Below are 64,075 nucleotides of genomic sequence, written 5' to 3' on the forward strand. Positions count from 1 at the left end.
ATTATTTAATCAAAATTAAAATAAAATTCAATAATAAAATAAAACTCTAAAAAATCACATGTAAAATAATTGTTAAAATATTGATTTAAAATTTCATTTAATAACAAACTTAATGCTAAGAAATTTTAAAAGGGACTAAAACGATGCCATGTATTATAATTACCACTCACCTGGAACCTCTAAGACAATAGTTATTTTAAATGGACGAGAGATAATTTCAACTGACAGATTAAATATTCGAATCTCCTACACACTCAACATACAAAAGAGAAATATTAAATAACAATAAAATTATATATATATATATATATATATATATATATATATATATATATATATATATATATATATATATATATATATTAAATTCAAGGTTATTATCTCACAGTACTCATGATCAACCCAATTTAATATCAATGATTAAAGAAGAAAAAAAAAAGAATTTCTAGAGTAGTTGTAACAAATCAAGAAAAGAAAATAAAATCAGATTCACCCATTATTGAACAAAAAATGAGAATTTTTACCTTGAAAATAGAATCGAAGGTGATGAATAGAAAAGTAAAATTTAGGAATTCTCTGTGCACATCAGATTATAAATAGTAAATATATATATATATATATATACACATATACATATATAAGAATAAATAAAAGATGATGAAAATACCTGTTGAAAGTATTTGATGGAAAAAGGAGGTGACAAACAGGTTTTGAGAGCAAAGTTTAGCAGAAGAGATAATTAGGGTATATATATTTCAAGAATTCTATTAGGTGTAGAATTGGATAAGAGTTATTATTGAATTGGGTTGTTCAGATTACAGATATATATTTAATTTTAAAAAATAATATATATATATATATATATAAATTAATAAACAGGCCATCCAATAAAATATTCTTTATCTTATTTTATTTTATTTTATTTCTAGACAAATATTTTAAATTATTGTTAGATAATTAAAATAAATAAATAAATAGATAAGTAATGGGTTTCCACACCTCTCTAGCTCTTGAAGTAAGGTATGTGTTGTGTGTGTGTATTCTTTAAGTTGTATGTAGTGATAAATTTGATGTTAAAGAAAATAATTTTTATATTAGTAAAATATTTCTAAAATTTAATAGTGAAATAAAATATTTTGTAATAATTGTAATAATGTGTTTAAGAATTTGTATTAATAAAAATAAAAAAATATATTATTAGTGAAAATTAGATATTATGTTGTAAAATTTAAATTAGAAAAAATTATTAGGTATAAAACATGATTTTATGTGTAAAGAAGATAATAAGATAATTGAAAATAGAGAAAGATATTATTATTAATTTGAATATATATTCAAAAAATTTTTGAGAAAAAAAATTAGGTGAAAATAATATAAATGTAATTTTTTAATTGTAAATAATGAAAAATTATTAAAATTACAATAAGTTAAAAAAAATCTTGAGATGATTTTTTTGTAATGTACATTATTTTTTTTTTATAAAAGTAATTAGATAAAATATAGATAATATATTACATATTTTTTAAGAAAAATAATATATTATTTTTTAGAGTATTTAAAATAAACATGTAACACCCCTAATTTTTAAATTAATTATTTATGGGAAAATATTAATATTTTATTTTATTTAAATTTTTGAAAATTATTTAAAATTTTTAGAATTTTTGAAATCGGGTTCGATTTTTTGAAAATATAAAACTTTGATGATTTTTAAAAATTTATTTAACTACCACGTGGCAAAACTAAAAATATATTTAAATTTTACGAATTTTTTTGAGTTTTCTGAAATTTTTTCGAAATTTTTGGGCCTCGTTTTTTGTCTCAGGGCAGAGTAAAAATTCAATTTCGGGTGTCCTGAATCAAACCATGAATCGGATGAATCGGTCGGACCAGACCTGGATCGATCCTCTTCTTTTTCTTTTCCCTTCCCCCACGCGCCCCGACACTCTTTCTCTCTCTCTCTCTCTCTTCCATTTTCTCTCTCCTCCCTCCTTCCCATCACCAGCCAGCCACACCTCTCTCTCCCCCACACACCGGTGACCACCACAGCGACCTTCCCTCGTCGGTTGTCGCTGAAGCTTGAAAAAACCCCAAAGACACTTACAGGCGCGTAGCGCTATTTCATTTTCGGGCCAAAATTCACCGATCCGGCCACCGATTAGACAGGTCTTATCCCAAAACACATCTACACCTCGAGAGGTTTCCATAGACACGAAGAACACAAAACTCCATCAAGCAATTTGTCTAATTTTTACTTTGAGAAGTTTTAGCCTATTTTGACTTTTGGGCTAGATTTCTCAAAAACCGTAAACTCCACCAAAAATTCGAGAGTACCAGAGTGCTCCCCTCGTAGATAGCTTCATGGCAATACCCATTTCAATTTTTTATGACACCATTTTTCAGTGGGTCCCGTGAAACTTCGCAGTATTTTTCTTAGCATTAAATGAGTTTAGAAAATTTCGTAAAAATTATATACTAACCCTCGTGTTGTGGACTTCGCGTAGGTACATTCACTTCACGGAAAATTCGGATTTGCTCGAGTTTGCAATTTGGTAGGCGGATAGACTCTTGGAAAGCTTCAGGTGAGTTGAGAGTATAGGCTATCCCACCATTTTCAGACGTCTCAGACGCATCTCTAGGGTTGGAATTGGCATAGGTAAACCCAAACCCTCATTTTCTTAATTATCTAGTGCCTGATTTTGATTAAAAATCTATAAAATATTTGTGATAGGTTAGAAAGATATAATTCCTTTTGCTTTGGCTTAATAATATTGCTAAGGACCGCGGGGCAAAATTTTAGAATTTTTAGAGCTCATTTGGGCAGTTTTTGTAAAAAGGGATAATTGTAGAGACTAAATTATAATTTTCCAAATTGTGGTTGTTGACTATTTGATTGAGCCCAGGAGGGGCCATGTGATGTGATTGAGTTGTGGATGTGTGACTTATGGATATAGAAGTGCATTTTGAACCATTTTGTAGGTTGGGTAGATCTTAGGTATAGGGGAGACTCTGCCAGATTTTTGGCACGACGTAGGGTGTCGTTGGTTTTTTTTAAACTTGTATTGAGTCAAATATATTAAATATTTACAATGAAATTTGTCAGGTGAGCCGGGACAGCCTTCCTCCTCCACCTAGCCACCGTAGTGATCTCGTTTTAAGTTTGTGAGTAAAATATTAATTTTAATTATAATTTCAATATTATTATATATTCAGACATGTCTATGCATCACTTATAAATATGTATCTATATAGTTAAACACTAGGCATGTTTTATATTATATTCTTAATTGATGAAGTGCCATGAATATTATTTATGGTAATTTGGATCAGTGTGCGTGCGTGTGGTGTGTGGTATTGGATATGGATAGGACGGGTAGACGCGGCTTGAGAGACACTTGCTGGGACCCAGTCTTTTATGGATAAGTCGGGGTATGCACAGCTTGAGAGACACTCGTTGGCCCCCGCATTTGGTTTATTAAGCAAAAGTCCAACTTGAGAGACACTCGCTGGCAGAGGTTGGATTAAGAGAGCTATATAGGGGATTAGCTCCCATATATGTACTGTTTGAACATTATTAGGTGTGTGAGTGCTCCAAATTGCCTTTTAATTGTTATTATGTGATTTGTATGAAAATTATGATGATGTTGCATTCCACTCCTTAGGATGCATTAGCTTTAGATAGCTATAGAAATTGTGGTTAAAATTGGTATTTTACTCTCTGAGTCAAACACTCACTCCTGTTTATCTTATTTTTCCAGGCTACAGAAGGATTACTTGTCGTGACTAACCTCCTCTTCTTCTTCACAGGTCAATTAGTAATATCTAATATATTTTGTACAATTTAGTTAAATTATAGACTCCGCATGTGTTGGAGTATTTTAATCAATTGGGACTATAATATAATATTGTTTTGAATTTGTAAGAACATTAAATGCATGCATGACTGGATTAGATGAGGAGCTGATTTCCCCAAATTATTATATATTGTGTTTAAAGGTTGGGTGAGTAAAAAACTCTCCGTTGTATGGTCCATTTTATAGCCGGACTCTGTCCCAAATAGTTAGGCTTACTACGAGCCTCAGAGGCTTTAGGCTAGCCCAGGTCCTAATGCCGGTCCGACCCATAGGTTGGGTCGTGACAAAACATGAGATAAATTTATATTATTACAAAAATTTAATTATGTAGTAGAATTCTCAATATATTATTAGATTCAGGAAATTAGGATAAAATCTACATATGTTATTTTTTCATATATAATAAGTTTAGTAGTGTGGTAAAAAGTTTTGTGTTAGTAAAAATGTAAAAATAAAAATTATTATTATTGAAAATTTTATATTATGCTGTAAAAATAAAATTAAAAAAAATTATTAAAAGTATATTAAGTTAAAAAAATAGATTGAAATGATTTTTTTTTTAAATTTTTGTAATATGTCTTATATTTATTAGTAAAAGTAAGTAGGTAAAATATATATAATATATAACAGATTTTTTTAAGTAGGTAAAATATATATAATATATAACAGATTTTTTTAAGGAAAATAATATATTATTGTTTAAAGTATTTAAAAATAAACATGAGATAAATTTATATTATTATAAAAAAATTTAATTATTTACTTTAGTTTTCAATATATTATTTGATTTGGAAAAATAGGATAAAAAGTATATATGATAATTTTTTATGTGTAAACAATATATTGTTAGCAATTATAATTATTTTTTTTAATTCATAAATTTTTGATAATTTAAATTTAAATTGATAATATTCAATTGAAGATGCAAATATGAAGAAAAATAATATAATTTTTTTTATGTGTACATTTCAATTTATTTTAGAAGAAGTAAAGTTGCTGGATATAAGAAACTTTTGAATTTGGAGGGATTGCAATTGATCATCATTTTTTAGAAAAAAAAATCAATTATCAGTTAAATTTTATAATTTATTTATATTTATTGCATAGTTGATAGTTAATTTATTTATATATGTGAACTTTAAAAATTTATTGTAACTAATAATATTAAAATTATATATTATTGAGCATATTGATTCGATTGATTTAATCGAAAAACAAAATATATTATGTTTCTGTTTGCCCCCATACATTAACTGGTCTAATTGTTTAAAATGGTATTGAAATTTTCATTTCTAATATTTATGTTATGTTTATATAATATTTTAAAGGTATATTATAAATTGTAAGGAATGTTATTTTTTATATGTAAAGATATCAAGTCTACGTTATGCTATTGTGTATTGGGATGACGATATTATTTTAGGTGATGATAGATACGATTATTGTGGGAGTAGATCAGCTGTATTTAGTATTGGTAGTAGATTCAAATATGCAAATCTCGCGATGAGAATAATTCATACAATTTCCCTGGAAGAAGGTGTTAGTAGTATGCCCTAGAGCATATCATTTAGTATGTATCTTGTACATAATTTTATTAATAAAAGGCATTTTCACTTTTCCGTTTACATAATATATTTATGTGTAATAGAAAAGGTCCATTGATATTTTGTTAGAAATATTATTCTTAAGTTGTTAAGAATATGAGTGACAATATTTCTAGCACAAAGTATCATAAATAGGTTCACAATCGAGGATACTTCATAATAAGGACATGACTTATCCAGAAAGATTGTATTCATGTTTGTTCCCAAGTTATTTATATGAGATATAAATAAGATGGAAAGGTGAGTCTCATGCCATATAACAAACATGATAGGCACTTATAAATGATAAGTAGGCCGAACCAGTGACACTTATGACAAGCACATGGAGTTTACTCTTGTCAATGTTTTGTCATAAATCATATCGATGCATATAATCTTTAGACACGAGATAGCACAGTTATCTTGTATATAGGTAGTTTGAGTTTGATCTGCTTTCATACTTGTACTATGTATGGGTATATGGGCATGTGTTGGCTCACTAGTTATATATGGAGGTAGGTGTTGATCAAGATGGAATCTGTTCCTCTAAGTAAATAGAGATAAAATCCTATGTTCATTTAATTGTTCTTGATGTTTCAAGTTCCTGGCCAGGACAGATAGATTTATTCAGAAAAGAGTTTCTGATGAGAAAAATCTTTTAATCAAAAGCTGGAATTAAAAAGAACATAATATTCATAGCAAATGGAGTTTGACATAAACCATGACTCGGCTTGAGTTGGGATTTTATGTGAGAGATTCTAGTGCATGGTAACATATGATTATAGGTTCATTTAAAGTAAATCTTATTACTAATTGGGTGGCCATGGCATGCTATGCTAGGTGTTAACCATGGTCTATGAGGTTCATAAAATGATTTAGAGAAATCATTTATGGTAAGAAAGAGTTCTGATGATATTAAGAGTTGATATCATGTCTCATTGCCAATTAGTGAAGCCTAGTAAGTCACACATATACACAAGTTATCAACTATTTAAATATGATTTAATTAATTAATTAAAGAGTTTAATTGATTAATTAAATAGGTTTGGTTTACAATTAAATTTCAAAGTCCCTAGCATGACTTGAAACCAAATCTAGATTATTGGATGTGTAGTATAAATTAAATTTCTATTTAAAGTGTTTAAATATGAATTTAATTGATGAGAAATTAATTAATAGAGATTAATTAATTAATTTATATTTGATATAAATTAATTAGAAGAAGAAAATAATTATTTTGGGTTAAGAACTCAAAATTAAGACACAGGGGCATTTTGGTCATTTCACAGTGTGACACGTGGCACCATGAGATGGTGACACATAGGATTACACATAAGCTTGCCAAATATTTTTTTTAATCATGTAAGATGATTAAAATCAAGATTAAATATAGGTTTGACACTTGGCACAATGTGATTGGGTCACTTAAACCTAGAGCTAATCAAAAGGTGACATGTGGCTAGGGTTTAATGTGTTAACCTAGCTATTTAAGTGTGGTTATGAAAAGAAAAAATAACCAGCAGCCTCTCCTCTCATTTGTCACGCCACTTTGAGCCTCTCCAGCTATTTCTCTTCATCTCTCATCAATTCAAAGAGATTAGCCATCAATCTCTTGAATTAAGAACACTAGAAATTGTTTCTAGTGTCCTATTTACATCTCTAATCTCTTAAAAGGCAGAACTTGAATTTCTAATTAATAGAAAAAGCTTTAGAGGCTGTTCAAGGGCTGCCATAGGTTTTATTGGTGTGGACAAGCTATAGGTACAAAATTTGGTGTCTGAAGAGCGAATCTCAAAGCGCAGACACGACTGCGATTGCATCAAGAGGTTAGTGTAATCGTTCTTGATTTAATCTAGGGTTCTAAAATTAATCTGATTAATTTTAAAATCTTAAATGGAAAATACAGATCCAAAAACATATTAAAAGAGTTTTAATATGTTGTTTATCATTGAAATCAAATAGATAAAAATAAATCTTGCATGGTGCATGTGACCCTAGGCGAAATTTTTTTGAATTCAATGGTATAATCTTGTGTTTTTCACGCTTCCGTTCCTTCAATTGGTATCAGAGCCACTATATTTGCCATTTAGATTGTTGATTATATGATTTAATTGTGTGATTTGATCATGAGATGATTGATTCATTGCTGGTTGGATCAAGAGGTGTGGCGGCACACATGGTGAAGCCACCATTGGTGGCGGCAACATTGGTTCCATGGGTGGTTCAAGGTTTGGCTTTTAATTCTGCAATTGTTGTATGATCTAAGGCCTATTCTTTGACTAATTAAAGTGTTTAATTAGTAGTTTTAATCACACAATTAAATTATGATTCAAATCAGAATTTTAAAAATTGTTTGAATGTGATTCAAATCTGAATTTTAAAAGTTGTTTGAATGTGATTCAAATATGAAATTTTAAAGTTGTTTGAATCATATTTAAATCTGATTTTTTAAAATTGATTCAATAAAATTCAGATCTGATTTTTTAAAAAATATTTGAATGTGATTCAAATCTGATTTTTTAAAAAATGTTTGAATGTGATTCAAATCTGAATTTTTGAAGTTGTTTGAATGTGATTCAAATCTGAATTTTTAAATTTGTTTGAATGAGATTCAAATCTGAATTTTTAAATTTATTTGAATCATATTCAAATCTGGATTTTAAGTTGAATATGAGATATTCAATTTAATTTAAGTATGTATGTTTTATTTAATTGTTAAATAGTGATATGCATGATGGATGATCATGGACTATAAAAGACCAATGTGATTGGATTTATTTCTTTTATGTTTCTTTGGGATTGTAAATTAATTAATTTATTTTAATTTATTTTGGGCATGTATTATTAAGTTTGTAATATTTTTGGGTTGTAATTTCATTTATTTAAGTTCTTGTAAATTCGCCTTGGTATGCCAAGGATTACTATGTAATATTGGATTGCAAGAAGTTCAAGGAGGTCAAGAGCATTGGTGGGACCATGGGAGGAATTCAATATCAAGTGTTGATTATGTACTCCTTCAGCAACTCTTATAAAATGAATGAATGAAATGCACCTAGGAATGCCTGATTCAATTCTTGGTGGCTCGAATTGAATCTCTTAGAAAGTCCATGATCATACCATATTAACTGCTTATTCATGAATGTATGAGTTGTATGTGAATGTATTCAATTAGATGATATATGCATGCTAAATGGATAATGTGCAAAGTGAGACCTTAATAGTAATAAGGATGGCTATAAAATCTTCCAAACAAATGATTAAGTTGGAAATACTATAATTAAAGTAATTATAACATAAGCCCTCCATTAGGGCAATTATTTTAAGAAATTTTAAATAGTTGAATGAGATGCAATAAATTTAACAGATTTTATTAAGAATAATTGATAAGCATGAGATGTTGTAAATATGTAAATGTTTTGGTGGCCAATATAGTATATACCAGAGTAAATTAAAATTATTTGAATAATAACTGACTCAATGGTATCAACTTAAATAAAGCAAGATAAGTCAATAATGGATGTACCTGAGATTTTGAGCATTAGGGGCTAGGTAAAGGATTGAACCTCACATGAGATGTGATGGGCAATGAGTTGCTCACTTATAGTTTATTGTAATTCCAATAATGGATGTAACTTAGGATGATCAATAGAATTATAAGAATTCAATCACCCACTAGAAATCCATCCAACTAGGATTTCCGTTTTCTACTCTGGAAGTGTAGGATTCGCTAAGTTAGTGGGAGGACCAATTTGATTAAAAGACCATAATCATTTTGGTTAATTACATGATACATTTACTAATTAATCTCGTTATTTCTGCAATTAATTTTCGATATTAATGAGCACAAAACAACCACCACCATCCAATATCCTTGCAAGCATACTTGATCACAATAGGTTGACAGACCTAATCATCGATTGGCTAAGAAATTTGAAACTTGTCTGAACCTTGAACATATAGGATATGTTCTAGATTCAAATGTTCCTAGTCCCTTACCTCCAGAGGCCACACAAGAGGAACATGATACTTTGGACAAGTGGAAGGAGCATGATATGAGAGCTAAGTGTTACATGCATGCTTCCATGAGTAATGAGTTACAGAAGCAACATGAGAACATGCAGAGTGCGAGTGAGATCCTCCTTCACCTACAAGAGTTGTATGGTGAGCACGGCGAGAATGCTAGGTATGAGATATCTAGATAGCTATTCCGTATGAGGATGTCTGAGGGACGAATATTGGGGATCATGTCCACAAGATGATTGGTGATTGAGCGGTTGGAACATCTTGACTTCAACATGGATTTCCAACTCTGACGGATTTGATCCTTGATCCTTCACGAGTCTTTTGGGAATTTTGTGACAAATTTCCATATGACTAAACAGAATGCACCTTAGTGGTTTACTCAACATGCTTTGGTTATTGCCAAAAAGAATATGCCAGTCAATAAAGGAAAAGAGGTAGCTTTGGTAGCATCATATTCTACTGCAAAGTACAACAAGAAGAAGGTAAATAGGAAAAAGAAACATCAGATTAATCGTACTTCTAACAAAATAGCTAAGCAGAAAAGGAAGACTAAAGGTGATGAAGGCAAAGGAAAGTGTTTCCACCGCCAACAGAAAGTGTTTCCATTGCCAATAAGAAAGTGTTTCCATTGCGATGAAAGTGTTTCCACGGCGGTATAGCAATCTAAATGAATGCAATGCCGTGGTGAAAACTAACTCAAGTTCAAAATATATTTGGCACTTAAGGTTATGTCATGTTGCAGAAGATAGGATTACAAATTTGGAGAAATTGGTTATTATATCATTATTGGAATCTGAGCCTACTCCAACTTGTGAATCTTGCCTTCAGGGAAAAACGACTAGATCGCCCTTTATTGGACAAGGGCTAAGAGTGAAAATATTTTGGAGCTAATACATAGTGATGTATGTGGTCCATTTAAAGAAATGGCTAGAGGGGTTTTCATTATTTTATTACCTTCTTGATGATAAATCAAGGTTTGGGTATTTGTATTTGGTGAAATACAAACATGAATCTTTTGAAAAGTTCAAAGAATTTAAATCAAGTAGAAAATCAAAGCAGAAAGAGTATTAAAGCTCTTGATCGGATCGTGGAGGTGAATATTTGAGTCTTGAATTTGATGAATACTTGAGAGAGCATGGCATTGTTTCTCGGTGACTCCTCCAGAACGCCACAATGAATGGTGTATCCGAAAGGAGAAATCGTACCCTATTGGATATGGTGCGTAGTATGATGAGCTATATTGATATGCCAATCTTCTTTTGGGGATTTGCATTAGAATCAGCTTTGTATATTCTGAATAGGATTCCATCAAAATCAGTTTCTTCCACACCTTATGAGATATGGCATGGAAGAAAACCAAGTCTAAAGCATGTTAAGATTTGGGGTTGTCCAGCTTATATCAAAAAGCTGAACACTGATAAATTGGAGACCAGATCAGAAAAGGTCGATTTGTTGGATATCCAAAAGATAGTTTTGGATATTATTTTTATTTGCCTACTTCACAAAAGGTTGTGATAAGTAGAGATGCCACATTTCTTGAACAACAGTTTGTTCAAGAAGGAGGCAAAGGAAGGCAAATAGAGTTAGAATTGGAGAATTCTGACCAACCAACAGATCAGATGGATATAAATCCATCTAGTCAACCTATACCCATTGATGAAACATCTACAGCTGTTCCTCGTAGAACAACCAGGGTATCTCACCCACCAGTGAGATATGGTTTTCTTCATGAAGAAGAACAAGAGTTGTCTACTCAAGAAGAAGTAGATCATGGAGATGATCCACTTACCTATGAAGAAGCTATATCAGATATAGACTCTTCAAAATGGATTGATGCTATGAAATATGAGATTGATTCCATATATAAGAATCAAGTTTGGGATCTTGTTGACCCACCTGAAGGTATTGTACCTATAGGGAACAAATGGGTTTTCAAGAAGAAAATTGGTTCTGATGGAAAGGTAGAGACCTATAAGGCAAGGCTAGTAGCGAAAGGGTTTCACCAAAGGCAATGAATAGACTATGAGGAGACTTTATCGCCTGTTGCCATGCTTAAATCAATTAGGATTTTATTAGCAATAGCTGCATACTATGATTATGAGATTTGGCAGATGGATGTCAAAACAGCTTTTCTCAATGGATACATTGAAGAAAACATTTTCATGGAACAACCTAGGGGATTTGAATCCCAAGATGGTTCCAAGGTATACAAGCTAAAGCGATCCATTTATGGGTTGAAACAAGCTTCGAGGAGTTAGAACATCCGTTTTGATGAAGCCATTAAATCCTTTGGTTTTATCAAAAATGAGGATGAGCCATGTGTATATAAGAAGGTTAGTGATGGTCACTTTCCTTGTCTTATATGTGGATGACATACTGTTGATAGGTAATGACACAGGTATGTTGACAACTATAAAGGTATGGTTGTCAAATACATTCTCCATGAAAGACTTAGGGGAGGCAACCTATATTCTTGGGATTCGCATCTATAGAGATAGAGCGAAAGAATAATAGGTTTATCCCAAAGTCTATACTTGGAAAAGGTGTTAAAGAGGTTTAACATGCTTGATTCCAAGAGAGGATTACACGATGAGACATGGTATCCATCTTTCTAAAGAGATGTCTCCAAAGACACGAAAAAGAGATAAGATGGCCAGATTCCATATGCTTTGGCTATTGGAAGTTTAATGCATGCAATGTTGTGTACTAGGCGGATATCGCATATCTTTGTTAGTTTGACTAGCGGTATCAATCCAATCCGGTTTAGAACATGGATAGCGATCAAGAATATCCTTAAGTACTTGAGAAGAACTAAGGATTTATTCTTGATTTATGGAAGTGGAGACATGCAATTAGATGGTTATCTTGATTCGACTTCCAATCGATATCGATGATAGAAAGTCTACCTCTGGATATGTGTTCATTTGTAATGGAGGTGCGATCGGTTGGAAGAGTTCCAAATAGAGCACATTGCAGATTCCACTACGAGGTGAGTATATTCTTTGCATCGAAAGGCTAAAGAAGTTGTTTGGATAAAGAAGTTCGTGATGAACTTACAGAGTTCCTTCCATTGAGTCGGCGGTTCCACTACACTGCTGTGACAATAATGGAGCGATCATACTGAGCTAAGGAACCAAGGTCTCACGAAATCCAAACACATAGAAAGGCGCTACCATTATCGGAGATATAGTTGGGCAAGGCGATATAGCCATGCAGAAAAAATAACATCGGTGAAAAATCCGGTGATCCATTCACTAAGCCTATGTCACGGACTCAGTTAGACCGACATCTTGAGAAGATAGGTCTAAGATATTGTAATGAATGGCTCTAGTGCTAGTGGGAGATTGTTAGTAGTATGCCCTAGAGCATATCATTTAGTATGTATCTTGTACATAATTTTATTAATAAAAGACATTTCCACTTTTCCGTTTACATAATATATTTATGTGTAATAGAAAAGGTCCATTGATATTTTGTTAGAAATATTATTCTTAAGTTGTTAAGAATATGAGTGACAATATTTCTAGCACAAAGTATCATAAATAGGTTCACAATCGAGGATACTTCATAATAAGGACATGACTTATCCAGAAAGATTGTATTCATGTTTGTTCTCAAGTTATTTATATGAGATATAAATAAGATGGAATGGTGAGTCTCATGCCATATAACAAACATGATAGGCACTTATAAATGATAAGTAGGCCGAACCAGTGACACTTATGACAAGCACATGGAGTTTACTCTTGTCAATGTTTTGTCATAAATCATATCGATGCATATAATCTTTAGACACGAGATAGCATGATTATCTTGTATATAGGTAGTTTGAGTTTGATCTTGCTTTCATACTTGTACTATGTATGGGTATATGGGCATGTGTTGGCTCCTGCTAGTTATATATGGAGGTAGGTGTTGATCAAGATGGAATCTGTTCCTCTAAGTAAATAGAGATAAAATCCTATGTTCATTTAATTGTTCTTGATGTTTCAAGTTCTGGCCAGGACAGATAGATTTATTCAGAAAAGAGTTTCTGATGAGAAAAATCTTTTAATCAAGAACTGGAATTAAAAGAGAACATAATATTCATAGCAAATGGAGTTTGACATAAACCATGACTCCAGCTTGAGTTGGGATTTTGTAACAGAGAGATTCTAGTGCATGGTAACATATGATTATAGGTTCATTTAAGGTAAATCTTATTACTAATTGGGTGGCCATGGCATGCTATGCTAGGTGTTAACCATGGTCTATGAGGTTCATAAAATGATTTAGAGAAATAATTTATGGTAAGAAAGAGTTCTGATGATATTAAGAGTTGATATCATGTCTCATTGCCAATTAGTGATGAGCCTAGTAAGTCACACACATACACAATGTCACGACCCAACCTATGGGCCGGACCGGCACTAGGACCTGGGCCAGCCTAAAGCCCCCGAGGCCCGTAGTAAGCCTTAACTATTCATTTACCCAACTCTAAGGCCCATTTGGGCCCAATTTCAAGAAAACAAACGGACAGAGTCCGGCCATAAAATGGACTTACCAACGGGGAGTTTTCGACTCACCCGACCTGTAAACACAATATATAGTCAATTGGGGAGCTCAGCTCACCCTCCACATACTCATCAACATAATAATAAATGGGAGCTCAGCTCCCTCATCCAATCCATCAAACATGCATAGCATATTAAGTTTCTGAGTCCCAAAATAATAATTTAGTTTACGGACCCAAATCAAATAAACATTTCTAGCACATGCGAAATTCTAAGATTTAACAAGTTTATACAAACAGAATAATTGACTGCGAGGAGAAAAGCAGGTTAACCAAATAAAATCCTCCTGTAGCCTGAAAAAATATTGAACAGGAGTGAGCGTTCGACTTAGAGAGTAAAATATCAATTTTAACCATAATCTCTATAACTATCTAAATCTAATGCACCCTGTAGAGTGAAATGCAACATCCACATCATTTTCACATCATAACATCAAAAAGGTAATTTGGAGCACTCACGCACCCTGTAACATCAGTCATAATATATGGAGCCGATCCCTATACGACTCTCTTAAATCCAACTTCAGTGCCGTGAAGAACTCAGCTCGGACTTCCACTTAAATACCAAATCGGGGTCCCAGAAGAACTCAAGCCGTGTCTACCCCGAAGGACCGGGTCCCAGCGAAGAACTCAAGCCGTGTCTACCCGTCCTATCCATAGTCCACACCACATCATACGCACGCCAACGCACGCACACTGCTCCAAATTACCACAACAACACACATGGCACTTTAACATTTATCAATGCATCATAAATCGTGCCTAGAGTTTAACTACAAAAATATATGCATATAAGTGATGCATGGGCATGCTGAACATCTACTACTCTCGAAATTACACTTAAAATTATTATTTTACTCCACGGACTTGGCCGGTGGTCACCGGCGGTAGGCGGAGGAAGAAGGCATCGGCTCACACGACAATTATATTACAATTATTTAATACAATCGACTCGATACAAACAAAGAAAAAGACCAATTCGTCTAAGTCGTGCGAAAATCGCAGAGTCTCCTATACCTAGGACCTACCCAACTGCAAAAGGGTTCAAAACACACTTCTATACTCACTATCCATTTATCCACTGTTCAATCATATCACACACGGCCCCTCACGCCCATCAAATCGATCATCCATCACAATACGCAAAATTTCAATTTAGCCCTTATTATTGATCATTTTTGCAAAAAGCGCCAAACAAGCTCTAAAAATTATAAAACATTGCCCGCGGTCCTTAGCAATATTACTAAGCTATTGCAAAAGAATCGTAATTTTCTAAGCTACCACGAATATTTTATGGATTTTTAATCCTATTTAAGCACTAGAAAATTACGAAAAAGCAAGGTTGGGTTTACCTTTGCCGATTCCGACTTGAGCAGCGCTGGGACATCGACAATGGGGGCTAGCCAAAACCTCGGTCAATTCGGAGACTTTTCCAGTGCAGTGCATGCGTGAATTTCACGGCATCCAACTATCGAATTTCCGCGAATCGAGGATACCTACGAAGCCCATAACACGGGGTTAGTACATAAATTTTTCAGAATTTTCTAAGCTCATTTAAAGCTTGAAAATACACTGCGGTTAGTAGGACCCACCGAAAAGCGGTGTCGAAAAATTCGAAATTTATGTCGTTGCGAAGCTCGGCGAGTGGAGCGTCTTTGGTAGCCTCGGTTTCCTCGTGGGATTCACGGTTTTGAAATCTAGCCCAAAAATCGAAATGGGCTAAAATCTTCCCGAGCAAAAATCGGACAATCCGCTCGATGGATTTGGCGTTCTTGGTGTCTATGGAAAGCTCTAGCGGGTAGATGATTTTGGACACAAGACCGGTCCAATTGGTGGCGGTCGGCGGATTTGGCGAGGAAGGCGGCGCTGCTGCGCAGAGGCGTTACCGGCGCGCGTTTTCCGGGTCGGCGGCCATTGGTGAAATGAGTGGAAGTCTTGTTTCTTTGGGTGGTGGCCGTGGTGAGGCGAGGAGAGAGAAGCGAGAGAGAGAAGGGAGAGGGACGACGCGCGCGGGGAAAGAAAAAGGAAAGGAGAAGAGGGCCGGTCCGATTCGGTCGGTCCGATCCGGTCCGGTTCGATTCAGCCGGTTCGATTCAGGATACAAAATTTTGAATTTTTACTCTGCCTCGGGACCGAAAACGAGGCCCAAAAATTCAAAAATTCGGAAAACTCGAGAAAATACGTAGACTCCAAATATATTTTTAGTTTTGCCACGTGGTCTTTAAATAAATTTTTTTAAAAATCATTAAAGTTTATACTTTCGGAAAATCGAACCCGATTTTTAAAATCCGAAAAATCTCAAAAAAATTCCTAAAATTTAAATAAAATTAAAATACCAAAAATACTCATAAATAATAAAATTTTGGGGTGTTACACACAAGTTATCACCTATTTAAATATGATTTAATTAATTAATTAAAGAGTTTAATTGATTAATTAAATATGTTTGGTTTGCAATTAAATTGCAAAGTCCCTAGCATGACTTGAAACCAAATCTAAATTATTGGATGTGTAGTATAAATTAAATTTATATTTAAAGTGTTTAAATATGAATTTAATTGATGAGAAATTAATTAATAGAGATTAATTAATTAATTTATATTTGATATAAATTAATTAGAAGAAGAAAATAATTATTTTGGATTAAGAACTCAAAATTAAGACACAGGGGCATTTTGGTCATTTCACAGTGTGACACGTGGCACCATGAGATGGTGACACATGGGATTACACATAAGCTTGCCAAATATTTTTTTTTAATCATGTAAGATGATTAAAATCAAGATTAAATATATGTTTGACACTTGGCACAATGTGATTGGGTCACTTAAACCTAGAGCTAATCAAAAGGTGACATGTGGCTAGGGTTTAATGTGTTAACCTAGCTATTTAAGTGTGGTTATGAAAAGAAAAAATAACCAGCAGCCTCTCCTCTCATTTGTCACGCCACTTTGAGCCTCTCCAGCTATTTCTCTTCATCTCTCATCAATTCAAAGAGATTAGCCATCAATCTCTTGAATTAAGAACACTAGAAATTATTTCTAGTGTCCTGTTTACATCTCTAATCTCTTAAAAGGCAGAACTTGAATTTCTAATTAATAGAAAAAGCTTTAGAGGCTGTTCAAGGGCTGCCATAGGTGTTCTTGGTGTGGACAAGCTAGAGGACAACATTTGGTGTCCTCAAGATGAATCTCAAAGCGCAGATACGCTGCAGTGCATCAAGAGGTTAGTGTAATCGTTCTTGATTTAATCTAGGGTTCTAAAATTAATCTGATTAATTTTAAAATCTTAAATGGCAAATACAGATCCAAAAACATATTAAAAGAGTTTTAATATGTTGTTTATCATTGAAATCAAATAGATAAAAATAAATCTTGCATGGTGCATGTGACCCTAGGCGAAATTTTTTTGAATTCAATGGTATAATCTTGTGTTTTTCACGCTTCCGTTCCTTCAGAAGGACGCGAATTTATTGAGTATATTATTTTTAGGAAACCAAAACTAAGCAGAGGTGTTTTGAGTTGGGCTTGTATGGATTTTAGAAATGATGATGATGTATCAATAATGTTTAATTTCATTGAGCAAATAGGATTATGGAATCGATAGAATTTTACGTTGACATATACTGACCCGATGGTAGTGTAAATATCATAGATGAAGCCGACCCATTGAATGCTGGTACATAAGAAAATCTTGAGGTTGCGAATGATGTCAATAACACTATAAGTGATGTTCAAATTCAATTTCATGATGTTGGTTTAAGTTAATTGGATTTCGATCATGAATCAGACGACAGTGATTATTGCGTCAATCACAAAGATGATGAAGATTTAAAAGATGAAGATGAATTTTTTAGTTACGATGATGACACAGATAATGATAATTGTGGTGTTGATTTCAATTTAGTTAATTTTTACAGCACTAGTGTGTCAAACCCAATTGTCCCAATTATGCCTCCTTCACCTTACTGGGAAATAGATTTTTTCTTATTAATTGTTGACACATTCTCAAAACTGTTGTCTTTCTTCACTTTGGGATGAGTTGAGTGAGTTTGAAGTTGGTACATTATTCTTGTCAAGAGAGGCTATTAAAAATGCTGCTAAAAAATATCACATGTTAAGATACCGTGACTTTTGCAAGGAAGAGGCCAAAAGTAGAACATATGCTATAAGATGCAGTAATAAGAATAGTAATTTTAAGCAGAGAATGCATGTGTGCTGGCAGAAAGATTCAGATGTTTGGAAAATTAATCGTTATAATGGACCCCATACATGTTCAAATCCAGCCATCTCAAATGGTCATTGCAAATTGGATTCAAAATTTATTTATCATTTTATTATGCCTATAGTTCAAGAACCACCGAGTGTCAAGATTTCAGCTTTGCAAGCTGAATTTAAAGACAAAATCGATTATGAATCGAGTTATAGGAAAACTTGGAAGGCAAGGCATATGGCAATTATAAAGATTTATGGAGGTTAGGAAGAATCTTATGGTTGGTTGAGACGATTCATTATAGCATTGTGTAAGCAAAACCCTCAATCTCCTGTCTTCATTGAAGATGAGGAATTATTTATCAATAATCATTTAGTTTTGGGCTGCAGGGTTTTTGACAAAATGTTTTGGTCATTCAAACAATTAACCGAGGGATTTAAACAATGTTGGCTTGTTATATACATTAACTCCACATTTTTGTGTTAAAAGTGTAAGGGTCATTTATTTTGTGCAATACGGATGGAAATAAGCATATATTTCCCATTGCATGGGCTATTATTGATAGTAAAAATGGAAGGGATTGGAATTGGTTTATGAAATGTTTAAGAGTATTTATCACTGACCGGGAAGATATATGTGTGTCATATCGAATAAACACTTAGGGATTAGAAAGGCAATGCAGGATGATTGATAGCAACCTCCTGCAGCTCATTATCGGTATTGCATTCGACACATCTTAAGCAATTATAATACCAAGTTTAAGAATTCGGTGATGAAAGAAGCGCTATATAAGGCAGGTTAGCACAAAAATTGTTATGTATTTTAAACATTTAAATAGATAAAAAAATATCACCCTATAACTAATAACAAAATTTGTCGCTCTTTATGATTACAACACGTCAAAACCAAAATAAGCAATTTTACAAATCAATGAATAAAATTCGAGACATGCATCAAGAAATATATGATTGGGCAGTAAAGATAGATTTGTAAAAATGGACTTGGTTTAATGACGAAGGCAAAAGGTATGGTTCAATGACGATAAACATTGTGGAGTCAATGAATGATATGCTTAAAGAACTACATGCTTTACCAATAATTGCAATGGTAGAAAAAATATTTTACTAATGTGTGGAGTATTTTGATGCATGACGCATGATGTTTCGGGGACATCTATGGGCAATCTAATAATTATGCTGATGTCTTCTAGAGTGATAGTGCACTCTCCTATTGACAATATGAATGTGTGCATCTCAAGCCTCTACCTTTCTACTAGAGCTGATATAAGATGCCAATTTAATGTAAAAAACATCATTTGGGATACTCCAATAAAATCATTATTTCTCAAAAGAGGAACAATCATTTCTAGAGGGGTATCCAAGTGAAGAACATCTGCATGTCTTCTGCAGGTTAACACCTTTTCCTGTATTATAGCTTCCAAGATGGACTCTGAGCTATGAATGTCTTTAGTGTCTGAGTATTGATGGATCTAATGTACTTGGCCAGAGATAATTTTTACTGTGCATTTATTATCCTTCGATTCCTATCAAGATTAACAATAAAGTTATTAATCTCTAACTGCACCGTATAATGGCCAATTAAAATGTTTAAAGTATAAAATATGAACGAAAATTTTTTATGTCCAAACTGCCAACATTTAAGGGAATATTACTAAGCACTGAATACTTGATTAAAATTATATAGCAACTTGTCTTTAATTTCAATGTACATAGTTTTCATATTTTAATAACATATGATTTCCTATTGGTTAATTATTATATATAATAATTTTTGCACTACAATTAATATAATTTCATAACAGTGAAAATTTTTTCCACAATACTCATAAAATGTCATATATGTAAAATGTGACACTCCTTACCCGTCTACAGTATATCCGAGTAAGTTATGTCACACGGTGTACCGGAACACTCTATTTTTTCTTAATTAATTTTTATCATAGTTTTGAATATAACTTGTGAAATGTAATTCATTTAAGTCATTTATTGACATTATAATTTATTTGAGGTTCCGAAAATTTTATAGAAAATCCGGCAGAGTACCGGCTAAAAATGGAGAAAACAGTTATTCGGAACCTGTGAAAAACACTTCCAAAATCATTTCCAAACAATCCCAACTCCATTTTATCAACAAAGTCTTAATATGATTTTCAACAACCTTTCCATTACTCAAACATTCATTTCTCATGATACTCATATACAAGCAATAAATAAACACTCAAATTTTACATTCATAACCACAATTTTCATTATTTACATGGACATCAAAATATATTACATAAGTTCAATTGCATATGATAAAATAAAAATTAGTTACAAAATACCAAATGAAACCTAGTGTCCTACCAATGCACTGAAGATGGTGAGGTGACACGGACACTATGCAGAGCTGCAGGATGGTCTCACCCAGTCTGCGGTCTACTGGGCTCTCGATCAGTATCTCCAGAACCTACGCGTGGCAAAAGCAACGTGCTAAGCAATAATGCTTAGTGGTGCCAATAATAAAATAAAAAGACATAACAGAAATAAATATGCATTGAATGTATCGATGTTTTACTTGTTTTGTACTCGTTATAATCATTTATTTCGTTAATTTTATCCACTTTCATTCTTTTGGTTGCCCAAGTAACCTATTCTGAACGATCGATGGATAAGCGGGTAAACCGCACTGGGTATCAAGTACCTCGGGCGTCACACCATCGGTCACATATGTATCTCCAGTGCATGTAGCGGCTAACAAGCTGTAAATAATATGAGGCACGTGGCCAAGTCTCAACACAATGTCAAAATGGCTAAAAGCCATAAAATCACAGAATGTCATAATGCCATGTGCAGTACTGCTAACTGAACCCTATTGGCATGCCAAACTATCCAAACCAATCTTGTTATGTATACTAGGGCATTTGATGCTTTAGAATTCTTCAATTTTTGGATTTCAAGTTTTGATGTTACTATTCACTTCATTAGTCAACAAAAATGTTGACTTTTGCATAGAAAATAGGTACATTGATTTTGACACTCCCAACATACCACATTTTGCATTCAAAACTTGTTGGCATTAATCACCAATACCATTTCTAAGCTTAAACTAAGGGAGCAGAATTTTTCAGTTTTCATACCTAAACTTTACTGTTCCATTAGTTGCTGTTGCAGTGAGAATTTGAGAAAATGATAAACATGAAAGCTGTTCCTTATTTTATCTAGTTGAATTTCTTTTTTTGAATCACTCCATTTGGAGTTTTGTAGCTCCAGTTATAGTCCAAAAACCACAATTTGGCGGATTGAAAAATTACAGGCTGACCATATCTACAGCAGTAAATGAATCGCAACTGCCTTGTTGGATAGGTTTTGGTCATAATTTGGGGTAGTTTCTTCATGAAAGTTGTTTGTCTATATCTTAACTTATTGCTGTAAAAATTTCAGGTCAATTGGGCCATTCTAAAATGAGTTATGGCCAAATAAATAATTACTGTTTATTTGGTCATTTTGCAGAATCTGGTTGCAGGACATCTGGATTGGGGCTAGTTTTTGGTCCACTTGCTTTGGTCTTTTGGGCATGGTTTCTTCACCAAAATTGTGCCATTATGTGTCTAGTTTCATTTCCAATTGGCCAAACACCAATTGAACCTACACAGCCAGAGTTATGGCAGTCCAAACAGTGGACTCATGACCTCACTGCTTTGCCCTCACTAGGCGAGATACCAATTCATTTTGTAATACCCTAATTCACTTCAAATTATGGTCAACTTACCTCAAATAGTCACTAATTGACCATTAGAATGTTCACTCACCATTTCATGAGCAAAGTCCAAGTTTCACCCCCAAAACCCTAATTCCCATTATGAATTTACACAAGATACCTTAATTACCTCACTAATTCATTATCCACATATATATATATATATTCTTTAATCATGATCTCTAGTCCACTCTAAGTCCATAAAAAACAATCAATCTTATCCCTTCCTTAGGGCTGCTGAAATTCATAGTGTACATACACATGAATTTTATTCATTTAATCCACAAATCCTTACTCATTTTAAGTCTCTAACATGGAATAAGAGAGATTTATGTATAGATAGGCACTAACCTCTTGTAGGGCAGAATTTTCTCAAGCTTAAACTTCACTTTCTTTCCTTTTCTAGGCTGCCAAACACTTCCCCAAGAGGTATAGACAAGTTTTAATGAAAGATGTCTAGGGTTTTGTAGTGAAAATTCATGGGAAAATGGAAGTGATGAAAGAAATTTTAATGGAGGGAGATGAAAGAGAGGGTCGCGGCTTGAAGAGGAAGAAGAAACCAGAAATTGGTTTCTTAATTTGTCATTTTTCCCTTTTTAAAGAATTTTTGTTGTGTTGTTAAATGTTGATTAGTGGAGGGCATTTAAATGACATCATAGTGATGTCATAATTAAGGATTTAAGTCATTTTCTTTTTCTTTCTTTTTTATTCATTTTTAATTTAATTTTTAGCAATATTTATTCATATTTTAGATCATAATAATTATTTACTTAACTGGACAAGTTGGCCAAAAATCGTCTCTAAAGGCGAAATGACCAAAATGCCCTCCGTTTGGCTTAACGGGTTAAAATTGTCTGTACTGATTGAAAAATTTTTCTAAATATTTTCTTGGCATTGTAATGCTATAGGAACCTCAATGACCCTTCTCTCGAGTCCCAAAAATTATTTTATGAATTTTTCCACGGTCTAGGGCTCTAGTTGCGAACCGCAACTTCCCTCCAGGTTACCCATCGCTGGGCACCTAGCTCATTTGACTTAGTTGTATTTTATTTCTAAAATTTTTACTAAATTTTTCTTATTAATATTTGAGTTAATTATGGTCCCTCACTTTAGTTTAAATATTTTTCCGATCGTTCTAGTCATCGGACCAACATCGTCACCAAACAAGAGAATGTACGGAGTTGCTACTGGGAGGGTGTTTCAACTCTTCCTCTAATTTAAATTTCGTCCTCGAAATTTACGATGCAAACAGATTGAGGAAGCTGTTGCCTCATCGTTTCTTCACTTTCCCAAGTTGCCTCCTTAGTGTTGTGGTGCCTCCAAAGCACTTTCACCAGTGGAATCTGCTAATTTCTCAACTCTTTCACTTCCCGAGCCAGGATCCGTAGAGGTTCTTCTTCATATGTCAAATTCGGCTGTATTTCAATTTCTTCCCTGGAGATGACATGTGAAGGATCTGAGCGGTATCTTCTGAGCATGGACACGTGGAACACATTGTGGATCTCTTCCAGCTCTGGTGGTAAAGCTAACCTATAGGCCACTGGACCCACACGTTCAATGACTTCATATGGGCCAATGAACCTAGGGCTTAACTTACCTTTTCTTCCAAACCTCAATACCTTCTTCCACGGTGACACCTTGAGGAACACTTTGTCGCCAACCACATATTCTATTTCTTTTCTCTTCAGGTCGGCATAAGATTTACATGCATGCAGGCAACCTTCAGATTGGCTTTGATTAGTTTCACTTTCTCCTCAGTCTGTTTCACCAGATCTGGCCCCACCAGTTTGTCTTCGCCCAATTCAGTCCAGCACACTGGAGTTCTACATTTCCTCCCATACAGTGCTTCATACGGGGCCATTTGGATACTAGCTTGGTAGCTATTGTTGTATGCAAATTCTGCCAGTGGGAGGTATCTATCCCAACTTCCCTCAAACTCAATGACACAACTCCTCAGCATATCCTCAAGGACCTGACATATATTTCATGTTATTGTTATCATTTTAGTTCAATAGTTGTATTAATTCAATTGATTTAATTGTTTACCTGGATTACTCTTTCGGATTGCCCATCCGTCTGAGGATGGAATGCTGTGCTGAAGTGGAGTTGTGTACCCAAGGACTCATGCAACTTCTTCCAAAATCTCGATGTAAACCTTGGGTCTCGATCAGATATGATGGAAAGTGGAATTCCATGCAGTCTAACTATCTCACTGATATACAATTCTGCTAACTTCTCCAGTGAGTAGTTAGTCCTAACTGGCAGAAAGTGTGCTGACTTAGTCAATCTATCTACTATCACCCATACTGCATCATGTTTCTTCTGGGTGAGAGGTAGACCACTTACAAAATCCATGGTAACCCGATCCCATTTCCATTCAGGTATGCGTATAGGCTGTAGCAAACCCGATGGAACTTGATGTTCTGCCTTGACTTGCTGACATGTCAAACATTTAGTCACATAGTCAGCTATGTCTTTCTTCATACCAGGCCACCAATACTGAAGCTTCAGATCATGATACATCTTTGTACTTCCTGGGTGCATAGCATAAACACTGCTATGTGCCTCTTTCAGAATACTAGCTTTCAATTCCCTATTATCTGGTACACATACTCTTCCTTTGTAGTAGAGACACCCATCTGCTTTCACCTCATAGTCAGTTGCTTTTCCCTCAGAGATTTTGCTCATAATAGCCATTAGCTTCTCATCTACTTTCTGCCCATCTAAAATCTGCTGTAACAGGTTTGGCCTCACTTGCAACTCAGCCAAAATAGCTCCATCTCGAACCAAAGATAGACGGGCATTCAATGATCTCAAAGCTGTGATGGATTTTCTGCTCAAAGCATCAGCAACTACATTTGCCTTCCCAGGATGGTAGTCAATTACACAATCATAATCCTTCAGGAACTCAATCCATCGTCTCTGTCTAAGGTTGAGCTCCTTCTGGGTTGGCAAGTATTTCAGGCTTTTGTGGTCCGTGTAAATGTATCACTTTTCACCATACAAGTAATGCCTCCATATCTTCAGTGCGAAGATAATTGCTGTAAGCTCTAGATCATGGGTAGGGTAATTTTGTTCATGTGGCCTTAGCTGCCTGGAAGCATAAGCGACCACCTTCCCCTCTTGCATCAATACACACCCTAACCCATTATGAGAGGCATCACTGTAGACCACAAAGTCCTTTCGACGACCGTGTGTTAACACTGGTGCCTCCGTCAACATAGCCTTCAACTTCTCAAAACTGGTCTGACACTTGTCATTCCAGTCAAATCTGACATTCTTGTGTAACAACTTGGTCATTGGAGCAGCTATTAAGGAAAATCCCTTCACAAATCTCCTGTAATACCCAGCTAGCCCCAAGAAGCTTCTGACCTCAGTTGTATTTATGGGAGGCTTCCATCTATCACTGCTTCTATTTTCTTGGGATCCACCCTAATCCCATCAGCTGACACTATGTGTCCAAGGAATGCAATCTCATTCAACCAGAAGTCACACTTGGACAACTTAGCATACAGCTTCTTTTCTCTCAGGGTTTGCAAAATAATCCTCAAATGCTCATCATGTTCTTCCCTGGTCTTGGAGTACACCAGAATATCATCAATAAAGACCACTACGAACCGATCTAGGTATGGATGGAAGATACGGTTCATAAGGTCCATAAATGCCACTGGTGCATTTGTTAGGCCAAAGGGCATCACCATAAAATCCTAATGCGCATACCGGGTGCTGAATGCAGTGTTTGGCACAAATACATCCTTCACCCTCAACTGATGATACCCTGATCTGAGATCAATCTTAGAAAATACTCCTGCTCCCTTCAATCGATCAAAGCAGATCATCAATTCTAGGCAACGGATATTTGTTCTTCACGATCACTTTATTCAATGCCGATAATCAATGCAAAGCCTCAAAGTCCCATCCTTCTTTTTACAAAGACCTGGAGCTCCCCATGGTGACACAGGGCGTATAAACCCTTATCAAGTAACTCTTGCAATCGAGTTTTCAACTCCTCAATTCGTGGGTGCCATCCTATAAGGAGTAATGGAAATGGGTCTTTGTGCAGCAGTTGTCTCAATAGCAAATTCAACTTCCCTTTACGTGGCAAACCAGCAACTCTTCAGAAATACCTGGGAAGTCTCTTACTATGGGTATATCACTCGGGTTTGGCTTAGCACGCCTAGTATCCACCACATGTGCTAGGTAGGCTTCACGACCCTTTCTCATCATTCTTCTTGCAATCATTTGAGATGACATTGGACAAGAAATCATCCTTTCCCCACAATCAGTAATCTCATTACCCTCGGAAGTTTCAAAGAAATCCTCTTGATTTATAATCAACTATTGCCTGATGACGTGACAACCAATCCATTCCCAAAATCACGTCAAACTCGTGGAAGGGCAACTCAATCAGGTCTGCCAAAAAATCATACCCCTGAATCCTTAACGGGCAACCCTTGTATACTTTGTTCACCACTGCACTGTGGCCCAATGGATTAGTGACCAGAATGTCTTGGTCACTCTCCCTTACTAGTATCCCCCTTTCTACGGGTAGGTTGATGCAAATGTATGAATGAGTGGATCCTGGATCCACTAATGCATGCACAGATGTATTGTAGAGGGAGAACGTACCCCTTATGACGTCCGGGGCATCTTGCTCCTCCTGAGCTCTCATGGCATAAGCTCGCGGGTGGTGCATTATCGCCTCTCTGGCGCTCGATGCGAGCCTCTGTGATGGTCCCACCTGGTCGATTTGCGATTTCCTACCCCTTTGTGGTGCGGGAGCGGTGCATGCGCTTGTGTTGGAGCAATGTAGTAGTTCTGTGTGGATAGTTCTTCAACCGATGCTCTGTTGACCCACACCTTAGCGGTGCAGTCACTCTCCAACACTCTCCCTTATGCCATTTCAAATAATGTGGACATGCAGAAGATGCCGGGGTTGGTTCCCTGAACCCCATCCCTGGAGAGCTGCCCACTGATGGTGTGGACTGACCTCTCCTAGGGGTAAACTGTGGCTGGGCCCGAGATGACCACGACCTTGTGGTTGACTGAACTGCGTGCGGTGGACCCTTGAACTTCTTCCCAAATGCAGAGATGAAGTAGGCCCGACTGGGCCCCTCTTCTGCTGTCTCTCTCTTACAGTGCTCACTTATTCTAACCTTTTCAACCTTTATTGCAGCTTCCACTAACTTGGTGAAGTCTGTGATTCCCAAGGCAGTGATCATGATCTTTATATTGTCATTTAATCCTTCTTCAAATCTCTTACACCTTTCGGCCTCATTAGGGACTATCTCCCTTCCATAGAGGCTCAATCTGACGAATTCCTTCTTATACTCGGCCACTGACAGCTGTCTCTGCCTCAGATTAATGAACTCTCTTCTTCTCTCTTCCAGGTATACACTATCCACATATTTCTTCTTGAATTCAGAGAGGAAGAAGTCCCAAGTTATAACTTCTGGTTGCACTTCACTGGATACTGTGTCCCACCATTCATATGCATCGTCTTGCAACAGAGATACAGCAGCCTCTAAATTTTGCTCTGGGGTGCAGTGGAGTTGTTTTAAAACTCTACCTGTTCTGTTCAACTAATTCTCGGCTGCAATAGAATCATCTTCTCTCTTGCCAAAGAAGTGCACTGCTCCAAACTTTCTCAATTTTTCTAGATGTGATTTTGATTGTGGAGGTGGTGGTGGTGGTGCTGGCATTACCCCGGCCATTTTTCTGAAGAATTCGGCCATTTCTTTGGAACATGGCACATGGAGGTGGCGAGGGCTCTGAGTGGTGGCGGGCGAGTTCTCCCATATCCCCGTCTCATTCTGCTGGTGGAGCATGACTCTCCACTTCCTCCTCAACTGCTCTCTGAGATGTAGGGTCCATATCCTATTCAAAATAAGAAAGACAAACAGATCTGCATTAGTGTCACCTAGACTCTTACAAATGCAATGCATGGTATGGACTCAATCTAGGCCCAGAAACGCTTAAACCGTGCTCTGATACCACTAAATGTGACACCCCTTACCCGTCTACGGATATCCAGTAAGTTATATCACACGCAAATTTGGAACACTCTATTTTTTCTTAATTAATTTTTATCATAGTTTTGAATATAACTTGTGAAATATAATTCATTTAAGTCATTTATTGACATTATAATTTATTTGAGGTTCCAAAAATTTTATAGAAAATCCGAGTACCGCTAAAAATGGAGAAACAGTTCTTGAACTGTGAAAAACACTTCCAAAATCATTTCCAAACAATCCCAACTCCATTTTATCAACATAGTCTTAATATGATTTTCAACAACCTTTCCATTACTCAAACATTCATTTCACATGATACTCATATACAAGCAATAAATAAACACTCAAATTTTACATTCATAACCACAATTTTCATTATTTACATGGACATCAAAATACATTACATATGTTCAATTACATATGATAAAATAAAAATTAGTTACAAAATACCAAAATGAAACCTAGTGTCCTACCAATGCAATCAAGATGGTGAGGTGACACGGACACTATGCAGTGCGGGATGGTCTCACCCATCTGCGGTCTCTGAGCTCTCGATCAAGATCTCCGGAACCTCACGCGTGGCAAGCAACGCAATAATGCTTAGTGGTGCCAATAATAAAATAAAAAGACATAACAGAAATAAATATGCTTTGAATGTATCGATGTTTTACTTGTTTTGTACTCGTTATAATCATTTATTTCGTTAATTTTATCCACTTTCATTCTTTTGGTTGCCCAAGTAACCTATCTTGAGCAATGGGTGGATAAACGGGTAACCGCACTTTGGGTATCAAGTACCTCGGGCCGTCACACCATCGGTCACATATGTATCTCGGTGTGCATGAGCGACTAACAAGCTGTAAATAATATGAGGCACGTGGCCAAGTCTCAACACAATGTCAAAATGGCTAAAAGCCATAAAATCAATAATAAAAATTTTATATTGATTAGAGTTTGAACAAAAATGATACTACAACAATTTGAATTAAAAATTTTATATAACATCAATAATAAAAAAAATTATCTCAAATAAAAATTATCTCAAAATGCGTTGTACCTTACTTTATCTACAGGCAAAGAGAGAGAGAGAGATAGTTAGAGTGTTAAAAAAATTTATAATACAACAATTTATATTATAAAATTTTTATATAACATCAATAATAAAAAAATTATCTCAAAATAAAAACTACCTCAAAATGCAATGCGCCTTATTTTATCTACAGGCAGAGAGAGAGAGAGAGAGAGAGAGAGAGAGAGAGAGAGAGAGACTATTAGTATGTGAAAAAAATTATACTATAACAATTTGTATTATAAAGTTTTTATATAACATGAATAATAAAAAAAAATTTCTCAAAATAAAAAGTGCTTCAAAATGCATTGCACCTTATTTTATCTATGGGCAGAAAGAGAGAGAGAAAGAGAGATATATTGTTAAAGTGTGAAAAAAAATTATACTATAACAATTTATATTGTAAAATGTTTATATAACATGAATAATAAAAAAAAATAACACCAAATGAAATTATGTGCCTTTCTTTGTTTACAACTAGAGAAAGAGAGTAAAATAAAGAAGTGCTGAAAATCTTTTCCTCAAAATTTCTCTACAACAATTGAGAGGGAGAGAGAGAAATCAAAGAAGCGTTGAAATTTTTTTTGTTATTGCTGAAGAGCAAATGAGAGAGGTTTGGAGTGAATTTAAATTGTTGTGTTCGGTCAAAATTAGGTAACTAGATGCTACCCATGACTGAGTCAATTGCCAACCAGGAATCTCACATGCATTGCCAGGCACGCTGTGCGAGGAGGAATCTTGTCAGACACTCAACAAGCCGCTACCATTACTAGCGTCCATATGCTAACATACGCGCCACACGATGCTTCAGGATAGGTATGGATAGCCATGCAGGACAGCACAGGCATGCAGAGACCTAGTCACTACCCTAGGTAGCGTTTACCTTTTGCTCACGCCACGCGAGGAATCTGTTAGCGTTGTCAGCGTCTCTTGCCACCCGATAACAGCGCAGCACCTAGTTGCTACCCTAGGTATCGTTCCCCTGCCACATTATTTTTCAATTATTCTTTTTACACTTCAGTCCAATAAATATTTATTTAATTTGTTCCAAACACCTAAATGCTAGTCATACTTGAGTCAGCCTCTCTCTCTCTGCCAAGTTACCAAATCCCACCCCTTTTTGGTAAATAGTTTCTATCCCACCCCCTTTTGATAATTTATTTTTTCAATTACACCCTCTTGATAATTTGCCCGCAAGGAGGAGTGATCAACTTGGTGAAGGTTAGTGCTATTGGAACATAAAGAGTCCCACGTTGGTGTGGTAATAGAAAAAGAAATGGTGCCCATTAAACTTAATTTGATAAAATATATAAATTGAATATTAATTTACACTCCAGCCCATATAAAATTCTAATATGATATCAAAGCCCAATGGCTTAATGGCCCTAGATACTGAGAATCCGTTGGGAGGAAGATGCTTGGACTGAAAAAGCCAACTTAGAAAAATGCTAGAGTTGGGACAGATGTGCAACTAAATTGAAAAGCCCATAGTGTGTTACAAGTGACATACCCAGTTCAAAAAGACTGATGGACTTGCACTTGAGGGGGAGTGTTGAAACATAAAGAATCCAACATTGGAGGATAACAGAAAAAAAAAAGGGTTTATAAAGATGGTGCCCATAAAATTAAAACGGCTTAGGTCATTTTACAAAAAGTGGTGTGGCGGCGAGCTGGGGTTGCAGGGGAGGCGGCGGCGCGGCAAGAGGAGGAGGGAGGAGAGAGAAAAAGAGAGAGAAAGGGAGAGGGGTTAGACGCGCGCGGGGAGGGGGAGAAAAAGAAGAAGACCGGTCCGATTCGATCGGTCCGATCCTGTCCGATTTGATTCGGCCGGTTAGATTAAGATACAAAATTTTGAATTTTTACTCTGCCTCGGGACCGAAAATGAGGTCCAAAAATTAAGAAAAAAATTTCAGAAAACTCAAAAAAATTTGTAGACTCCAAATATATTTTTAGTTTTACCACGTGGTCTTTAAATTAATTTTTAAAAATCATCTATATTTATATTTTCGGAAAATTGAACCCGATTTTTAAAATCCGAAAAATCTCAAATAATTTCTTAAAATTTAAATAAAATTAAATTATCAATAATACTCATAAAATAATAAAATTTAAAATTTTTGGGGTGTTACATTCTTCCCCCCTTACAGAAAATTCGTCCTCGAATTTTTACACAAGCGTAATAAAATGAGATTACACATTCAACAGATAAGGGTACTTGCTACGCATGTCTCATTCTGACTCCTAGGTGCACTCTTCCACTGACTGACTCCTCCACAAAACCTTAACCATAGGGATTTGTTTTGATCTCAGCTGTCTCACTTGGTAGTCCACTATGGCTACAGGTTACTCCTCAAACATCAAATTCTCTTTTAGCTCTATTACATCCAGCTGTAGTACATGAGAAGGATCTGGAATGTATTTCCTGAGCATTGAGATATGAAATACGGGATGAACTTAAGAAAGGTTGGGTGGTAGCTCCAACCGGTAGGCAACTACTCCAACTCTATCCGTAACCTCAAAAGGTCCAATATACCGAGGTGCCAACTTGCCCTTCTTTCTAAATCTCATCACTCCCTTCATCGGAGAAACCTTCAGGAATACATAGTCGCCTGCTGCAAACTCCACATCCCTCCATCTGGGGTCTGCATAACTCTTACGCCTCTTGAAAGTCAAGCTTTCAATCGTTCCCTGATTAAAGGAACTATCTCTGAAGTGTACTGCACTAGGTCTACATCATGCACCTTCGTTTCTCCCATTTCCGTCCAACACAGAGGAGACCTACACTTTCTTCCATATAGTGCCTCATAGGGTGCCATCCCTATGCTGGAATGGTAACTGTTGTTGTAGGCAAACTCCACCAAAGCTAGCTGATCATCCCATTGACCTCCAAAATCCAAAACACTCATGCGAAGCATGTCTTCCAGTGTTTGGATTGTCCTTCAATGCCGTGCAATGCGAGAGTGGAAAGCCGTACTAAAGTTTAACTGTGTGCCAAGTGCCTCCTGCAACTTTCTCCAAAATCAAGAAGTGAACTGGGGCCCTCTATCAGATATTATGGAAGCCAGAATTCCATGCAATCTGACTATTTCTCGAATGTAGAGTCAAGCGTACTGTGCCACCGAATATTTAGTCTACACAGGCAAGAAGTGAGCTGATTTGGTTAGGCGGTCTACAATTACCCATATCGAATCATATCCTCGCGTGGTACGAGGCAACCCAGTCACAAAATCCATGGTAATCATTTCCCACTTCCATTCTGGGATAGGGAGCTCTTGCAGCTTCCCTAACGATCTCTGGTGTTCAAACTTCACCTTCTGACAAGTCAAGCACTTGGACACAAAATCTGCTATGTCTCTCTTCATGCCATTCCACCAATAGCTATCCTTCACATCATGGTACATCTTGGTGGAGCACAGGTGGACATCACATGCGATTGTATAGTGTGCCTCGCATGATTTCATTTCGAGATTGTCCACGTCGGGCACACATATCCTAGAACCTTGCATAAGGGCACCATCGTTGGCAAACCCGAACTCACCACCTTCACCTTCTTTGGACTCTTTCTATGATCTTCATCAATTATTGGTCTCTGTCTTTGGGAAACTCTAACTCGTCTACAAGTCCGCCTCACCAAAAATGAGCCAACAATACCCCCTCATCTGAAAGATCTAAGATTAAACCTTGATCCATTAACTCATGTACTTCCCGAATCAACGGTATTTTCTCTGCTGAAATGTGTACCAAACTGCCAGAAAATTTTCTGCTCAAAGCATCTGCTACTACATTGGCCTTCCCAGGGTGGTACTGGATAGTGCAATCATAGTCTTTCAGAAGCTCCATCCATCTCCTCTGTCTCAAGTATAAATCCCTCTGTTGGAAGATGTACTTCAAACTCTTGTGATCGGTGTATATCTCGCACACTTCACCATACAGGTAGTGTCTCCAGATTTTTAGTGCAAAGACTACAGCCGCCATTTCCAAATCATGGGTGGGGAAGTTCTGCTCATGCCTCTTCAGCTATCTTGAAGCATAAGCCACTACTTTCCCATTTTGCATCAAAACACACCCTAGGCCAACTCTGGAGGAGTCACAGTACACGGTGTATCCTTCGCCACTCATAGGTAGTGTCAACACAGGGGTGGTGGTTAGACACTCCTTAAGCTTCTGGAAGCTCTTCTCACAGTCATCTGTCCAAATGAATGGAACATACTTCCGAGTTAACTTAGTTAAGGGAGCCGCTATCCTGGAAAAATCTTGCACAAAACGCCTATAGTAGCCAGCTAGACCTAGAAAACTTCGCACCTCAGTGATTGTTGTAGGCCTAAGCCAATCAGTTACAGCTTCAATTTTCTTAGGATCCACTTGAATGCGTCACTAGAAATCACGTGTCCCAAGAATGAGATGCTTTCTAGCCAAAATTCACATTTTGAAAATTTGGCATATAGCTGGTGCTCCTTTAAAGTCTGCAACACCATTCTCAAGGGCCACACGTGTTCTGCCTCGGTCCGAGAGTATACCAAGATATCATCTATGAATACGATGACAAAACGATCCAAAAATGGCTTGAACACCCTGTTCATCAAGTCCATGAAGGCTGCTGGTGCATTAGTGAGTCCAAAAGACATCACCAAGAACTCATAATGACCATATCTTGTCCTGAATGCCATTTTGGACACGTCTTCATTCCTGATTCTCAACTGATGGTAGCCTGATCGCAGGTCTATCTTGGAAAAGAATCTAGCCCCTTGAAGCTGATCAAACAGATCGTCGATCCGAGGAAGTGGATACTTGTTCTTCACAGTCACCTTGTTCAGCTGTCTGTAGTCAATACACAACCTCAATGACCCATCCTTCTTTCTCACGAATAGAACAGGAGCGCCCCAAGGTGAAGTGCTCGGACGTATGAAACCTTTATTCAACAGCTCCTGTAGTTGCTCCTTTAACTCTTTCAATTCTGCTGGGGCCATCCTGTAAGGTGGCATTGATATGGGGTCTGTACCCGGAACAACATCAATGCAGAACTCTATTCCCATTTCTGGTGGCAACCCTGGAAGCTCTTCAGGGAAGACATCCATGAATTCTCTGACAACAGGAACATTTTCCATGTTGACACCTTCTACAGATGTATCTCTCACCAATGCCAAATACCCTTGGCATCCACGCCTCAACATTTTTCTAGCACTAATTGCTGACACCAAGTTATATGGAGCCACGCTCCTGTCACCATCAAAGCTAAACTCTTCCACACGGGGTATGTGGAAATACACCTTTTTGTTCCTGCAGTCTAAAGTGGCATAATGAGTTGCCAACCAATCCATCCCCAAGATTACATCGAAATCCATCACTGGTAGAGGAACCAAGTCTGCTGGGAGGATCTTTCCATCCACTACTACTGGGCTACCCGGAAAAACCATATCTACATCTATGTTGTCACTAAGTGGGGTAGCTACCGACAAAGGACATTCTAAGATTGTAGGGTTTCTACCCATCCTCATGGCAAACATAGGGGAGACAAATGAGTGCGTAGCACCCGGATCTATTAAAACACGAGCCTCATAGGAACAGACCAGAAGAATACCTGCCACAACTGCATTTGAAGCTTGAGCATCCTGGTGGGTCAGGGTGAAAACCCGAGCTTGACCCCTACCCTGAGTGGCAGAACCCTGATACTGACTTCTCCCTCCTGATCTGCCTCCAAATCCACATCCCCCTTGTCCTCGGCCCTGTTGGCCACTGAACTGACTGCCTGCCATGCTGGAAGCACCCGGATACAACTGACGAGGAACATTTGCAACAGAACCCTGTGACCCCATCTGTGGCTCGCTGAACACGGGGCATTCCCTAGCAAAGTGACCTGGTTGGCCACACCTGAAGTATACTCCTGAATCCATCATAAAAGGTCCTGAATGTCCTCTTCCACATTGTGCACAAGGTGCCAAGGAGGATCCTGAACCAGACCCAGAACTGCTGTACCCTGAACTGTGACCACTGCTGGATCTGTACCCTGGTCTGAACCTTAGAGATTTGTGTCTAAAACCACTCTTCTTGTTCCTACTTCTTCCTCTGAAATTACTCTGGCCACCACTATCTGGAGCACCCATATGGGGAACACCTGAAGAACCCTCAGCTCTATTTTTCTTTGCTCTTCCGCTGTCATCCGCAGCATAGCTAATCTCTATCTGTCTGGCTCGATCAACTACCACATCAAACGACTGATCCGACATCATGGCCAGGTTTGCATACCTCTTGTCCAGCCCCTTTAGGAACCTCTTCACCTTCATAGTTTCTGTAGCAACTGCTCTAGGGGCATACCTGCTCAACTCAAGAAATTCTGTAGCATATTCATCTACAGACCTGCCATTCTGTCTTAAGGCCTCAAAGGCCCACTGCTTTTGATCCCTGAAGCTTTCTGGCACAAACCGATTAATGAACAGTTCCACAAACTGAGTCCACGACAAACCCTCCATCCGAGGTAATATGTAGTCATTCATCCATTGTCTAGGCATAGGTCCCATGACATGCTGCATACACTCTATTAGTCTTCTATCACCAATCGCACTTGCTTTACGCACATGCGAGAATCCAAAACCGATATGCATCGTCGAAACATCATAAGTACCAGGCACCAACTTCTTGAAATTGATGATATGTTTGTAAGGTTCCCCTCTTGGTGCGGTGGACTGCTGCTGCTGTGGAGGGTGGACTATATACTGTGCCATCATGTCGATGGTTCTCTGTAACCCAGCTAGAGTAGCTGCCATGGGGTCCATGGGACCCTGTGCCATGAAAGACTGATCCTGAACTGTTGGCAGCTGCTCTTCTACTTGAGCAGCTCTAGGCCTCCTACCCCGCCTCCTCGGGGCAGGCGCCTCATCTGGCCGACACCTCGTCGGGCACATGGTTCGTGCGATGGCAGCTCTCCTGCTTCTACGCATTTTCCTGAAATTCAGCAGTATTAGCCCACAAAATTCAAAATTACTCATTACACAGCTCTATAGACTTATATTTACACACAACATAAGAAGCAAAAACTAGAAGCAAAGATGACAATGCAAGACGAATATGGACCCTATTTTCCGCATGTGACTCCTAATAGACTCTTTCCAACACTTAGACAATTTTTCCCTATGAATCTAGAGCCTAAGCTCTGATACCACATTTGTCACGACCCAACCTATGGGCCGGACCGGCACTAGGACCTGAGCCAGCCTAAAGCCCCCGAGGCCCGTAGTAAGCCTAACTATTCACTTAACCCAACTCTAAGGCCCATTTGGGCCCAATTTCAAGAAATCAACCGGACAGAGTCCGGCCATAAAATGGACCTTTCAACGGAGAGTTTTTGACTCACCCGACCTGTAAACACAATAAATACTCAATTGGGGAGCTCAGCTCACCCTCCACATACTCATCAGCATAAAATAAATGGGAGCTCAGCTCCCTCATCCAATCCATCAAACATGCATAGAATATTAAGTTTACAGGTCCAAAATAATAATTTAGTTTACAGACCCATATCAAATAAACATTTCTAACACATGCGGAAATTCTAGAAATTTATAGAATTACACAAGCATGAATAAATAACCTGCGAGGGAGAAAGCAGGTTAACCTCAAAAATATCCTCCTGTGGCCTGGAAAAATATTGAACAGGAGTGAGCATTCGACTCAGAGAGTAAAATATCAATTTTAACCGTAATCTCTATAACAAACTAAAACTAATGCACCCTGTAGAGTGAAATGCAACATCAACAATATTTTCACATCATAATAGCAAAAAGGTAATTTGGAGCACTCACACACCCAGTAATATCAATCATAATATATGGGAGCTGATCCCCTATACAGCTCTCTTAAATCCAACCTGGTGCTAGCGAAGAACTCAAGCCGGACTTTCGCTTAATAAACCAAATCGGGGTCCCAGCGAAGAACTCAAGTCGTGACTACCCCGAAGGACCGAGTCCCAGCGAAGATCTCAAGCCATGTCTACCCGTCCTATCCATAGTCCACACCACATCACACGCACACCAACGCACGCACACTGCTCCAAATAACCACAACAACATCCATGGCACTTTAACAGTTATAAGTGCAACATAAAACGTGCCTAGAGTTTATCTACATAGATACATACATATAAGTGATGCATGGACATGCTTGAACATATAATAATAGTGAAATTATAATTAAAATTAATATTTTACTCACAGACTTGACAACGGTCACTGGGGCGGTTGGGCGGAGGAAGAAGGCTGTCCCGGCTCACCTGACAATTACATTACAATTATTTAATACAAATGACTCAATACAAATCAAGAGAAGACCAAATACGTTCTAAGTCGTGCCGAAAATCCGGTAGAGTCTCCCCTATACCTAGGACCTACCCAACCTGCAAAAGGGCTCAAAACACACTTCTATATTCACAACCCATATATCCACAACTCAATCTCATCACACAGCCCCTCCTGGGCCCATCAAATCAATCATCCATCACAATATGTAAAATTTTAATTTAGTCCTTATAATTGATCATTTTTGCAAAAACTACCCAAATAAGCTCTAAAAATTCTAAAACTTTGCCCCGCGGTCCTTAACGATATTACTAGGCTATTGCAAAAAGAATCATAATTTTCTGAGCTACCACGAATATTTTATGGATTTTTAATCCTATTTAAGCACTAGAAAATTACGAAAAAGCAAGGTTCGGGTTTACCTTTGCCGATTCCGACTCTGGGGACGCGCTCGGGACATCTGACAATGGGGGGGTAGCCAAAACCTCGGTCCAATTCGGAGACTTTTCCGGTAACGGGTCTGTCTGGCCGGAAATTCACAGACCCGGTCAACTGTCGAATTTCCGCGAATTGAGGATACCTACACGAAGCTCACAACACGGGGGTTAGTACATAAATTTTTCAGAATTTTCTAAGCTCATTTAATGCTCGGAAAAATACTGCGAAATTCCGTGGGACCCATCAAAAAATGGTGTCGAACAATTTTGAAATTTATATCCCCGCGAAGCTCTCGACGAGTGGAGCGCTCTGGTATTCTCGGTTTTCTCGTGGGGTTCACGGTTTGCGAGAATCTAGCCCGAAAGTCAAAATGGACTAAAACTTCCCGGGCAAAAAGTAGACAAACCACTCGATGGATTTCGGTGTTCTTGGTGTCTATGGAAAGCTCTCGACGAGTAGATAAGTTTAGACACAAGACCCGGTCCGATTGGTGGCCGGATCGACTGGATTTTGGCCGGGAAGTCAAACGGTCGCGCGCTAGCGTCGCTTCACTTCGAGCACCGTTTTCCGGCGTTCTCCAGCGCCACGGTGGGACGGTGGGGTGGCGCCGCGAGCTGGGTGTCGGGAGGCGACGCGGCATGGGGAGGAGGGCGGAGAGAGAAAGGGAGAGGGGTCGGACGCGTGCGAGGAGGGGGAGAAAAAGAAGAAGAGCGGTCCGATTCGACCAGTCCGATCTGGTCCGGTTTGATTTGGCCGATTCGATTTAAGATACAAAATTTTGAATTTTTACTCTGCCTCGGGACCGAAAACGAGGTCCAAAAATTCTGAAAAAATTTCAGAAAACTCAGAAAAATTTATAGACTCCAAATATATTTTTAGTTTTGCCACGTGGTCTTTAAATTAATTTTTAAAAATCATCTATATTTATATTTTCGAAAAATCGAATCCGATTTTTAAAATCCGAAAAATCTCAAATAATTTCTTAAAATTTAAATAAAATTAAAATATCAATAATACTCATAAAATAATAAAATTTAAAATTTTTGGGGTGTTACAATTCTCCACTATGAAATTAAAACATAGAATAAATTCATTCATTTGAGTAGGGGTGAGCATTATTCGGTTTAAATTGAATAAACCAACCGAACAATCATAATTTGGTAATTTGGTTTGGTTTTTAAAATAATTCAGTTCGGTTTGATTTTATATTATAAAAATTTCAGTTATTTCGGTTTGATTCGGTTTTAAAGAGAAAAAAAGTTAAATCGAACCGAACTAAATAGTAATTTTATATATTCAAATCGAACCAAATCAAAACGAATCGATTTTTAAATTGATTTATTTTTATGGGAAATTTATGAATTATATGTAATTATATATATATATATATATTATTTAATTTCATTGATTAATGGTTATTAGATTCAAACCAAAGTCAAAATTAGACTAAATAACTTAAAAATCAAGTCTAAATTAAAAAATTAAAATCGATCTGTTTGAACCGAGCTGAACCTAAATAGAACGGTTTTATTTGATTCAATTTTTCTTTCATTTCGGTTTGGTTCAATTTCTAAAATATGTAATTCAATTTTCATGATTTAATTCGGCTCGATTCGATTTGAACTGAATGCTCACCCCTACATTTGAGACATCTGACAACTATTTGAAAAACTTTCATGCGTTATCAACTATTCTTTAAGTTATCGTTACAACTTACATATTTTACAGTTTTTATCAGCAGCTGATGTTAAACTTGTTTCTTAAATCAGTTTCTTTTATCAGCAGCTGGTCTCATAACAACAACAACAATGAAGTAAAGACATCACCTGCAACTAATGCAAGGACTGCTAAATGCTTATTTATCCTACTCCATGTGCTTTTGGTATATCCATCCACATTAAATGAGAAATCCAAATCTGATTGTTTTTAATGCGTGGCACTTCATTTCATATCAAGCGTGAAAGCTTGGTGATTATCTAGGTGCGAAGGTTCATGCTTGTGTAGCCGGAACAAGTGATCGTGAGGATCAACGCATTCTTCAAGTTGGTATTCTTGTCATTGTGGGCGCTCCTGGTCGCGTATTTGACATGTTGAGAAGGAGATATAGAACAGAACATTCGTGATATCATTTTGCAGGAATTCCGTTTTGGTTCTTCTCCTGTTCTTATCACCACCAATCTCTTGTCTCGTGGTGTTGATGTGCGGCAAGTTTCCCTTGTTGTCCACATTAACCAATCCATTTACGGATAGTTTACTACACCCAACAAATCAGGAGAAATTATTCTATGTGGTGCATATGCTCTCCCACTTTATAAAAGTGGGATCTGTTCTCCTTATTTCTTTCTTGTGAGTGGAGGATCACTAAATTTATGTGCTCTTGATGCATTGTCAAAATTAAGGAAATTATATTTTATAATGAAACCACTATATTTTATAATAGAATTTACTATTAATTTAATAATATATTAATAATTAATTAATTGAATATATATATATCATGGATATATAAAAAAATATTCTTAATAAAACATGTATTTTACCTTAAGAATTATATCCTATAACCGTGATTCCATATAAAATTGTAAGAATGACAACTGATAATAAAGAATATATATATATATATATATATATATATATATAATAATTAAAACTATCAAATATTTTTTTTAAAAAAAATTAATAATTATAATTATTTATATATCATGTAAGACATTCACATAAAATGATCACTTTTTCTTGTCAGAGGATTTGAAAATTTATTAAAGGGCTAAAAAGCCTAATATAGAACATTCAGATTAAGGCCCAACCCTATTATAAAGAGATTGATTAAAAAAAAGTTAATGAGGCCCAATAAAACATAACCCATAACAAAGGCCTAAAGCCCAATACAAATTACCCTTAGAATAACACAAGCAGGCAAGCCGAGAAATAGAGCCTTCTCACACTGAGAAGGAGCCTTCTCACACAGCAAAAGAGAAATAGAGCAAAGATCAACACACAATGCAACACCAAAACCAATAGAGTAGCAATTTGTTCTCTTTGAAGAAGCATGAACAACCCACAAAAGCAACATCATTCGTAGCCTAAGAAGGGGTGACGTAGCTAGGTTAGAAATCCTGGGCTAAGAAAACGCAGGGAGTAACAATACAACACCATAGTTAGTAGAGGATGGAGGTGGTAAGGATCATCAGCATTTCACTTGCGCCTTTTGTGTCTATCATTTGAAGTTGGACCCAATGAGATGCCACCAACAAAAAGGTCTTCATCCTCATGCCATTCAACAACAAACTCTCAATCCAACCATCTAAGTGCTTCTCGAGATGTGCATAACACAAGTATAGCAAAAGAAAGATAAAACATAGAAAATAGACAGCCAAAGAAACACTTAACCCATGGAAACTGGGCTACAAGCTAGAAACTATCTACATCCTAGAGGTCGGGAGGGAACTCATGGCCGGGTCAAAGGAAGAAGACCTTCCCTTAGCCAGAGGGATTATGCAGGAATTTTCTATTATAAAAAAGTTTTGAGTTAGTTATATTGCCAATCTTGAGTTTCTTGTAATTTATCTTTCATTAGATTTTTAATTTTCTAATAATTTTACTGTGAATTGGATTTCTGACTGAACTCGGTATCCCCTTCAAAATTTATGTGTGACTGCATATAAATTTCAATATTGTTATAGCAAGAGCACTTGTCATTAATTGGCGTGGTGGATGGGGACAAAACAGTACAATCACACCACAGAAAATACGACAATCAAATTGAAAATATATCAGGACATCCACAAATTCTCTTCTAAATTGAAGGAACAACATTGACACTAAAATGTGAAGCTTGCAGGTCTTGAAGGAATCCGTCTCATCAAAGAAGACTTTGACAAAAACATTCAAGAAATAATGAAAGGGTATCGAAAGAAAGATGAAGCTTTGGACCTATGACGAATCCCTTTATTTTATTAATTAATTTTGAATATATTATTATAAATTACATTTTGTATATTTTATCTTTAAAATTAAATTTTAATTAATTATTTTTTACTACAATGAGAGATAAATAATGTAAATTATTTTGAGTCTAATAACTAAAATAATATATGTATATATATATATATAATTTAAAGTTTCAAAGCTAGAGTTGTATCAATGGATCCATAGAGTCATATGGCCAAATTACATATAATTATCAATCTTCAAATTAGTGAAGGCTTGGCAATTTGTAATGTATTTTTCACCTAACTTAAAGGTATAACTCAAGATTAGTATCAAGAGTAAAACCAAGCTCAATCACCTCTCTTTCTTAACATAGCAAATTATTAAGGACTCGTTTCATTACAAATATCTCAATAAAAAAATCTCTTCAAATTTGTAGGAAATGATTAGAGAAGACAAAGAAAATCTTTATTAATATGTGTAAAAATTTAATCAAGTGATTGTTCATATAAAAAGCTTGAATTTTAACTTTACTGTTCCTTCATCTATTTAGAGTATAAAAGTTATATATATATATATATATATATATATATATATATATATATATATATATATATATTCATCTATTTACAAGTGTGTATATATACACACATTCCATTAGATAGATGTACATGAATAATGGAATGTGCATTTTTAGGATATTTATTGCAATAACATAGTAATGAGCTTTTGGTTACATATAACATAAGTTCGAGCTCATGTGAGAAAGAACTTAATAACCATTAAATATTTGCATTGAATTTAAATATAAAAATTTAATCTAAAGGTTTATAAGTTTATCCTCATATGAGCTTGAGCTCTAGATAAATACACCTTTATCTTTTTCTTTTGTTTATTAAGGATATCAATTGGTTTGTTATGACAGGAAATGAAATGTAACTAAAAATAGAATTTTAACCCTTTGAAATTAATTTGATGGCAAAAGTCAGCACATCAGCGCCTATATTTAGCAAACGCAATACACCTTACTCCTTTCAGCCTCGGGACAAATTTCAGCCACAACACTTCTCATTTTCTGGCTTTCCCTCTCCCCCATTCTCTCCTCCTCCATGACCCCTTCAAACTAAAAGACCTTCTTCCTTCCTTCTTATGGATCATCATCAATCCACGGCCCAAAAGCACCACCGTTTTTCTCTCCCAATTGTAATCAAGAGACAACTCTTGTATGCAATATCTTTTCTCATCTTCCTAATCTTATCGGTCCTTGTCTTCGATCTTCTACCCCCTTTCGAGCCCCACCAACTTTCTCGTTTTGGTTTCTTGTCACAAATCCTACTAAACAATAAAAAATCATCACAAGGATCTTGTAATTACTCTTATGGAAGATGGGTACGGGATGAAAGTTATTACAAGATTCAATCATATGATGAAACCTGCCCGTTCCTCGATCCTGGCTTTCGATGCCGTCAATGTGGAAGGAAAGACGTAGAGTATCTCAACTGGCGATGGCAGCCAAAGGGATGTGAAATACCAAGGTATGTGTATAGGGAAGCTTCACTTCTCATGCAGGGTTTTGGGATAGGCAGCTATCGTTGCATGATTTTGCATGGTTGTGTCTCGTTGGTTTGAGTGCTCATTAGTGTATGAGATTTTAGGAGAATTGCAATGGAGTAGATAGAGAATTAGAGATTGATTAGGTACATAAGTTCATTAGGAAAGGGTTAAAATTTTAACTGAATCATAATTAATCTCCTTCCAAAACAATTAAGTTAACAACCAAGATAGGATAAATTATAATTAAAATTGTCTTCATCCTTACAATTTTTTTTTCTTTTTTATTCAAATTACCTGTTTTTTTAAATAAATCGGTTGATGAATTCTATAAATATGAAAAAGTAACGGATCCAAAGGCTGGAAGGAGCCACTTCTCCTAAAAATTCTAGTTTTTAATTTGGAAGAGTTTAGATATGGACATACATTTAATCTCCAAAATTTTTTTAGCAAAGTTTAAAATGTTAATTATTTTTATTGGCTTAATTAAAAAAAAATAAGTTTATATTCTCATAATTTAAAAGATTATTTTTTATTGATCAAATTAAATAAAAAAAATTAATGACTTATATTTTCAGAATTTTCTTTTAAATAATAAAAAAAATTATAAAGATATTCAAATAGTAAGTACACCACTTAATATGATTTAAATGTTACATCATTGCCTCTCTATATCTAAATGTTATAATTTTTATTAATTGATATTTTTTATTAATCCAATTAAAAAAATTAATAGATTAATATTTTAATAATTTTAAAATTATTTTTTTATTAATCTGATTAAATTAAAAAATTAATAGTCTATATTTTTAAATTTTCATTTAAGCAATTAAAAAAAATTTAAAAGAGTCAAATTGTGAATATCATACACATCATTGGCCACTCTTAGATCCAAGGATGTAAACATCCGTCACCTGATAGAAGGACGTACTGTAGAGCTCCTTTGCTTACTCATGCAATTTGTTCCTTTCATAGGAAGTGCAAATGACAATCTGCATTGTTATTGCTTTCACCATAATTGATGCATCATTTTCATTTTTCTCCTTTTTATGCCACACTAATTACAGGGCTAATATTACCTAGCCAGTTTGATCTAATGGCCGAAGACATTATTGACTTAGCAAATTCAGGTTTAAATCCCAATTCCCCTATTCAAAATTACAGGCTAATATTAAGGTTCTCATTATAGTAATTATTAGTAATGCAAGTGAGGCTCTAATTTTGCCTAAAACTTTTATACTAAAGCAAGCAATTTTGCCATGCATCACCAGCACCAATCTACAAATTCGATGATTTATTTATATACAGTTAGATAATTTTTAATAGGATGATTGGTTTCATTGTACCTTTGTACACAGATTTAATGCGAGTGACCTTCTAGAGAGGAGCAGGAATGGAAGAATAGTGTTTGCTGGAGACTCCATTGCAAGAAACCAATGGGAGTCCTTCCTATGCATGTTAGGCCAAGGAGTTCATAACAAGTCAACCATATATGAAGAACATGGAAAACCCATAACTAAACACAAGGGCTTCCTCTCTATGCGTTTCAGTGAATACAATCTCACAGTTGAATACTACAGAGTACCCTTTCTTGTGGTCGTCGGTCGGCCTACACTTAATTCTTCTACTGAAGTCAAAATGACCATTAAGGTCGACCGAATGCATTGGTTCTCCAGAAAGTGGGTCGGAGCAGATATTTTGGTTTTCAGTGGAGGCCATTGGTGGAATGAAGATAAAACTGTCAAGATGTATGATCCTCTGTTCCTCCTAATTAACCTTTTTTTTTTTTTTTGGTTGATTAACTAATTGGGCTTCTTTTGTTATGTGCTCAGGGGCTGCTATTTTGAGGATGGAGGAAAAGTGAATACGTCGATGAGTGTGATGGAAGCATTTCAAAGATCTCTACAAACATGGAAGTCATGGGCATTACAGAATTTAGATCGCGAGAGTTACATTTTCTTTCGCAGCTTCTCTCCAGTACATTACAGGTAAGTATTCTCAACTTACAGGAAAAAGGAAGAGAGAGGTTGGGGCACGTGTATCAATTCACAGTTTAAGACCATAGATCGTCCTTCAAAATTTTAATGAGTGAAATTGCAGGAATGGAACATGGAATACCGGGGGTCGATGTGATGTGGACATGCAACCTGAGACAAACTACACTAATCTAGAGCCTGAGCCTGTTAATAATCAATTGATTTCCGATATGATCAAACAAATGGAGTTGGAATACAGAAATAGCAAAGTTCAGTATTTAAACATCACATATCTGACACAGTTCAGGTTTGATGGACACCCTTCAGTCCACCGCGAGCCAGGCACTCCAGTTCCTGCTCCACAAGACTGCAGCCACTGGTGCTTGCCCGGAGTACCAGATGTATGGAATGAAATTCTATATGCTCATTTACGGTCAATGGGATTCAAAACCAAGTGATATTACCTGGCCAAAAAAGAAGAATGAACAATTTCTTGGTCGCTTGCCTTGCAAGTTCTGTTATATTGTCAGGGCAGTATATAATCTGGGCTGCATCTAACTAGGATAATTCCTTTTCATTCTCGTTTGCATCAGCTTCACTGACTTCCATTTCCTTCACTTTCTCAAGCTGCCGCAAGAGCTCCAACCTTTCTGGTCCATAAGTGGAAGGGATCTGCCAAACAGTATAAGATTTGCCTCCCTAGTAAGAGATTTGACATTCACACAATAATTTAAATGGAAGTTATTATTGTCAGAAACCACAGACCAAAGCTGGCACATATCGCTGAATAGCTGCCAACATAGCTGCATGCCCAACAGCAGTAACCTGCAGGAGATAAATTATCCTTTCAATCCACTAGAAGATGTAAATCATAACTATACGATGAAGCACTGAAATATGTTTTTAAGATTTTATGAATGCATAAGTGAAACCATTTGGATGATCTTCATCTAATCCATTTAATTTCCCTTCACAATAGTAAGTTGCATTACAATGGAAGAAGCCCAGTGGCCAAATGCCTGCCTTATAGTGCAGGAGGTTAGTGATAACCTTGGCAACTCCAAAAAGCTAGCTATTGATACGAACTTAGGAGAACCATACCCCAAAAGCTAGCTATTGAGGTTGAGGAGGGATACAAGTTTTCTTGCAATGGGATCGTAACATTCCACCACACTCCGCAGCCCTGGCGCCCACACAGGCTGGCTTTGTGCTAGTTTAATCTAGCCCTAGGCGAACACTTATTCCGGCATCACTACCTGCGCCGCACGATTGCAACTGGGAGTCATAGTGGACGGCTCTGATACCATTGATACAAACTTAGGAGAACCACATCCCAAAAGCTAGCCAGAGGTTGGAGAGCCAACTCCATATATACACCACGTTGAAATCCCATACTTTCAATGTGGAACACAAATTATCTTGCAATGGGATCGTAACATCCCATCCCCTTTAAAAATGTCAATACAAATGGTTTGTGTCTTTTTCCAGCCAGCAGTAGACAAAAAGAACAATGAAAAGTATACCCATAACAAAAATAAATAAATAAAATGTCTATCCTCACAAAAAAAGAAAGAAAGCCCAACATAACATGTAAGGAAACATTTAACACTAATGCCAAAACTAAAACCATCCATCAACAAGTTTATTGCTCTCTAATTCACAATGAAATGTTTAATCTGTTTTAATTTTAGTGGAGCAATTTTTTTAGGTTACCAAAATGCACCATAAACATATTTTAAAGTTGACACTATGTCTGTTCATCTGACACAGAAAAAAGTGTCAGACACGTGCCTAACTGTCTGACGTGTTGCAGGGTTGTTAGGCATGTGTTCAACATTTCATAATGCATGCCCTCCTTAGAAGTGTGTCGGTGCTTCATATGTGTGCACACACAGGAAGACAGCAGAGGCATAGATAAGAAAAAAATGAGAATTTGAGAAAATTAGCATTTTGATATCTACCTGTTAGGTCCCAATCAGAAGCCAAGAGATTTGATAAAGAAATAGGAAGTTTGTATTTTTATTCATGTCCGACTGCTGCAATTTACATGTTCTTAAATAAGAATGAAAAGCAACAACTTTGCCTATTCTCATGGCCCATAATCGCAGCAACTAGATTTATTTGCTTTGATTCTAACTGAAATTGACTAAGCACTCTAACTGAAATTGACTAAGCAATTTACACACTAAGAATAGAATAATTGCAGCAGAAAAATAAACAACAGTATTATTAGTTCAAGAACTTCCTATTCTTCACAATGACTCTTGTTGACCGACGTATTGGCTTATCATTACCTCCCCCATCAGATGGAACCTTGTCCTCAAGGTTCAGATGCGGAAACCGCGTTTGCAAGTCTGCAGAAGCGTTCCCGTGGCATCTTCATGTGGTAAATTCTTCCATCGAACTAGAATTTCCTCCAAGAAGCGACTGCCAGTCTTAGTCCAACGAGCATCCAATATTTCTTCAGGTTTCAAAACAGCATATCCATCATCTGTAAGCTGTGTTAAGTCATGAGAAGTAGGAGCAGCATCGCTGACATGCTTTTTGAGAAGGGAAACATGAAAAACCGGATGGATTTTAGAAGCAGCAGGCAATTGCAATTTATAAGCCAAATTTCCAATTTTTTCAATGATAGGAAATGGCCCATAAAAGCGATTGGCTAATTTAAAGCTCGTTTGGAGACAATTTCTTGCGATAAGGTTGTAGCTTAAGATAAACCAAATCACCAGAGAGAATGAAACATCTCTGCGCTTCTTATCTGATTGCTTCATCGATGCGTAGCTCGTGAAAGATGGGTTTTCAAGTCTTGTAAAATCGCATCCCTCGCTGCCAATGTCTGATCAACCTCTTGTACTAATGAGTGGCCCAACTCATAACGGGGAATCATCGGAGGATCCCTGCCATACAAGGCGAAAAAGGGAGTCATTCCAATAGAGATGTGAAAAGAGGTATTGTACCAATACTCTGCCCAAGACAAAAATTGCTCCATTTGCGTGGTTGTTGACTTGTAAAACAACACAGGTATTGCTCCAAACAGCGGTTAGTGACCTCAGATTGCCCGTCAGTTTGAGGGTGATATGATGAGCTCATATTCAATTTAGTTTCGGACAGCTTGAAGAACTCCCGCCAAAAATGGCTCATGAAAATAGGATCGCGGTCACTAATAATCGATCTCGGCATGCCATGATATTTCACAATCCCATCCACAAATTTTTCAGCTATCACTTTAGCAGAGTACGGATGTGATAACGCCAAGAAGTGGGCATATTTGCTCAGGCGATCACTGACAACCAGAATTGAATCTTTTCCACCAGAGGAAGGAAGACCATCTATAAAGTCCATTGCAATATCATCCCGGACTTGATGTGGAATCGGCAATGGTTGAAGAAGACTAGCTGGGGGCGAGTTATTTGCCTTATTCTTCAAATGAGACGATTGCAAAGTTGCAATATAATTCGATTTGTGTTCGCATAGAGGGCCAATAGAATTCTTTGGCGATCCTCTTAAAAGTGCGTAAGACACCGTAATGTCCACCGATAGGAGAGTCATGGAATTCTGCAAGAGCTGAATAGGCAAGTCGGTTGGAGGAATTACCACGCGATTTTTGTAAACGACAATCCAGATTTCCAAGAGTATGGCTGCCCCGGTTTTGCAGTTGCCTTTTTATCAAGATCAATCATATACGGATCAGTAGAAGCAAGGGATTTAAGTCCATCCCAAAGAGAGGCATGAGGCATGAAAAGTGCATTGAGACTGGGACTTCGATAAGGCGCTGCTTTTGTTTTCTTTGCCCGGTTTGTATACAATTTCATAATCATACCCCAAAGCTTGAAACCCAATTGCATTGCTCGGGTGATAACCCGCTCCACCATATATTTGAGCCGTTGGTGCATGTGAATAAAAAATTTGTGACCAGTAAGATAAGGGACGCCAAGTACGAATCGCTTGTAATATAGCCATTTCCTTAGCATAAGTGGACGAGTTTGTTTAGAGATCACCAAGGCTCTGATAATGAATGAGATTGGGCGATCCTTCTGAGTTAATACATCTACAATTCCTGTATTAGAGGCATCGGTTGTGATTTCAAAGGTTTCATCAAATTTGGGCATGGCTTGTGTTGGAGTAGTCAAAGCTTGCTTCAAGGTCGAAGGATGCATCGGCTTTGCAGGCTCGAAGAAGTTTCCTTTCTTCAATAAGTTCGTCAATGGTTGAGCTAGAACTCCATAGTCACGCACAAATTTTCTGTAATAACCTGTAAGGCCCAAAAAACCACGCAACTCAGTTATAGTAGATGGTTTAGGCCATTCAAGAATTGCCTTGACCTTGGATTGATCCACCGCACACCCTCACGAGATACAATATGCCCCAAGTATTCAATTTGTGGCCAAAAGCACATTTGCTTAGTTTAATAAAGAATCTGCTTTCAATTAACTCAAAAGCCAGCCGCACATGCTCCATATGTGATTCCCAAGACGGGCTATATATAAGGACATCGTCAAAGAAAACAAGCACAAATTTTCTCAAGTAGGGTCGGAAAACTGTGTTCATTAGAGCTTGGAATGTTGATGGAGCGTTACAGGCCAAAGGGCATTACGGATACTCATAGTGACCTTTATGAGTCCGGAAAGCCGTCTTATGTATATCATTGGATGAACTCGAACTTGGTGGAATCCGCAATGAAATCAAGTTTAGTAAAATAAGCGGATCCATAGAGTTCGTCAAGCATATCTTTCCACCGTAGGAATCAAATCGATCCCAATTGTAACTTCATTAAGAGCACTGTAGTGCAATTGAATCTCGAGCCGTCCTTTTTCTTGACTAGCAAAGCAGAGAAGAAAAAGGACTTGTACTAACCGAATTAGGCCCAATTTCAGCATATCCTGAACTTGCTTCTCAATTTCCTCCTTTTGAAAGTGAGCATACTGTAAGGTCTTACATTAATGATTGGTTCCTCTTTGAGATTGATGTGATGGGAGATTGCTCTCTCTGGTGGCAATCGACTGGTTTAAGGATATCGAATATTGAGTTAACAACTCGCATGTCTGGATGTAATCCTTCGCAAAATGGTGGAAGAGGATTCCATACAGATAGCAAAAACTGAACCTTGTTGCCTCAATTCCTTGGACATGGCTTTCAGGGAGAGAGGTTCAATCGGCTTACTCCAAAGTCCCTGTAAGTGTCTCTGCTGGCCTTCCCATTTGAAATCCATCGTCAAATCCTTCCGATTACAAGCCTCCAATATTCCCTGCAACCTGTACTCCCAAAACAACATCTAAACCCATTATCTAAGAGAAAAGAAAGTAGCCACAAAGGGTATACCTTGAAGCGAGAAGGAATATTCAATTTCTTATCGCAGATTAATGGAGTTCCATCGGCCACTTTGACATTGAAAGGCTTGGTGACTTTCTGGAAGTTTGAGTATCTTAGCAATTTTCTCATTGATGAAATTGTGAGTTGAGCTGCTGTCAATAAGAGCAATTAGTTCGATGGAATTGATTTGGATAGCAACTCTCATGGTACCAGCCGAAGACCATCCTATAAGGGCATGCAAAGAAATCTCCGGCTCTGCGGCATCATCTTCCTCGTCATCATCAAAATTACATCCACCGTCGAGTAGAAGCGGTTGAGGTTTAGAACACACGTGCCTGGCACAAACTTTTCATCGCGATTAAAGCATAAACCATCACCCTTTTCTGCATCTCTTCCAAAGTTAGCCTCTTTACTGGTGTCGTCGTTTTGCTGTTATCTTGAGAAGAAGAGATCAACTTATAAGTTGGGCGAGTTGCCTTTTAGTTGTCGCGACAGCGCTTATCCTCATTCGCGTAATCAATTGCTTCCTTGAGCGTCTTAGGCTTGAACATTACGATACCATCCAAATCTGTTTTGAGGTCCCATAAATGTTCCCACTAGGGCTTCTGCGTCCATCCTTTCACCTTATTACCCAAGCATTCAAATTCCATTGGTATTCTCTCAAGGGCCCGGTTGTTGTATTTTAGAGAGAGACTCGTCGAAATCCTCGCATTCAGATGGTACAAAAAGGGACCATAATTATTAGACAAAGTGCTCCCAGGTAATTTCATAGTTATCTTCTTTATACGTACGTTGCATCCACCTCCACCATTGATTAGCTTCTCCTTGGAGATGATAAGAGGCTAAATACACCTTTTCAGTAGGAATCGTTTTCTGATAGTCGAAAAACTGTTCCACTTTAGCCATCCATTCTGTTGGATCATCGCCTGAAAATTTAGGGAATTCAATTTTAGCGAGTTTGGAAGCGAAGATAGGCTGTCCTCCCTCTTTCGATTCCTCCTTGTTAGAACGACTCTGGCTATCGTCACCAACGCTGCTGGTTCCTTCTTTAGTAGAAAGAGTCATCTCAGAAAACTTCGAGATGGCTTTTTCAATCTGATGCAGTTTTTCGTTAATCCCTTGATCCATGTTGCTAATGGAATCTTGAAGTTGCCCGACAGCAGCTTCCAAGTTTTCAATTCGTTCCTTATTGGTTGCCATAGGAATCGAAAAGAAATAGAAAAGAAAAAGATAGATAACACGGCTCTGATACCAATGTTAGGTCCCAATCAGAAGCCAAGAGATTTGATAAAGAAATAGGAAGTTTGTATTTTTATTCATGTCCTACTGCTGCAATTTACATGTTCTTAAATAAGAATGAAAAGCAACAACTTTGCCTATTCTCATGGCCCATAATCGGCAGCAACGAGATTTATTTGCTTTGACTCTAACTGAAATTGACTAAGCACTCTAACTGAAATTGACTAAGCAATTTACACACTAAGAATAGAATAATTGCAGCAGAAAAATAAACAGCAGTATTATTAGTTCAAGAACTTCCTATTCTTCACAATGACTCTTGTTGACCGACGTATTGGCTTATCACTGCCGTTTTTGTTTCCCTGTTTGTAAATAGAGAATAGATCCATTACAGTGGAAATTAAATAGCATAAGAAAGCATCGCAGTTTCTGGATTCATGAATTTCTTCATGACCCACTTCTTCCTACAGCCAACTGACTTACCAAAGATAATCCAGAAAATATGGGAAAAAACCATGGTCCTTTTTATTTTAATTGTAATTGGTAAACCATGTCAACCTTGAAATGAGAAGTTGTGAAGCAAAGCAGCTGCGTGGATTTAATGTAAACATACATATCATGATAACTACAGTGATACATCATACATTGATGATGAAATGCTATGTCTGGACTTACAGGTAGAAGCATTAGAACACCAATAGGAACAACTGAAGCCAAATCAGTCAGTGTTCTCTGGAGAGCCTTTTTTTCTTTTTCTGTTAACTCATCTCCAATCAAGACCCTCCTAAGCAACTCTATTGCAGCAGTAACATCAATAGCTAGAAGCTGAGTTCCTTGCAAGACATCCTGCGCATTTTATTCAAGTTCATTGATTCTCATTATATTAACAAACTACATGGCATTCAAGATGACACAACATGGAAGCATGAAGAATAAATTAAGCCTAAAAATGATTTTGCATTGGACCTTAAAGTACTGGAACTATAAGATTTAAAGGGAAAGGCCTCAAAGTTTTTATAAGTTTTACCCTTCTGAGGTGCCATGCATTTAAACTTGAAAATATGAATTTGTTTATTCATCCAGCCTTAAAATTAACCAGCTGAATGACCATGTCGATCATCATTGAGTCAACTAGATTCTAGCAGTCTCAGAAAGTAATAAAATGCATAAAGAACAGATGAACTGCTTGAAGGCAGAGTTATAATACTTAACTAATTATCTACAAATGGAAAGTACTCATCATACCGTGCTAGTTTTCTTTAACTTGTCCAATGATTTTGCTATGATATTTTCTTTCTTTTGAACTTGGACCAATTGAGCACTTCCAGCATCACCAAGGTAATTAGCAGTGTCATCAGTCTCTTTAGTTTCCTGAAGAAGACACACTTCTAACCAATTAGAAATGTTGCCAGAGCAACCTCAAGGATAAAAAGCTGATCATCTACCAGGCTTGAATTAAAGATTTGTTATATTTTAAAGGGGATCCATCTAAAGTTTGACAAAATTTCTTAAGAAATTAGGCTCAAGGTCCAGATTATGATAAGGTCAGGTGACAAGTAGTTGACAGTTATCCGAATAAAGTATCTTGATTATGGCTTCTATAAAACTAGAAAAAGCAACTGGTCTTTCATTTATTTATTACTTTGTTTTCTTTTTGGTAAAGAGAAGAATTTAGTGAAGGGGAAAAAAAAAAAAAAGAAATGTCACAAATGAGAAAACAAGAAACATAAAAAGGGCAACAGTTTTCCAGTAGCCTGACTAGAGCATCACAAACACAAGGCTAATTAACAATGCTCCAAATTTGTTAACAATATTATGCAAACAGAATACTCCTGTTCATCGAAATTATTCAATGTGCTGTGAAATTTCTTATATGCAAGAGAAAACTGCTATAACAATGTCACATAGAAGGTGGTCAAAAGCATAAGATGCACCTCCTCATTTTCAGATTGATCAGTGCTTCTTTGAACCCGTTTTTCTAGTTCAATAAGCTCATTTCGTAGGAGTTCGAAACGGAGAATGTCATTTGATTCTGAGTCTGTAACACCTGCATTTAGAGTGTTCTGCCCAATATAATCATCTCCCTGCATTCACCAAACTGATGACACATGATCTTCCATTACAATGAAGTACACTAATTTCCAACAGCAAAATATATACTCAACTCCTGGAACTCATTCCATGCAATCAAAAACAGGCAAAGCATTCAGTTACATTAAAAGCCAGGGCTAACAGAATACAACCACATACCAATTAATGCTATCATATTCTTAATTTAGTGAGTTCTATCACTTGTCCAGAACAACTAATTTTACCGCTCAACTACATTAACATAGAAGCCAAGACTTCAGCATTTTATCATGAGGAACATCGAACAACAGCTTATAATTTACTTATAGCAGAACATCATCCCAATTCTTGCATTATTCACTATTGATAGCTTCTATCTTCCCAGCAGAAGGCAGATGAGGAATGTTGCATCAAAATTCATCCACTACTGAAAACTGAATGAGTTTATAGAAAAGGTATTCTTTATTGGTATGGTTTAAGTACCTCGCAATTTTACAACAATAATAGGTTAACACTGGTCGACAGGTAATTATTTGCATCCATTTATTTAGGAAACAACTGCCAAAAACTTTTGGTATTAAGATTTGCAAGCGTTCTGGACCTCCAGTATGATAATTTTCCATCCAATTCTATCCAATGGACTATCATTTCTGGGTAATGAACAATGAAATCCAACACTACACGCTTTTTTCAATTGGTGTCACTTCTTTAAAACTCATCAACAGTGGCAATAAACTTTAACAATTGAAATAATTGTAGCCACTGGTCAGTTTTCTCTCTTTAGCAAATTAAAGTTTCCACAAAGTTTCTCTCTCTAAACCATGTCATACCTTTATCCATCATTACGTACTAGAGGGAAAAAAGTTAGAAACCCAATTTCCTAAAGAGAGAAACTGACCAGTAGTATTAAAATCCACAGCAACTATTGATAACTTTTACAGAAGTTGCCACAAGTGAAAAAATGGCAACAATTTTGGATTTTATCGGTTATTAGGATTTAGACACATTACTTATCAACGAATAAAACTTATTACTTAACAATAAGCAAACCAGAAATCATCAGCAACTTTGAATAAACAAGCACGATTTCAAGCCAGGTCAATTTGTAGAATAACCGTAGAAAAATTCTAATAGTTATATTTGCCACAAGAAAAATAATTTTGCCATCAAGTTTTTGAACTTGAAGAATAAATTGCATCAATATCATAAGCACAATGTTATTGACACCTGTTCTAACTCCACAGTTTTCAATGTACTGCACACATAAATCTTAACCTATTGATTGAACATTGTTGTCAAACAAGAGACCAACAAAAATTGAGTAAATTGCACCTACCGTTCCATCCCTGAACTTTAATTTGTTACAAAAGTCACTCAACTTTAATTTTGTTTCGAAAGTCCATCTAATTGGCAATAACAGGTTTGCACATTAAAAGATAAAATTACTCTTTGCCTCTCTCAAAAATAAATTTATCATTTTATCCTTTTTTCATTCTTTTTTCCTTTCACTTTTATAATCAAATTAATTAATAATTATTTATCAATAAAATTAATTTCTTTTATTTATTAATACAAATATTATTATTATTATCATCATCATCATCAAATAAAATATATATTATTTTATTTGATGGTTGCTAGCTGAGATATTTTAACAAAATATTAGTTTAAATATTATTATAATGACAAAAACAAAAGAAAAGAAAGAAGAAGAATCTAGACCCTTTTCCATCCAGGTAACAGAACCCACTCTCCCTCCCCCTTCCTATTTCAGGCCCTCTTTTCGTTATCTCCATATTTTCTAGTGAATTGACGCTGTGTCAGCTCGTCACAAAACATAATAAGAATTAATAAATAATATATATAATTAACAATCGCATTAATAAATAAAATAAAATAATTTTATTGTAAATAATTATTAATTAATTCGATTATAAAGGTGAGAGAGAAAGAGAATGAAAAAAGAGATAAAATACTAATTTTATTTTTGAGAGGGGCAAAAGGGTAATTTTACCTTTTTCAACTTGAAAACCTGCTATTGCAGGTTAGAGAACTTTTCTAAAATTAAATTAAAATTGAGTGATTTTATTGTAACAAATTTAAGTTTAGGGACGGAAATGAAACACGCCCTTAAGTTCAGGGACGGTTAATGCAATTTACCCACAAAATTTACCATTTAGATATATCATATCCTTCAACGGATAAATCTGAAACATAGTCTTAGTATGGTAAGAGCACATTGTCAAGTACCAGCTGCATGCAGGAATTCAACTATTGATTGAGCAACCTAGCCCAGTCCATAAAATTAGTTGTATTTCTAATTAATTTTCAGAACAGACAAGGATGCTGTAGATATGTGCCCTCATGTAGACACGTATAACAATTACTTCCAATGGTGTCAGTTTTTGTTCAACACTTACACCTAAGGTATTGCAAACCATGATGCTTTGATGTAAAGAATTTGTCTAATGTATTTAATGGCTAAATTATCAAGGCAAGTTAGAAACTTAGATGCATAAACAATTATATCATAAGCACATTACAGGAAGTGCATACAGATCCATCTGTCACTGTGAAGTCAGGATCAGACTTCTTGGTCGGAAAGCGTGCAAAGAAGCTCCAGAGTCCTCTAGATTTACTGGCAACTCAAAAATAGAGAGAGAGAGAGAGAGAGAGAGAGAGAGAGAGAGAAGGAAAAGATGGAAATGTTATTCAACATAAAAAGAATCAAACTATTGGCAACAATAACTCAAACCTACAGCATAGGTCACATACCTGTTGGTCCTATCTAGTCTTATCTTAAATATTTTTCTCCTTTTCCCTTTTAAGTATGGTTGTTGCTAAATAACATAAGACTGCGAATTAATTTCATCATGTCACTTGAAGATTATTACTAAGATATCATTAACTATATAGAAAATCTTAAATAAAACTCAACAAAGATCGAAGCATTATATGATTAGCACAGATTTTCAAAGATACTCAGATAAAAGTAGTCAAAATGATTTACCGTGTACTATTTTAAAATTAAAATAAACATTAGAACCTTTTTTTTTTATATAATTAAAAAAAAAAAAAAAAAAAAAAAAAGAGCCACACCACACTAAAAACATTAAGGAAACTTTATTTCCCTACTTGCATTTTCCACAGCTGATGTGACTGAAATTAGTGGGAATGTTTACTGCATCCATATTACTAAAAGATACAACCAATCTGTTAGTAATAGCCAAACACAGCAATTAAGCAAGCTTCAATCAGAACCATGTTTAGAAATTGATAAAACCATAACTTGGAAACATATAATACGCCAACTTGAGGGGCAAATACCTATCTACGTGCATTCAGACACATGCAAACACACCCACCCCTTTAAGTACATGCAAGCCATGAGCCAAAGGACGTGTGGCCAACAATAATCAACATGTGCATGCATGTTTGATCAAATGCTAGAATGAAATGAAAAGAATACCTGCTGAAGAGAAGCTGCTTTTGCTCTGAAAGATGCCTCCAGAAATTCAGCCTCTTTTTTAAGTTTCCTTATTTTCTCAAGATCAGAACAAGCAGCTTTTAATTGCTCTTTTCCAGAATTAGAGCTTGATACATGCAACTCCTCAAGTAACTTTTCTAGTCTTATCAGAGCTTCTTCAACACTCTCCAATGCCTGACACCAGAAGGCATGGCAAAGTGAGCAGCCGTTCAACAAATTCCAAAATGCAATACATAGCAGACCAATGGGGGAGAATAATGCTCTTTCCACAGCTAAACAAATATGTAAATAGCCTCATCAATGTTATTGCATTGGTAGGGCTTAATTTCCCTCGTCTCTCTAACTTGTTGGCTAACTTTTCTCTCGTCACACCCCATGTGTGGCAGCCTCCAAGAAATGAACATCTTTTCTATCAACAATTAAAAAGATCCAGATATGATTTTCAACCAGACAAAGTCATTGTCCCATTCACTATTTCGTCAAAGTTATTTGTTGAGATGCCACCTCATAGCATCAATTATCAATACTTACATCAACAAATTGGGATATCCACCAAGGATAAGAATAAAACTTTGGGAAATGACAACATATTGACATTCAACTTGCAGAGGTATTCTTTCTTATCCAAAAAAACTTTGTGCACTTGAACACCCAGATTTCCTCAGTTGATAGATGTTATGATGGTTGGGAGAGCTCCCCACCTGGGATTGTCACCCAAGACATAGTATCTGGGTCTATGTGTGCATCTCATTTATTTATGATCCAACAGTATACAACAACAACAATAAGCCTTAATCCCAAACTAGTTGGGATAAGCTATATGAATCTTTTTTCGCCATTTAGTTTTGTTTGAAACCAATTCCACATTAATATTCAAAATTTGTAAATCTTTTGATACTACTTTCCTCCATGACATTTTAGATTTCCCCCTTTCCCTTTTCTCTCCTTCCACCACTAACTTAAAAAACTTTTGTACTAGGCTATTTGATACTCTGCGCTAGACATGACCAAATCATCTTAATCAACCTTCTCTCATTTATCCCCAATACATGCATTCTCTGGCAAGCATGGTCATTCATGATCTTATCCATTACCATGTTACCAAACATCCATCTTAACATCCGCAATAGTATAGTATAGTAATTAAGCACTCGGTAACCGGTAGCAATAAATTTGTCAAAAAAATCAGTATATTACTGGCCCTGTAGAAAATCATTAACCGCCCATAGAATTTTCGAAATAATTTAAATTGAATTAGCAATTACATGCTCAAGTACAGGTAATTTTATACATGCATATAGAAGCACATAGTAGATTCTGAAACTTCCCCTTTTCTTTCAATTCCTTTAGGATGTGATGCCCTTCTATTTTAGATTATACAAGTGCAGCTTGTCTAAACAAAGAGGCACCTATAGTTTTTCCTCTATTATTCCCCTGTTTTAATATGTGCACTTTATCAACTGTCCCAATTAATCTTCCCATCCTTGCCCCAAAAGAAATATCTTCAATGCATTATTGTTGGTTAAACAAAAGAATGTTCATCCAATTGTGAAGAGTGGTTTTTTTTTACTTCATAATTGCAAAGGATTTCACTCAAGTTATGTTAGTTAAATCTATATCATCAATTTGTAATTAATGAGGATTAATAATGTTATGTTAACATTGAGAACCAGACAAGGTAAGCAAACAAGAAAAGCAGAGCCATCATGATAAATATGTTCACTGTTTACCCAAGAAGTGATGAGGTAAAGCCACATGTTTGACATTCCAACATGACATATGATAACTCATACAATTTGGAATGAACTTTAGTTTCAAAGAAAGGAGGGTAAGGTGCCCCGGGCGCCCGCCGGGGGCGGGGGGGTGGGTGGTTGTGGTGTGGAGCAAACCTTGTCAAAAGAATCCATCTCTTTGGCTATTGGTGAAAAAATTGCACATCCTGTTCTCTCAGCAAAATTGTTCTTGCTATCTTTCATTTTCCTGCAACATACTTTCTTTAAGAGTAATTTGCTATAGCTGATAATTTTAAGCAAAGTATTATATAGACAATGAGCACACACCAGCTGAACTAATAGTGACATGTGAACATTAATTCACAAGTTTTTTAGACACGCCATCCTTATTTTCTTATGCGAAAAAATGAAATTAGATGAAATGAATGTTTGAGGGGGGAAATAAAGTACTGTTACGTTTATGTACAAAATATGAATTAAATGCTTGAAAATGTCTCTACAAATGTAGCTTAAAATGAAATTTGAGCAAATCTCAATTGTGGGTTAGTTCAGGCATCCACAGAATCAATAGTAACACTTAGCGATTTTTAAGTTTTTCATGTTATCTTGATGTGCATTCAGAATATTTGTCACCGAAAACATATGTACCATATCCATAAGATCAAGTTTAATCTCTATGTGCATGATTTAAGCGAGTATGAATGAGAGAGAAAGCATTAAGATTTTTCCTTTAGTAGCTTACCGAGATAACCCCAGTTCTTCCATGCACTCCATTAATTTGTTGTGCCTAAACAATGTTGACAAAAAAATCTTTCAAATTAATGACTCACCTCATATTTGTGCAATAAACTATGCAATGTTAGTTCAATTACCCCCTGGACAAGAACCTCGCTGCCTTAACATGGGAAGGGTTCTCCAACCATTTACTGTATTTAATAAAGCTCTGCATCCAATAAGAGCAGACATCTACTAGATGGGGGATAGCTTCAGCATTTGGAGGATCCTGTTGCTTATTTCCATGGCCATGCGCCAGTTTTGGAGTGCTAATATTTCCTGGATAGAAAGAAAGCCAGTCCAGCTCTTCGCAGACTACCTATAGAAAAACATATCGTGATTATTTCAAATTAACCACAAGACAGATTTGTTTAATGGTAATAACTACACATGCTGACCTCTACATACAATTGGTATGAACTTATTGATGAAAGCTGAGGATAGTACAACACACTACCCCAATAAGTTACCTGCAATTAATTCCATTCAATTTTTTTGGTAATGGGAAAATATTTTAAAAAAAAACAAAAAAAAGAGTCAACTACCTCATGAAGCCTTCGATAGGCTCATCTATGGCATCAAATCCGTTTGCAGATAGAAAGGACTGTGAACTTCTTCCCAATGCGATAAAGAATCCAAAAATAGCCAAGTCCTTCTCCAAAACCTGCAGTTAAAAAAATTACTTTAATAGCAACCTCAGCATGATTAGGATTTCATTTATCAAATGATGTTTTAATAATTATAAATAAATAGCTTTTCTAGGTTCTAAAAATTGATATGCATGTTTACCTAAGTGTAATTAAAGATCATGTGCTGAAATGTATAGGCCTCAACTAATACGTTTATACTGCCTTTACATGAACTTTAGCAAGTGGTAATTTTGGAGCTAAGTTGTTTCCATTTCGTTTCTAAATTACTAGCAAACTTTTCTATTTCTTGGAGAGCCCAAATAACAATAATAAATAATAGTATGACAATTTAAAATTAATAGAATAACAAAAAAGGCTAGCTATTTATGGTGTTAGACCCACATTAGAGGGGTTGGGTGATGGTAGTGTGCTGTATGTCACATATAATACATCTTTTCTAAAAGACTGGTAAACAACCTTCTATTTCATTTTCATCCTTCTTCCCTTATTGAATTCTATCCTAAACCAATATAACATTCTAACAAACCAATAAAATATGCAACTAAATAACATATGTAACTATGTTTTTTTTTTTTTTTTATTAACTCTTACCATCACAACATAATATATTAATACAGAATAGGAAGATGATATTCCTAATACAATTTAGTAATTGTATTCAAAGTAAATTTAATAAATTTAAGAGTTCTATTCTTTAGAAATTTTATTCTTATTAGGTTTATTATTTAGAAATTTTATTTATTACTAATTTATTTTAGTTTAATTTAGTATTCCTAATTAAGATTGAATTAGGGTTCTAAAATCCTAATGTGATTGGGATTCCTAATTCTATAAATAAAACCTAGGGTTTCTATTGTTAGGAAATAACTTGGTTATGACAATTTTATGAGTTGATAATTAGTTCTCTCTTCAAGGATTGGTCCTTGATTTCTCTTAGTTCTTTATTCTTTTTTATTTGTTCTACATCATATATGTTTCTAAGATGGAGGTATGCGACCAATGCTGTACATGAAAGCTCATTTAGTCTTTAAATGTGCATATCTAGAAACCCTCGGATGGGAGTGTTTGGTGACATGGTAAATGAGATGCTTGCAACCATAACAATGCAAGTTTGACCAATGAAACCAGTAACTTCATGCAAAACTGCTAAAGTCTCCAAATTCTCCTTCCCAGGACCTCACTTCAGAGGCACCATACTCAGGTAATGGCCATTGGAAGCTTTAGCACTAACCTCAATGCTTTCGGATGTTGTTAGTCTTGACCATATTCTCTCCCTATCTATAGCTTGTTGCAGCTGCTTCTGTATAAGATTAACCCAGAAAACAACCTCTTCTGAACTACAAGCATTCTGCACTCTTCATGCAGCAGCTCGGGGACAAAAATGGACAAGAAATTCTCTGCATAGACCACTATCCTTTATATAGTGATAAGCTTGGCGTATTGGAATGAGATCAACCAGTATGTCCATCAATTTGCCACTTATATCTGAGATCATGGAAAGAATTGTGGGCAAGAAACATTTGAGGAACAAAGTTTTGTTATTGAAGCAATAAAGCTCAGTGCAAGCAAGAGGAGTGCAACATCACTTCCACTGCCTGAATCCAAGGACATGCCTTTACCCAACCTGGATGAAAATCAAAGTAACTTTATTTCCACTTGGTTATGAAAATTGTTATGAAATTTTTAAGGGACAGTGTCAAGATGCAATAACAGAGAACAGCAGCATACACAGCAGTGGCAGCAGTAAAACGTAGGTCCCCTTCAAAATAATTAACAAATGATGCCATCACTGCTGGGACTTGCTCAGACCAAAACCATTCATTAGCCTCAGGATGCTTCCCAGAAAGTTTTTCCCTGATTAAACTCTCCAAGGGAGCAGATTGTCGCAATAAACTGCATGAAATAAATTGTTAAAACAGGTAGAAAAGTAATACAGATATATCAGTATAAATTACATCAAAACCATTACAGGGAAGAGACAACAATGACAACCATGCCACTAATGATTTTGAATGTATAATATATAAATGACATATAGAACCCACATTTAAACAGGACAGAACTACATAATTGGAAATCTGAAAGTTCAATCAAATAGTCTGCATCTACTATGAAAACAAAGCATGAGATTTCACTAACCTTAGCTCAAAATTCATATTAGCAATAAAATGGTTTTGCCAGACTATCATAGAGGGAGAGAGAGAGAGAGAGAGAGAGAGAGAGACCTGATTCTTCAAAATTCCATTTTTTCGTCACCAATTTAAGGAACAGAGGTATTTATGGCCAAACGTTGTGCTCCAGATAATTCACAACATAAAAATGGCAAACAACCCAAATAGGGTAAAGCATTTGAGATGCATGTTTTGTTCAAGAAGAATCACAAAAAGTAACTTATTTGGCATACATACACAATGTTATAAAAAATGGCATTAACAATGTAAGATGCAAATATTTTGAATAAAAACAGAGCAGCAGAATTTGACCAGATTTTGGAAGCTTGATGCAAATCAGGAACATGAGAACTGTGAAAAAAAAAATTGCATGTTATCTAATACCTCTTTTGGACAAACATATTTACATCCCTATCACTTCCTTCACCTCGGGTTGAAATCTCACATGCTGCTTGCAATAGAGAATACACAGAAGCCTGAGAAATTCACAAAACATGAGATAGCCTAAATGACATTTTGTACTAAAATAAATAAACTCAAAGAGTCAAAAAAAGGAAAATCTCTCAAAGTTCACTTATAAGCAAATATATTTTTTAAAAGAAATTTTGAGAAACAATGCAATAATAAGCAGTGAAAACATAAAATGCACCCAGATCATCTATAGAGCCATCACACAAGGCAAGCTTCAAAAAGGCTTCCTACGAATTTACAAGGAACTGAATTCGCTAAAATAAATAAAAGATACATATTATCTTAAGCCATCAAAATTAGATGAAAATGGCAAGACCTTTAAAATATTAGATTCAATATGTTAAGATCCATCAATGATGAATAACTAAACAATTAACTATAATAAAGGTTGAAGTTGTATATACAACAGTGGCAGCAAAGATTAACAACAGTTGTATTCATTGCGATTAACTATAGTTATACCTCATTGTGAGGACGTCATTGATTATTCTGACTATGGTCTTGCATATAATTGTAATGGGAAAATGAAGCTGGACAAATAAGACTAGCAATGGTACAGGCAAAGCCAGCAACAATAACAGTACCAACAGTGATGTGCAATTGGCGACATAGCAATTCTGGTTGTTGAGATAATAAAAATAGCGGTCATAGTGCTAGCAGCAACATTGACTATAGCATTACCACATTCTGTTTGTTAAAATAATGAAATAAAGCCAAAAATTTTCCCATATGCTTTGAGTGGAAAATTCCCATGCACAGTCCAATGACATTATAAGACTAGCATCGGACAAAGAAGATAGGTTATTGTATGTTCAATGACAATTGAGAAGATGATTTTGAATCCTTCTCTACTAAAAATATGACAAAATAATACTGCATTGTGCAGACTTTATGCGATACATAGCTTACAAGAAAAGA

At 36.1% G+C, this 64,075-nt stretch overlaps 3 protein-coding genes across 3 annotated transcripts; 1 reads left to right on the forward strand and 2 right to left on the reverse strand.

The window, feature by feature from the left end:
- Window positions 1-42,874: 42,874 nt before the first annotated feature.
- Window positions 42,875-45,713, forward strand: LOC110632438 (protein trichome birefringence-like 8). Its single transcript, XM_021780666.2, has 4 exons — window positions 42,875-43,260; window positions 44,635-45,024; window positions 45,109-45,264; window positions 45,377-45,713. The coding sequence occupies exons 1-4, from the start codon at window positions 42,875-42,877 to the stop codon at window positions 45,708-45,710; spliced, it is 1,266 nt and encodes a 421-aa protein (XP_021636358.2). The 3' UTR covers window positions 45,711-45,713.
- On the reverse strand, window positions 45,460-60,319 carry LOC131176741 (uncharacterized). The gene is made up of 10 exons (XM_058141801.1): window positions 60,264-60,319; window positions 59,964-60,184; window positions 59,834-59,878; window positions 59,248-59,338; window positions 57,341-57,532; window positions 53,736-53,885; window positions 53,047-53,172; window positions 52,477-52,647; window positions 46,018-46,077; window positions 45,460-45,924 (listed from the first exon to the last, which is right to left on the reverse strand). Exons 2-10 carry the CDS (start codon window positions 60,038-60,040, stop codon window positions 45,811-45,813), a joined length of 1,026 nt encoding a protein of 341 aa, XP_057997784.1. The 5' UTR covers window positions 60,041-60,184; window positions 60,264-60,319; the 3' UTR covers window positions 45,460-45,810.
- A 1,687-nt stretch (window positions 60,320-62,006) lies between these two features.
- On the reverse strand, window positions 62,007-63,187 carry LOC131176744 (uncharacterized). Its single transcript, XM_058141803.1, has 3 exons — window positions 63,071-63,187; window positions 62,244-62,408; window positions 62,007-62,139 (listed from the first exon to the last, which is right to left on the reverse strand). Exons 1-3 carry the CDS (start codon window positions 63,085-63,087, stop codon window positions 62,007-62,009), a joined length of 315 nt encoding a protein of 104 aa, XP_057997786.1. The 5' UTR covers window positions 63,088-63,187.
- Between the last annotated feature and the right edge of the window lie 888 nt (window positions 63,188-64,075).

Source organism: Hevea brasiliensis, unplaced genomic scaffold (assembly GCF_030052815.1).
Source record: "Hevea brasiliensis isolate MT/VB/25A 57/8 unplaced genomic scaffold, ASM3005281v1 Scaf233, whole genome shotgun sequence".
Classification (NCBI taxonomy): Eukaryota; Viridiplantae; Streptophyta; class Magnoliopsida; order Malpighiales; family Euphorbiaceae; genus Hevea; species Hevea brasiliensis.

Excerpts from the sequence above, each read along its gene's own strand:
- LOC110632438 (XM_021780666.2), top strand. The coding sequence starts at position 42,875 with ATGGATCATCATCAATCCACGGCCCAAAAGCACCACCGTTTTTCTCTC. Across the intron at positions 43,261-44,634 it reads AAGGGATGTGAAATACCAAG|ATTTAATGCGAGTGACCTTC; the intron begins GTATGTGTATAG and ends CTTTGTACACAG. Across the intron at positions 45,025-45,108 it reads GAAGATAAAACTGTCAAGAT|GGGCTGCTATTTTGAGGATG; the intron begins GTATGATCCTCT and ends TTATGTGCTCAG.
- LOC131176741 (XM_058141801.1), bottom strand. The coding sequence starts at position 60,040 with ATGCAGAGCTTTATTAAATACAGTAAATGGTTGGAGAACCCTTCCCAT. Across the intron at positions 53,886-57,340 it reads AAGCAGCTTCTCTTCAGCAG|GGAGATGATTATATTGGGCA; the intron begins GTATTCTTTTCA and ends TGGTGAATGCAG. Across the intron at positions 46,078-52,476 it reads GTGTTCTAATGCTTCTACCT|GTTACTGCTGTTGGGCATGC; the intron begins GTAAGTCCAGAC and ends TATCTCCTGCAG.
- LOC131176744 (XM_058141803.1), bottom strand. Across the intron at positions 62,140-62,243 it reads TTTACTGCTGCCACTGCTGT|GTTGGGTAAAGGCATGTCCT; the intron begins GTATGCTGCTGT and ends ATTTTCATCCAG.